A 72,089-nucleotide genomic window follows, 5' to 3' on the forward strand; every position below is an offset into this window, starting at 1 on the left:
TGTTTATGTAAAGATGTGCCACCCTGAAATATGCAATACTGGTGTATTATTTAAAGAGGAAATTACTTGAGAACTGGAAGTTCAGCAAAGGTCATTTGACCACTTGCTTTCCTTCATGCTGCAAGTCATAAATATTCTTGGAGGATACTGTGCATGGTGGTACAGACTTGTGATCTCAGCACTCAGAAGGCAGAAGCTGGAGGATGGTGGCAAGTTCATAGCCAATTTGGTCTGCATACAGAGTTCAAGGCCACCCAAGGCTAGAATGAAACCTTGTCTCTGAAAAACAAAAGCAGGGGCCTAGAGAGACTGCTTAACAGTTAAGAGCGCTAGCTTCTCTTCCAGTGGTCCCAGGTTCAAGTCCTAGCTCCCACATTATGACTAACAACAGCTTGTAACTCCACTTCCAGGGGATCTGACACTGTCTTCTGTTGCAGGCAGCACACATACAAGGCATGCATGGACATAGATGCAGCCAAAACACCCATACCCATAAAGTAAAATAATGTTTAAAAGCAAAAAAGGCCAAAACCAAATCTTTGCAGAATGATGTTCTTCCCACATAAAGGCCAGAATACAGCCTTGATCACCCAAGACTGGTCGATGGGGCTGCAGTGATACGGCATGAATTTTTTTAAAGTAACCCTTATCTTTCATGCCCCATGTATCTACAGTAACAACCCTAGAATTTATTATCCTAGCCCAGAGATCCATTTGCCCTGCCATTCTGTCACCCGTTTATGCCATTAGTCTTTTTGGTGTGAAAATACAGTCTTTTGGTACTCACGCTCATGATGGTCCTTATGTACAATTCTCTGAGCTGGAACTGACCTGAATGACCCCTCCCTGAAGACTAGCTTTTGTGGTACCAAAAAGCTTCATGCCATTTTTCAAAAGAGGGAGGCAACCAACAGTCCTACCCAAGTACAATGTCTAGGAACCACATTAATGCCCAGCATGCCGTCATAGCCCTAAGGGTGCAGTTGTGACACGCGTACCTTGACAGGAACCAACAGCTCTCTGATTGGACTGAAGATGTGCTCAACAAGGAGACTATGTCTGATATTGAAAACCCTGCTAACTACTCGGGGCTAGTGAAATCATGGTTATTGGAGGAGAATCTACAACTAATTTACTAAACAGCATAATCCCTAACTACAATCTAAGCATTTATCCTATTTCCCACAGATAAGTACAGTCTTCTCCCCTCATCAAGGGAACTTCTCTTTACCACAGACAGAGGCCGTTACAGAAAATCACAATCAATCAAAATGCAGAGTTGTGAAGCCCAGTCCCAATGGATGCATCTACAAAACACTCCTACAGGGGACATCACAGAAGACGAGGCAGAAAAATTATAAGAGTCAGAGGACTAGGGCGTTTGCTGTGAGATTGTGTCTCCTAGTAACATAAGGAGCTACACACATAAAGTCTCTCTAATATGACCACCTAAACATGAGCTAAACAAAGATGACACCAGCGGACATGCCGAACTGGATGGGAAAAAGCCATAAGGCCTCAACCCTACACAAAGAACTATAGGCAACAGAGTAAAGCTGGGAACAGAAGTGGTTCTCCCCAGGGAAAGCCACACCAATTAGTTGTCCAGTGCTAAATTGTCAGCCCTGAAAACATACATACAATTAACATTATGTGGAGTGAGCAGGTTCTATATAGGAATATATATATAACAATTGGTGGATAAACAGCCCATGAATTTAAAGTAGAGGGTAGATATATGGGGCGTTTTGGAGGTAGGAAAAGGAAGAAATGTTGTAATTAAATTATAATCTTAAAAATAAACAAAAAAAACCATTGCTGGACAGGAGAGATGGCTTGGAGATTAAGAGTGCTTACTGCTCTTCCAGAGAACCTGAGTTCAACTCCCAGTACCCCACTGGGCAAATCACAACCATCTGCACCTGAGAATTAACACCCTCTTCAAGTCCCTGTGGTCACTTTCACAATATGGTAGCCCCCCATACACACAGATAAAAAATAAAATAAGTCTAAAAATTTAAAAAATAAAACCTTTGTACTTTTTTCCTTCTTAATCAGCTCTTATATTAATTAGTTTTTCTAGATACAGCTGAAAAGCTCATAAAAGAACTAAGGAAGAAGATAGAGTATCCTTCTGTCTCCAACATTTAAATTGAATCTTTTTTTCAAATTCAAAGGACTTGAAAGTCAAATAAACACATGTTGATTCAGTCCAAGCCACCAAAGCCAAGAGTTTTCACCCTTGACTTAGCACAGAGTGCAATGAGCCGTTGAAAGACCTCTGCCCTGTGTTCTCTTTGTTCTTCCAGTTCAACACCATTGATCTCAGCTACCACCTACACAGGCTCCTATCATCTGTCTTTGTTCCTCCAAAGCAGACATGTGCCTGAGACATTTGAAATATCTGCCTGGGAATGCTGGTAGATATCTTCACCAGGGTGTTCCTGCTGTCTGTGCTTGTAAAGCATGAGTTTATATGGAATTCATCTCCACCCCTGGTTAAAATGCTTATTCTGGTTCAGTATGTTAGATATAACACAAAGGTCTTACACCTCTGTGAGCTCCCACATAAAGCCAATGCCATTGGTGGCCCAGCAACCATGCTTTGAGACACAGTTCCATTTGATTATAATGTCTTTTCTGCAACTTTGCTCTCCCGCTCTGGTACTTTCTAAGTCCTGTCCACTCAGCTCTGTAACATGTGCCTTAGCTCTTTTAGAATATAAACCCTCACTCTCACAACCACGATGTGAGCCTGAGTTTCCTCCTGTGGGAAGACTCCTCATTAATATCATTGTCCAGTATCCACCTCTCTGACTGCAGCCTTAACTCCTGCCAGCATGGCAGTTCCAAAAAGGAAAATGATCTCACAGAGAAAGTTAAATTCCACTGGTACCTCTCACTAACTATGTGATTTGGGGCAAGAAAGTCCTCCATATATGATTTTCTCACTTATTAAAAAAAAACAATATGGTAATGTAATGTATCTTGAGAGAGGCAGTTAGAGACATAGCGTGTTTATAGCACTCAATAGCTACACATTCTCTGGGATGTTGGGTCATTGCTAGCTGCAGTGTGGTTGGAGTGTTGAATGTAAAGAAGAAGTAGAAGAGGGAAGTGAACAAGCCCGATCAGGAAAGCCTAGCTTTCCTAGGAAAGTAGCACACAGAAAGCTTATTGATCAGTGTCCTCAGTGTCTATATCTGATGAGGAAGAAGCGAGCCTGGTGTGTATTCTCAGCTTCCACTCACCGTCTCTCAGTGAGAGAAGGAGGTTCCTACCCCTGAGTTCACCACTCATTACCTACAGGCTGCACTGAAAAGGAGGTGTCACTTGCGCGGGAAGGTCTCTTCAACCCAGTGCAATCTCAGAGGATCAGTTTCCAAACTCTCAGCTGCCAGCACTTGGAGCAGTTGAGCAACCAGAGACTGAATGCTTAGATCCTGACTGGAGGTTGGAGGTGAAATCCAAATAGTGCACCAGTTAGGTAAACCTTGTTTCAGACTTTGGACTTACTTTCACTGTCAACAGAGTAATTACATGGTTTATCCAGAATGGGGTAAGCTATGTTATATCTCTATGCCTTCGCTCAAATAACTTTCTCTACTTAATTTCTTTGGAAATGATTTAGAATCATATGGGAGTGTGTGCGAAGTTGTTAGGATGGAGATACAATAGCTTAATAGTGAACAGTTAACATTTAGATCCGGGCTGACTATTTTGAGTTCTGACTTACTAGCTGAGTGACATTAGGGAAGCTCCCCCTTTTCTCTCTACTCAAGTTTCCTCAGTTGTAAAATGGGGATAATATAACCAATATCTATATGGTGTTTCATGAATAGTACAGGGGAGTAAGCCACAATGTATCTAGAACATTACATGGCATATGATCCATGCTCAGACAATGTTATTATTAAAGATGCACAATTCCCAGACTGTCATAGTTTGCTTTTCTATTGCTATGATAAAACACTTCAACATCAACTGGAGGAAGAAAGGGTTTATTAGGGAAGTTGGGACAAAAACTCAAAGCATTAGCCTGGCAGCAGGAACTGAAGCAGAGGCTATGGAGGAACACTGCTTTCTTGCTTGCTCTGCATGAATTGCTAAACCTGCTTTCTTACACAACCCAGGACCACCTGCCCAGGGCCAGCATCACCCACAATAGGTTGTACCCTCCCACATCAAATACCAGTCAAGAAACTGTACCATAAACTTGCCTACAGGCCAATTTGATAGAGATATTTTCTCAGTTGAGGTTCTCTCTTCTCAGGTGGCTGTTAAAATAAGTAAGTAAATAGATAGATAGATAGATAGATAGATAGATAGATAGATAGATAGATAGATAGATAGAACTCTAACCAGCACATAGGTTTTATACAATACCCATTGTGCCCAAACTTAGAGGGAATAGAGATTTTAAGAAGCCTCCTTTTCTGCAGATTCTATTGATCCTTACTAAAGATTGAAACACAAGTTCCCTGGAGACTCCATCTTTATCTACCTGATAAAAATTAAGTCTACCCAAATGTGTTTTTCTATATAAAATCTCTGTAGGTAACACTGCCCAACTGTGTGTCCACCTCCCCCTTAGTATGTCTATAACATGTCTCTGCCATGAATTCTAGCCACGACACAGAGCCTCACAAGGAGCTGGAGCTCAACAGAGACTAGCCACATGGAAAGACTTGGGCACATCCTTTTGGGTCTCCATCATGGAAGCAACCATTACTGCTCCTGTCTAAAGACTTAATACCTAGTTGGAAGCTCCACCATTTTGTTTTCTATTCTTTACATTGTAAACTTTTCTTTTGCTTTTTTATAATAATGAAAATTATTTATGCCCACTCATAAGGAATAAAGCAAAAATTACCACAATCTCATGCTCAAAGACAACTATTATTAGCTTTTAGGTGTATCTCTCTCAGCTTTGTCCCCTTCTGTATGTGTATATGACATAATGCAATGTCACAGTCAGACAAATTCAATTCCACAAATATTTACTGAGTACCTACTATATTTCTGGTATTGTCCTAGTTTTTAAATTTTAATAATTTTATTTTACGTGTATGAGTATATTGCCTGCATCTATGTCTATGCACCACTTGTATGCCTGGTGCTGGAAGAGGCCAGATGAGAACATTGGATACCCTGGTTGTAAGCCACCATGCGGGCTCTGGAAATCCAACCTGGGTTGTCTGGAAGAGCAGCCAGTGATCTTAACCACTGAGCAATCTCTTCAGTCCCCAGGTACTATTCTAAGTACTGCAGAGACAGCAGTAAAGAAAATAGACATAATACCTGTTTCTTTAAGTCAAAGAAATTAACAAAAATGAGAAATGATACTTATATTGTTAGTAAGCAGTAAATGTGATGAGGTTAAAGTAAAATGAAAGCCAGGGGTAATGGAGGACATTTCTAATTCCAGCTCTCTAGAGACTTAGGCAGAAGGATAAAGAGTACAAGACTGGTCTGGGTTACATAATGAGTTCCAGGCCAGTCTTAGCTACATAGTAAGACTCTGTTCCAAAATGAATGAATGAACGAAAGAGATGAGTGGAAGGGGATATTTCATGAGTGGAAAGTGAGGGTGTGGCCTGTGATGGAATCTGGAGAAGAGTATTCCAGGCAATAGGAATCATAAGTAGGATCTCTGACTTAAAACTATGCTGAGTTGTTTAATGGCTCCTGGGGAGGCCACTGTAGCTGGTGCACATGCATCAGGGAAGGTAGTGGGAAGTAAGGGCCTAAAGCTCTGCAGGTAAGAGTAGGGAGGATCGAGCAGATTCTCCCAAGTCTTGCAGGATACTGCTAGGACTTTTTTCCCTATGAGATGAATAAACATTTGGGGATGTTTAGGTGGTTTCCATGTTTTCCATATCAATTTTCCTGCATCAATCTGTGTCCAGATTTCTGAACACGTCCCTAGGAAAAATCCCTAGAAGTTACTGTCTTTGTAAAATGTTAAGAATGATATGAAGCATTTGTTGCATATAGCCAAGGGGCTTTCTAGAAATCCTATACCCAGTTACAACGTAAGTGAGTTCAATAAACATTTGAGCACCTACTACACAGTCTAGGGACTTGAAGTAGGTTAGGGAACAAAACCAATCTTGCATTCTAGCAATGTCCTTCTTGGCAGCATGTGTCAGAATACTTGTCATGCTATATGCCTGCCAACTCCAAGTATTTCCATTTTAAAAACTCCAAGGGGAGAGAAAAGAATGTACCAATAATTTGAACAGTGAAAACTGATACACTGCTCCTTTGGATTTGATTTGTACTGTGGTTGAATTGTTTCCTATACATTTTCTAACTAATCAGCCAATTGTCCTAGCTTTCTTGAAAAATCCTTTAGAACCATTGAAAATTATTTAAAGGAGGCAGTTTGAAATGACTAAAAGACTTAACATGTATTTTGGGTCAAGTACATAGTATCTAGGGATTGCTTTCCAGCCACAAGTTCGTACAATGGAAGTCTGATGTTATGAGGATGTTTTAAAGTAGCAAGCTTTCTTAGTTATGTCTAGGTAACTTGAGAACTGCCACCCTAGATGACGCCTGTCCATCTATCACCAATTTGAACAAAAGCCAGAAAGGTTAGGCACTTTTGAACAAGCTCAGTGTCCCCATGTTACCAGTTGCCCACTTCATTTAACATTAAATCAAAGCACGCATATTTTTAAACTGTATCACTTGAGAATTTAGAGTGTAGATTTTTTTGAGCTGAAGATCGAACCCAGGACCTTGCACTTGCTAGGCAAGCGCTCTACCACTGATCTAAATCCCCAACCCCTGAGTGTAGATTTTCTATTCTCCACATAAAGCAAAACTTCTTTCCTGGGTCTGGAAAGATGGCTCCAAGGTTAAGAGCACTTGCTGTTCTTCCAGATGACCCCAGTTCAGTTCCCAACATGCACATCCATTTGTAGTGCCAGTTCCAATGTTATCTACTGGTCTCTGTGGGTACCAGGCATGCATATGGTATACATACATAAATGTGGGGAAAACACTCATACACATAAAATAAAATAAATATGTTCTTTTAAATTTAAAAACTCCCTTGCTTTAATCCGTTCCCTTTGCAGAAGGACGTTGATCTGAATACCGAATCTCTGGCCCTCCATACAATTTCTACACCTTTGATAGTAGTTACCTTAGAGAAAGGAGAATGAAGACTGACAAGAAGGAATTTAATTTTCCTCTATGGTTTTCCACAGTTTGAACTTGAGCAGTCTTGTTATACAGCCCAAGCTAGTCTTGAACTCAGATCCTCCTGTTTCTACCTAAAGACTGCTGAGATTAAAGGTATGTACCACCAAGATTGATCCATATATATATTGGTTTTCCGAGACAGGGTTTCTCTGTGTAGCTTTGAGCCTTTCAAGGAACTCACTTGGTAGCCCAGGCTGGCCTCAAACTCACAGAGATCCTCCTGGTTCTGTCTCCCAAGTGCGGGATTAAAGGCGTGTGCCACCATTGCCTGGCTTGACCCATAATTTTTAACCTCAAACAAATATAAATACAAAAAGTTCTAGTGGGAGTTGTCTGGGGCACCTAATGGCTTCCTTTTTTATTTTAAAAATGTTATTTGTATTAGAAAAGAGTAGGTCAATATTTTGTTATTTGAAATTGCTTCCAATGTGGTCAAATAAAATTTGTGCATGCCTGAGTTTCGTTTTTGTTATTGTTTTCACTCTATACATTTAGGTACTTCTTAAGTTTGTCATAGTGAACATGTATAAGCATTCTTTCTTAGTGTGACATATGCAGCTGGTCGTCCATAGGCAGGGGCAGAGGCAGGCAAATCTCTGAGTTTGAGGCCAGTCTGCTCTACAGAGCAAATCCCATGACAGGCAGGGCTACACAGGAAAATTCTATCTTGAACAACAAAGAAAGAAATAGGGGTAGGGGAGAAAGGTGACTTGTGCAGCTTGTGAAAAGTTAAGAATAACATTATGTTTGTTTTCAGGCTTCCCTTTACACATTTTTAAGGATATCATCAAATTCACACTATATATAGTTTTGCAACCTATTTTCTCTCCTAAGACTGAAATGTAAATATTTTCCCATGATGTGATGATGTTTGAATGGTCCAACTATGATTTTATCACAATACAAAGTGAATTAATTGGCCACTTTATTTGAAGTTAGACATTTGGCTTGTTTCCAGAGTTTCAATATTAAAAATGAATGTGTGATGAACATCTTCCTAAGGAAATCTTTGTCATCATTCTAAGCAGGATGGATTCCTAGAAATGGGATTCCTGGCACAAAAATTTTATTTCTAGCAGTGAGTTTCACTTACAGATAACAAAAAAAATGCTAATGTCTACTCTGTCACTGATGTATGGGAGTATCCCCACTTTCTTACCAGCATGTTGTCCTTTTCTGCTCTTTATGCCCTTCATATAAAAAGGTGGTAGGCAACAATGTTGTCTCCATGGTTTTTTTTTTTAATTACTAGCAAAACTGAACATTTTTCATATGCTTCTTCGCCATGGACATTTCTTCATTTTGACAAGAGGATTTGACTAAGCATTTTCTTTTCTTTTTTGCCATATGTATGCATGTGTGATATGTGTACAAGTGTACATGTATTTGTGGGTGGTGCGTATGTATGGATGCCAGAGGTTGAAATGTAGTTTCTGCCTCAATTACTCCCTACCTTAAATACTGAGAGAAAGGATAGTCTAGCTAACCTGTCTCCTACTCCCCAGCTCTGGAGTTAAAGACCAGCTGCCCAACCTTCCATCCTGGCTCTTATACAGGTGCTGGAGATTGGAAATCTGGTCCTCACACTTGTATGCCCAGTGTTTTGCCTTCTAAGCCACTTCCTCAGCCCCTTAAAGATTTTATCAATTAAAATGAGCATTTAAAGATAGAAATTTTGCCATGTTAGTTTCAAATAAAAATATATTTTCCCGTTTGTTTGTTTTTTTAATGTCTTAGCTGCTCATAGTTCTTTTTAAAGGGGGTAATTGGAGTCTAACCAGAGCTGAGTGCTCCCAGTTTGAGCTTATTTCATGATGATTAAGTTGAAGCCTTTTGACAAAAGATCTGGAGGGGCCGGTTCAGCTAATCCTAAATTTAGCTCTGGGGAAAAAATGTGTGGGCTGGATATAAAGATTGTTTCCCTCATTACACTTTAAGAAGATGTGGGTGGGGTAAACAAGGGATTAAAGCAGTCTTTGCCAAAAAATTTTGAGAATTTAGACAATTCTCTGTACAAATCTCTTGCATGGTGGTGGTGGTAGTGGTGGTGGTGGTGGTAGTGGTGGTGGTGGTGGTGGTGAACTATGTACAAGTCAACAGAACACTATGGAAAAGTACTGCTCTGGTCTGTAGATGTGTGCATGGCTTGGTTTTAATTATTCTTCTCCTCCTCTTTATTCTGTTACCCTTTCCAAGTAACAATAAAAAGGGCAGCCAGATTAGTTCTCCAAAGAGTAGGGACAACCCATAGAAGCCTGCTCCCATGCATCCTGTTAGCACATCAGAGTCCTAGGTATCTAGGAAGAAAAGGCTAGGGTCCTTCCAAACTCTAGCATTTGTCAAGGGTTATACTCAGGGTTGCTATGACTGCCAAGGATAGCCTGGACAGACTTCAAATAGAAGCATGCTGCCAAGCAGAGACATTATTCTGGTATTTTTATAAGGAAAAAAAAAAGCTCAACAAGAGAATGCCATTTGCTGATGCCTTGTGACTAAGCATAATCGATGGCTGCAAAAGGAAAAAAAATACGAACAAACGCGAAATCTGGCCCCAGATTTTGAAGAGTTGACAGGCCTCTGACATGAGTGGCTGTCCTTTGGGTGTGAGCACCCTAGCTTTTAGGCAAGAATTGAAGGACCATCCCAAAATGGATATTCTTAACTGAAAACGGAGGTCTGTAAGGTGGGAAAGGAGTTGAAGGCATGATTTTTCAGAGAGCTCCCTGGTCCTGAGGGTATGACCAGGGGAGGGTGTGTGAGGGGCTTTGAAATGGGAGAGGAAGAAAGAAAAACGCGGCCCCATTTTAACAGACGTCATTTGCAGCGAGAAGCGGGCCTTAGAGGCCTTCAGAGGCTAGGCTCTCCCAGGGGGTCGGCAGGAAGCTACCCACTGTACCCACCCAGGAGACTGCGCTGTGTGGCGGTGAGCTGCAGTAAGCTCCGAGGGAGCCATGAAATTGAGGCAGGGGCCCAACAGGTACAACTGAGAGGTGGGTTAGGCTTTGTGACCTAGCCTTTTGGGGGAGGAGGGAGGGAGCCAAGACCCCGAGGCTACGTAGGCTTAAAGGGCGGCCGAGCCTACCAGAGCAGGGCGGGGTGCTTAGGTGGCTGCGAAGGGCGTGGCGTAGAGGCCCCGCCCCCTCTCGGCCCCGCCTCCCCGCGAGGCTTTTCTTCCTCCGCCACCGAACGCCGCTCGCCAGTGTTCGCCGAGAGGGTGGAGAAAGCGGAGTGTTCCGGAGCTCTGCCTAGCCGGGCCCAACCTTTGCTCCAGAGATCATGGCTGCCGAGGATGTGGTGGCGACGGGCGCCGACCCTAGCGAGCTGGAGGGCGGCGGACTGCTGCACGAGATCTTCACGTCGCCTCTCAACCTGCTGCTGCTCGGCCTCTGCATCTTCCTGCTCTACAAGATCGTACGCGGGGACCAGCCTGGAGCCAGTGGTGACAACGACGACGACGAGCCACCCCCTCTGCCCCGCCTCAAGCGGCGCGACTTCACCCCTGCTGAGCTGAGGCGTTTCGATGGCGTCCAGGACCCACGCATTCTTATGGCCATCAATGGAAAGGTGTTCGACGTGACCAAAGGCCGCAAGTTCTACGGGCCTGGTATGGAGACAGGGCCAGGGGGCCCGGGAGACAAAAGAGGGTCCTCGGGAGTGGAGTGGGACAGGGGAGAGGAGAGGCGGAGGGAGGTGGGACGCCCCAGAAGGAGGGACGGAGGGAACGCGGGCGGCTCGCCGAGCAGGCGAGGGCTAGAGGCGCTGGGGGCGGGGGGGGGGGGCATACGGCGGGGGGATGGGGTGCCTAGGAAGGTTGAGGCTTGGAAGCCGCGGGTGGGAGGGACAGGGAGGCTCAAAGGCCCGGGATGCTGGTTAAGTTTTCGAAGGTAGCAGGGCTTTGGCGGGTGTTGGGGGGGGGGTGTCCTGAAAAGAGGGGGAGGCTTCGGACTTAAGAAAAGGAAATGATGGTGTCTCCAGAGAGGCCCAGACTCTTGAGAAGACGTGGAGGCCAATGACGCCGAAGGAACCATGGTGGAATGTAAGGGTGTGTAGACAGAAAGTGGAGAAGGGGATTAGTGTTCAGGTAGAAGCATTGTTCCTGGCACAGAGAGAGAGAGAAAGAGAGAGGGAGGGAGGGAGGGAGGGAGGGAGAGAGAGAGAGAGAGAGAGAGAGAGAGAGAGAGAGAGAGAGTGTGTGTGTGTGTGTGTGTGTGTTGTACACTGTGTGCATGCGCGGTGAGTGCGTGTTTGGTGTGCACCGTTTGTCTGGTGGGGGGGGGCGCTTGGAATGTGACATGTGTTTGGTAATGTGTTTGTACATGCAGTGTTGGGTGGACTGAGAGGCTGGAAGATGAACAAGCGAACCAGCTTGATGGAGAGGAGACTACGGATGCCTTAGGAGCAGAATGTGGGGGACCATAGTAACGTGGCAAGCTCATCAGAAACACTGTATTTAGTGTATAGTGGGGTGGGGAGACTGAGAAGTAAAAATTTTTAAATAAAAATAAATGAAATCAGGAGTGGGAGGGAGAAGTGGGAGGGTCCTGAGAAACAATAGGGTAAGGCTGTGAAGCCCAGTGGGTGGGGGGATTTCAGGAAAAGCCAACCAGAAGGAAAACAAGGGATGGACAACTAAGGAAATGTTGGAAAGAAGCCCCAGAGATGAGGTTTTTCCAAACCGGATTGCCTGTCACAATCACCTGATGCTTGTGAAAAATACAGATTCCTGGCCTGACCAACCATAGCCACACTTACATTGGGGGGGGGTGCAAAAAAAATCTACATTTTAAATACTCTGCTGTAAGCGAAATTGGGAATCATCCAGATTTGGAAAGGCCTGCTTTCTAGAACATTTGGAGAGGAAGAGGTTTTAGTTCCTCCAATATGGATTCCTCTAAGCACTAGGAACTCAGGGGGGTGTGTTCGCATGCTCATTGGTCTGAGAAAGAGAAGAATAGCCAGGACTAATCCAAACCAGACATACCCACTCCTTTAAGTCTCCAGAGTCCAGCCAATCAAAATCACATGTGCAAAAGGTTCTTGGTGAACCTTCACCCTTCCTTTTTGCTTTCAGACATTTTAGAAAATCAATTTTCTGTAAGCATGTAACTGCAAAATGATATGGCAACTACATATTATTTGTCACGATAGCAGTACATTATCAATATGCAATCATGTAAATACCTGTATTATTGAGCTAAACCATAAAACAGTCAGAACAAATGTGTGGGGTATTGTGTGGTTGTGGTTTGCAAAGTCATCACGAGGAGCCTCGGTGCTTTCAGAGAGCACAGCTGGAGTCATGAAGCCTCCATTCCAAACCAGGTAGGTTGTAGTTTGCACAGTCATCATGAGGGCCGTCCATGTCTGCACACGAATAGCTACAACTAGAAGTCAACCAGCATTCTACATTCTATAATGTCCCTGACCAGCTGTGTGACCTGGCACAATGCATTGTTGTCTCAGGGCCTGGTTTCCCTTGGAAAAATAGGCAAGCACAGCCTAGTGTGAGGTTTCCGAGTCCCTGCTCTCCATTAATGACGGGGCTCAGGGACAGTGACAGTATATTTCATAGTGGAAATATTTTCTGTTACAGAGTACACCTAAAAATTATTCATTTGAGTGCCTGGTACTATGGGCACAGTACTGTTTGTAGGTGCTAGCAAGTAACAATAAACGAAAAACACATCTCTGCTCAGCAAGCATCTAGTTAATATGCTTTGTGGCTAACAAAATATATTCTCCAAAGATATTAATACTTGCCTTAGATCTTGGTTAAGTATGCATTATCTGTCCAGGGACCATATTTTCTAAAATGGTGGAGTCCAAACCAAAATAATTTGTTTTCAAGCATTAGGTGCTGCTATTTCTATTAGCAGTATACATTTGTGAAAAGCATGTGAAGCTATTTCTTTTAACCTCTAGTGGCAGCATGTAATGATGACTGAAAACAGCCCATGTTTTAGAATCTTAATTGCATTTACAAGTTGACCATAAGGGCTTGAAGTATATCTCAGCAGTAGAGTGCTTGCCTAGAATATACAAAGCCCCAATCCTACCAAAAAAAAAAAAAGATAAAATTTATCTAATATGTAAGAAAAACAGTTGGGTTGCTTAAGGTTTCAGATGACCACACCATAATGAAACAAAATTAATTCTCCTAGTTGGTATAATAAAGTACACTGAATTCTTTCATTTGCTTGTATAATATTTAATACAAATAGAATACAAAATGATCCACTACTCTCAGACAAAAGCTTGGTATGATGTTATACATAAGAGCATTTTCCAGGTTTTACAGGATTATTTGGCGGCACTGATGGCAGCCTTTTTTCAGTGAAAATTTTAGTTTTTTCCCAACTCATTGTGCTTATCTTATAGTACCTAAACTGATTTCCTTTGTTTTTAGTTCTTATTTTTTGACAGTGAAGGTTATATAACATGTGGATAGACTTTTGAACCACTGATATTTCTAAAATTATTTCTCCTGCAGATGTCTCGGGGCTTGAATCTTGCGACCAAAGATCATTTAAAACGTAACAGAATACATTGATAAGGAAATGTTTTCTTTACACTTTAGTGGTTAAGAAACTTTGACTGGCTTGACTCAAGCACCCAGAGTAGAGCCAACCTGTAGATTCAAAGTCCTTAAGCTGAATTCTGACTCATCTACACATTTTTATTTAATTGTCCTTATTGAAGTGACAATAAATCTTTCAGTGTCCCTTCTGTAATGATCAAAGTGTCAGTATACAGCTTAAGAATGGAATTTGAAATGCAAAAGGAGGCTTTCAGTGCTGAGGACAAGGAAGCCATCTTCTGTGTTTGAGCCACATAGAAATGTCTAGTAAAGAATCTACCTTTGGTTTCATTTTGTTTTTAAAGAGGGGCCATATGGGGTCTTTGCCGGAAGAGATGCATCCAGGGGCCTTGCCACATTTTGCCTGGATAAAGAAGCACTGAAGGATGAGTATGATGACCTTTCTGACCTCACTCCTACCCAGCAGGAGACCCTGAGTGACTGGGAATCTCAGTTCACTTGTAAGCATTTCTTCAAATTTCTACCCATAATGCAGATTTGTGATCAAACAATCATTATTACTAAGCACCCTGAAACTTGAGTGCATTTTGATAGGCTCCTGAATCTTGGATTGATCAGGTTTGTGGCATAAAGTAATGGGAGTAGTGCTGAGTCATTCGCTGCTACGATGGCATACCAATTTTTAGCTTGTCCTCTGCAGAAACATGGGCTTCTGATGGTGATGTGTAAGTTTTTGCATAAAGGTATGGAGTTCCATATTGGGTGTATAGGGGAAAGGACAGTGGCCCTTTTGCCTACAGGAAGAGAGATTTTTCATAAGCCCTCTCGTAGCACTTAAAAGTAGCCCACAGCTCTGTTGAAGAATGGGAGACTTGTGTTCTTCCAAACAGCTTCTCATTGAACCTGATTTAGCCTAACTATAAATAAGGCCTCATCTATAAATGCAGTTAATAATCTGCCCAGCAACAGTGGTGCTTGGATTGTTTTTTAAAAAAAACAAAAACAAAAACACTTGTTTCAGGCTTATGCTGTGTGTGGGAAGGGGTTAAAGTCTTTAGAAATAAGGTAAAAATAAAGGGTTAAATTTAAATTATCATTTTAAGATTACTTCACTGCCACAGATTTGAACTATAATAATCCTTCCCGGGGTTGGGGATTTAGCTCAGTGGTAGAGTGCTTGCCTAGCAAACACAAGGCCCTGGGTTCGATCCTCAGCTCCAAAAAATAATCCTTCCCAGATTTTATGAAATGTATGTGAAGACCATGACCACTTTGTTAGAGGGAGATGTTTTGTGGTGGGGGGAAGATTTTTATTTACTAACCCCCACAATCAATTAAATAGTACACATTCTTTTGGCTATACCCAACCATATTTTTTTTTCAGATAACCCGATTCTTGGTTAATAATTAGCCAGATGTGACACTACCTTTTGAGTTTGGATCTCAAGCAAACCAAGGATAGCTTTCAAGTCAGGATGCAAATCTTTGGACTTTGGAAACAACCCAGCTGCCTAACATTGTCACTAACATTTGCATCCCAAGATGCCTTTGTAATCATAGTCTTCTAGATGAAACTAATGAGTTATAATTTATAATCCACAAAGCTCAGTGTCCTAGAGCTTTCTAGCATCAGTGGAAAACAGGTGATATTTTTCTTCATGCCCACCACCCCTTTCACCTAGGACCAACCCAAGATCCTGTTGTGACACCTCAGCTGTACTCAAAGTCTTTGTGAATTCCCCTTAAGCAGATTTCCCAGGTGCCACTTGGCTTTTATTTATCTTGCACAGTCCCAAGCCACCACCACCCCCTCTATGCTCTCTTCAAACAGGGAAGTTTCAGTTGTTCCCAATGATTATTTCACATAAAAGCAGCTTTAGTTACCTGTTTAGACGGGTTAGTTACTCCTCTTCTTCCTCCCCATTTTAGAAAGGAAATGTGCATTAACCCTGTATTCACTTGGTTATAATGGAGCTTGCTGGTTCTGATTTCACACCTAACTCTCTTGTCTCCAACATCTTCAGTCCCTTCCTAGTCCCATGCCATACCCTTGACTTCCCATAGCCTTTTCCCATGTTGGCAAGTCTGTCTCCTGCTGTCCGTACCATTACTGTCTAACACATTCTCCAAGTTGCCCCTAAACACTGCTTCCATTTTCTGTCCCTCCTTCCTCCACAGCTAGATAGGACCTGATTCTGGTCCGGGGATCATTTCTCATCTGTCTCCTGTCATGTAGCCCTCCAGAGTGGCTCCCTTTTGGCAGTCCTCATTTTGGTTTACAGGCTGCCCAGTTGCCGCCTCATTAATGGATGCTTCCAGTTTGGGTTTGGTTTTTGGTTTTTCTGAAGCTATCTCATATCCTTACCTTTAATTCCTAAGGATCTTACCCTACTTCTGGGTCTGGTTCCTTTCCGTCCGGTTCTGCATACCAGACTCCTGGTTACCCTTCTCAGCTGCTCTGACTGAAACTTGCCCTTCATATCTTGCTGATAACACTGCCACACTACTATTTGCTGTGTCATTCTTTCTCTTATAAACTTTTGGAACCTTTGCCACTTATAAGAGTTCAGGTTTCTCAGGCTGGCTTTTCAGGTCTTTCATAATATTCCCCCACACTGATCAGCCAGACATCTCCTCTTTGCAAATGCCAATTCAACTCCTGATCACTTGTTCGTACTGGCTTCCCAGATATGCCCAGGCTTGCCTGTGTACCTTTGGATGTTTTTTTTTTTCTTTCTGGAACTATCTCTCACTCAAAGTCTGTCCATACATTTTCCAAAGCATGTCTTTCTCCCATGAAGTGCTGCTCTTCGGCCCCCTAATTCATAGTGTGCTCTGCTATAAATGCTCCTTGCAGAGTGCTCACTTCATTTTGATACTACCAGACACTTCTTGCTGCTTTATATTTCTGTATTTGGGACAAAACGCTTCATTCCATTTTTGGCAAAGAGTATGATACAATTCTTTTATATCCTTCAAGAAACCTAACACGTTGCTGAGTATGTTGTTTGGACCTCTTGTGAATGATTTAAAAATGTAGTGTTTTTTTTTCCTTGTTTTTTTTTTGTTTTTGTTTTTGTTTTTTGGTGGGTGTGTGTGTGAAGCATGAGAATAACCATTTTTTTTCTCTACCCTCCAGTCAAATATCATCATGTGGGCAAACTGCTGAAGGAAGGGGAGGAACCTACTGTGTACTCAGATGATGAAGAACCAAAAGATGAGAATGCTCGGAAAAATGATTGAAGCATTCAGTGGGAGCATATCTATTTTTGTATTTTGCAAAATCATTTGTAACATTCCAGTCTGTCTTTAAAACATGGTGATTTCAATATTTAGAAACGTTTTGAACTTGCTGTCAATTTTTTTTAATTAACATCACTAGTGACACTGATAAAATTGTCTTAGAATGCATGATATGTTTGTGTCACAAATCCAGAAAGTGAACTGCAGTGCTGTCCTGCAAATGTTAACGCTGATTTGCTTCTATCCGTAGTTAGAACAAGCTGAACTGCAATTTGATTTTCCTGAGAGTGAGCGAATACTTGGCTATTTCCACAAACTGGTCAGAATGGTCAATGTCCACAAACTGGTCAGAATGGTCAATGCACTAAGAATGAAGGATCAACTTCTAGTCATGCTGTTCTCTGAAAACAAGCCCATTTTACTCAATTGACTTAACTGCATGATTTTTGTTTTATCTACCTCTAAAGCAAATCTGCAGTGTTCCAAAAACTATGGTATTGATTCTAGAGAGAAGTCCAGTAACAAAATGAAAATTCCTTGTTGGGCTTAGTTGAGACACAGATTTCTGGTGTTTCTGGACTGATTTAACTGTCCTTTTCTTTATGTGGACACTCTCAACACATACAGTAACTGTCACACATACACAGTAACTGACAGCTGGGACTAAAACAGCATCTGAACATTCAAAGTAGAGCTCTGCAAAAAAAAAAAAAAAAAGAAGAAGAAGAAGAAGAAGATCGTAGGTCTGGCTTCCCAGTTCTGTTGCTTGTAGCAGGGTAATGGTTATGTAGTTATTTGACCAAATGGGAAATTTGAGAGGAACATACAGGGCAAGAACAGGTGTATGCTTTTTAAAAAGCCTTCACCGTCATCTCTGAAGAATGAGAAAACACTACATGGCATTAGCTGAGTGATTTTTAAAGGAAAACACATTCCTAAGGTAACAGTTAAATCCTTATGTTGTTACAAAATTGTAGTCACTTCAAAAGTAGTAGTCAAGTGTCTAGGTCTTGGATAATACTCTTTGGTTAATACTAAAGCTAGCTTAAGTAGATTCTACAGTTGTATAAATTTGTAAAAGTACTATATGAACAACTAGTGAGGTTTCAAACTCTCGTAATTGTAGTTAAATAGTCATTGTATTTTCTTGTGAGCCGTGTTTAATGGTTTTACCTCAAATCAGAAACAAAATGAAGTGCTTGGGTCAGTTAATAAAAAGATTTTACCCAGTAGAGTGTGGCTAGCTTATTTGAATATTTTTAAAGCCAAGAGCTGGGGGCATAGGGGATAGTGCCATGCAATGGCTGGCTTCTGGGCATGCCATGGGTATTGTACTCATGAACTCCCAGAAGCTGTGGTCACCTGCTCAGTGGCCAAAATTCAAGTACCAGTTGAAGAGGATCTCATGATCCCAGCCTGTCTGAGGAGCTATTAGCAGTTGATGGCCAATAAGGTGGGATAGCCGATTTTCTATGAAGGTGTTTATAGATTACTCTTGCTCCAGCACCTTACCCCCCACACACAGGCAGCACTAATTAGATGCAGTGGGCTACTTTTTTAAAGATGAGGGGACATGTTTGGGAGGGTCCAGGAGAGCTGAAGTTTAGATATGGTCATAACACACTGTTATGTGTTTACATGTGTAAAATTCTCAAAATCTTTTTAAGAAATTAAATACATCATATTTAGTCATCTGACTTTAGCTTAACATTGAGTTTAACTTTTGGGTGTTGGGCTTCTATGTGTACTAAGAGGAACAACCATGTAACCCAAGCACTGGGAAACTGAGGCAAGAAGGTAAAGTTAAAGGCCTGCCTGAACTGCATAGAAGGAGGAAAATAGAAAAGAAAGGAAACAAATTGAAAAATAGTGAGCTGAACTCTATTGTGACTTGTCAAATTCTGCCTCTGAGTCAGCTTTCTAAACTGAAGACTATAACAATGTTATTAAGAAATGTTACTGCTGGAGGCACTGGGGTTACCAAATGTTTTCCTAAATATTTTTATTCTTTGAGAATTTCATACATGCCATGTGTTTTGATCATATGCACACACATATTCACACACACATAACTCCTATCAGACTCACTATCCCTTCCCAAAAATATGCCTTCTTTTCTTTAAAAACAATTTCACCTTATGCTACCCATAGGCAAGGGACCATTAACTAGAATGTGGTTGACATACCAAAGGACGTGGGGTGCTTGTTTTTTGATTCAGAACAAGCATCCATACAATCCTTAATGTTTCAGAAAGAGCTTGTGAAATCTAACAAGGCACATTACAGCTCTAAAGTGCCCAGAGTTAAAGGTACAGTCTATCTTCATTATCTAATACTTTGAAACAGTTTGCTATTTCATGTACAAATACAGTTAACTCTTGAATGATCAAAGACAAATTATAGGCCTAAGCTCCTTGGACTAGACTCCCCATTCCACATCCATTTATTTTTGGACATCTATAAACTTTCAGTTTCACACAACTGAGGGAATGGGATGAAATGAAATTCTAGAGAATCAATTTTGCTACCATTTAACAGCACTGATAAAACATACTGTGCCAAACATGGTGACATACACATGTATTCCCAGCACGTGGGAGACTGAGGCAGGAGGATCAGGAGTTTAAAACCAGCCTGAGCTACAAGTAAGATCCTGTCCTAAAAAGATGTATTGTGTGTTTATCCTTAAACGGGACATCTATATTAAAAACTCACCCACCATCACCACTAAAGTTCTGGGGTCATCACTTAAGAGAAGGCAGAAAGAACCTAGGAGCCAAAGGATGGGGAAGAATGCTGGGATATGCTGTCTTCTGGACATGCCATGGCCATCACTCCCCATGCGCTCAAGCAGCTCTGCTTACCTGCCTAAGGTCAAACCAGTCAAAATCCCAGTATGGATGGTAGAGGTGATCTCCAGGCCCCACACTATACTGAGGAGCTATTAACAGTGGATAGTTGCTTGGGGAGGAGGAATCATTCTTTGAGGGTGTGGTCACTGGTAAGTTTCCCACAATCCAGTGGGTGGCCCAAGCCAATTTGCCCAGCACTAACTAGACTTAGTGAGTTCTCAAAAAAGAAAAAGACATTAAATTGGAAGGGAGTGGATTAGGGAGGCAAATGAGGGGATGGAGAGAAATGGGGCAGCCAGATTAGAACAGATTTCATTATATACCTGTATGAAATTCTCAAAAAGAATTTTAGATGTACCTAGAGGAGGAGAATTTTCAGTCTACATATGATTTCAGTTTATCCAAAATGAAAAAGAAACTGGTTTTGTTCTATCAACTGAGTCAGTTCCTATCATAAAGGAGAAGTAGAACTAAAATATTGAGATGGGTTGGAAATGTTATGGATGTGCACTGATCTAGCCAGTCAATAGTCACTATAGACAATTTTATTTTTTAATATATGAAAATTAAATATGCATTTCTCTAACAATGCAAATAAGCAAATAAAGCAACATTAGTGCAACATATACTACACATAGAAACTTCTCCTCAAAGTGGAATCAATCACCATTTATTTTAATATCAACACGTTAAACAGTTTTGCAACAAAAACACATTGATTTGGTTGTGTTTTCAAATACCTAGGTTACATGGCTTTCTACCTGAGAAATTCAAACAAATGAACAAAGTACATTTACAGACTTTTCCTTTACAGGATTAGCAGCACATATAAGGAAAGCATACAAAGACCCCTATTTAACTAAAACAACTCAGGCCCTTGTTTGATAAGACGAAAAGAAGATTCGGGAAAATACTTTTCACAACTTAACAACAATATCAAGAAGAAAAGTAGTCCTAAGTTTGTCCCATTACATTCTTTACTAAGCCGCCAAATGACAAGCACAAAGTTAGCGATTACGTTTCTTGTGTAAGGCCGACACCGAAAAGGGGCTGACACGAATCTACAGTGCATTACCACAAACAGATACGAAACTCCAGGGTTCAGCAAAAGTGGTATTTTGACTTGTAGGCCCCAGGAGAGCATTCAGCAAACAAATCGAACAGGACAAAAGTGCTGCATCAAAATGACTTAGCACCACATCTATTACAGAAAAAACTCTGCACATGCTGCTGAACTCTGCAATTCTATGTTTATTTTTTTACTGAGCAAAAATGCCTAAAATCTCTCAAGAAAAATTATCAAATGAGGGAAGAAGTTGAGTGTGTTTTGTTTGTTTGAAAACAATCAGCTGTTTTCTATTACAAACCCATAATGAAAATTTCAATGGAATAAAATGGTGGGGGGTTGGCAGGTTTTTACTGGAGGAGAATAATATGTTGCCAGAGGGGTTGAGGATTTAGCTCATTGGTAGAGCGCTTGCCTAGCAAGCACAAGGCCCGGAGTTCAGTTCTCAGCTAAAAAAAAAAAAAAAAAAAAAAAAAAAGCTGGGCGGCGGTGGTGGTGCACGCCTGTAATCCCAGCACTCAGGAGGCAGAGGCAGGTGGATCTCTGTGAGTTTGAGGCCAGCCTGGACTACAAAGCAAGGTCCAGGAAAGGCGCAAACCTACAGAGAAACCCTGTCTCGAAAAACCAAATATATATATTGCCAGAAAACTGTCTGACAAAATATGAGCTGTGATTTTGAAGGCTCCTTTGGGCAACAGTACTTTGAACATGAATAGTCATGAAGTCATTGAAGTCATTGTCAGACCTCAAAAACAAAACAAAAAAAGGCACTCTCAACCCATGAGCAATCTTTTGGATTGGACAAGTCAAACCTAGTTTTAACAGTGAAACCAACCACTGGCTTGAAAGTGGGATTCAACATGAGAGGCAGCACAGCCTTCATTTGTTTTTATATTAGTGACACATGTGGATCTGTGACACTGCTTTCTAAACTTTTAAGTGGATGAACATACCTCTCTTCAAATGGGAATATGCAGATCAATGAATTTACTTCAGGTAAATCATAAGATTTTGTAACCACTTCAGACACCAGGCTGCTCAAGAGGCAGTTGATGGGCACACAATGTGACACAGGATGGTAAGTAACGCCACCGACTGGCATGCTGCCTGCCTCCACTAGCAGATGCGTTCCTGCAGAATGTCAAATGGAGACTGAAATGAAATTGCTGCCCTTCACTGTGTCTGTGGATTCCAAACAACTATTCCTGTTGCAGGCAGTCTCTAATTGCACTAATCACCAATTGCCAGGTCAGGTATAGCTTTGCTGGGAAAATGAAGGTCAACTAACTGCCCTGAGGTCCTGAATCCAATGTAAGGCAGAAAGAGTCGGCCAAGCTTTCTACAGAACGTGTGCTGCACTAAGGGGGTAAGTCTTCAGAAATCTACAAACATCTCAATTTAAAAACGTATTTAAGAAGTCCAAAACGAGTCAGCAAAAAGATAAATTGCTTATTTAACTTTGTTTACAAATTCTGCACACATACAATTTTTCCACAGCTAGAAAACTATGGACTTTACTTTTAATTCTTCCTAACTCCGTGGCATTGTTAAGGACAGAGGAGGCACTTGCTACTGTTTTATAAAAGTCAGTTTGGGGGATACTCAGTGACTTTTTACAAACTGATGTCACCCAACCCTGAGTGAAAGGATTATATAGCCTGAAATAGAATACTGTCAAAACTTTTCTTCCCAAGTGCCATTATTGATGCTCCAGGATTTTTGATAATTCCTTTTGCAAATCCCCCTGATTTTATAAATTCTATCCTGGTGCTCTATTTTTGTATGGAAAGATATGGGGTTCATAAAACAAACAAGAAAAATTCTAATGGTCTCATCAATTTACCCATCAAAGGGCAATCGGCCCTTTTAGATTCTTCTTCTTCGAGTACTGTGAATATATTCATTTCCTTCTGGTGGGTATTCATGAAATTCTAAAGCCATGAAATCTATTATAGGTTTAGCATCTGGATCTCTCCTTTATCTAGAATTGTTATGAAGTAAAAATTCAGGAAAGTTTGTTACTATACATAGTGCTTCTGACCAAATCTACGAAAAGATGCCCATTTGTCCACCACTGTCCTCTTTGAAAACAGATGATACATGATGTTATAACAGCAAAAGAGCCACTGAAGGTGAAGTCAGCCTTCTTAATGCTAGTCTGCTCCTTTCCTGGTACCAAATTAAAGCTTAAAATAAAATCTGTCCTCCGATCATGAAGTTTTGCAATTACATTGTTTCACCAAGCTTCAGAACCTACAGGTTTTCTATTTCCAAAGCTTGCTGGCATACCTGCTGTCATTTTGATCCACACTTGAAACTTTGGCAAGAGGAACATGCTTTTGCACTTGACCCTCTTCTAGTTCTTACTCTGTGGTTGCTAACAACATAGCTGTATTTGGTTTGAAGTTTTTCTTTTCGTCAGTTGTTTCTTGTAAATAAGGGTGTTCCTGATCAAAGTGGCCATCAGAACATTTTAAAATATAAAGAGCCAGAGTAGCTGTCCCCCAAGTAGCTTCCATACTCCATGTGCTCCTGGTTGTCATCATGACAGACATAATAATTACCAGAATCAAGCATGTAATCTTCAGAACTTTCATATCTTTTAAACCTTCTTACATCCTGGTTATATTCCGACTTCCAAGGATTCTGCCTTTTTCTGGAGAAGTATCCCAAATAGAAAGCTCTAGCACGTTTTGGTGGCATTAATGGCATACGAAAGGGTCTGTATTTCACATTCTGGCCAAACGCACCACCAGTGACTCTCCTCCTCTTTCTTGCGATGCTCTCTAATTCATCACTGGAACTTGATTCATGGTAGTAGCCTTCCTCAAACATGTATTTGGGGGCGATTTTTTCTCTAGGTTGGCTTGTGTTCTTGCCAACTCGAATGGAATCACATTCATCCTCAAGCCATGAATATCTCAGTTCATACTTGGACCTTTTACCTGGGGCCCTAACTTTGTGTTTAGAGGATTTTTCCTCACTGTCATGTTTGCACTCTGAATACAAGGTCTGCTGACTTGACCTAGATTTCTGTTTGCAAGTAATGATTTTGTCAGTACCAAGAGGTCTTTTTTCAGGGGAGCTACTATAAACAGCCACAGACCTTTCTTCTTCCTCTTCATTTATGCTAAGAGTTTCACTGAAGCACTCAGAATCACTGCTAATCTCCTCCAAGAAGTCTGCCAATGGCAACCCTTCGTCTACTGACCTTAAAGACGAGGAAACTGGACTTTTTCTTGTGTGTTGAGAATCTCTGACTCTGTGGTTGTGAATCTTTTCCACAGGATAGCTTTCTCCATCAGTTGGGGAGAGGTGATCTTCAGTGTCACTTGCTATGTCCTTGCAATGGTTTTTTAATTTCTTAGTACATTCTTTGGCATAATTGACCTTCCCTGTCTTTTCTGACTTGTTCTCAGGATCCTTCATATACACCTTTGGCTCTTGATCCTGTTCTTTCCCTTCCAGGCTCTCCACTTCACTCAGACTAGCTGAGTGGCACCTATGCTTTCTCAAATTAATCTGAAACCCATCCCCCTTAGCATAGACGTCTCTCTGCCACTGACATGTGCTTGTTAGGTGACTTGCTTCGAAGCAGAATCGGGCATATTCTGGAGTCTGATAATAGTTTAAGAGATAGTCGATAAATTCATCTGTTTCATAGATCTTCTGTTTCCTGCTGTGGTTTATCACAACTTGTCTAGAAGAACGTGATTCATTAGAACTTCTGTGGTTCTCTTTTTCAAGAGATTGGTCTGGATTCATTGTACTGGACAAGGAACTCTGGTCAGAGAGCAAACTGTGATCACACCCATCAGTCAGCACTTTCCCAGTCTCCTCTTTTCTGCTTGAGTATCTTATTTGTTTCACCCCAGGGCTGTGTGAAGATTTCTGTAACGGGGCCTTAGTTCTTTTCTTTGCTTTTTGTTTTTGCTTCCTGTTAGACTTGGGAACCTGATAACTTGGCCTTTCTTCCTGATCCAGAAGATGCACAGTGTTAAATTCTTCTTCCTCTGGAGCTTTCAATGCAGTCCCCGTGGCGTGATGAGCTTCAGGTTTCATAACATCAGCCTCCTGTGGGTTACACTGTGTAGCTCCCTTGAAAGAAAAAAGATTTAATGATCTGTCATGAAAACCCACACAGGACCAGCAAGATGGCTCAGCAGGTAAAGGTGCTAAGCCTGAGTTCCTGAAGTTCTCCTCTGACCTCCACACACTTTCACACTGTGGCATGCTGCCCCTCCTCACTCACACACAAAATAAATAAATGTAAACAAAAATTCAACACAAAGAGACTGAAAATTTCCAAGAACTGAGCCCGTGTTGCTCTAAAGAAACCCACACTAGGTCCAAATTCGGAATAATACCAGTACTAAATTAAATGTCTTGATCTAATATGAGCTGTTTTTACTAAATCTGTGACCATTCTTATGGCATGGCAGTTGAAGTACCTTGCTCTTTTTAACCCAGACTCAGAAGGACAAACATGGTATGTACTCACTCATACTAGATGTAAAGCAAAGGATAACCAGCCTACAACCCGCAACTCCAGAGAAGCTAGCTAACAAGGAGGACCCTAAGAGGGATGCATAGATTGCCCAGCAAAGAGGAAATACATGAGATCTCCATGAGTAAACTGGAAGTGGGAGGGTAATGGATGTCGAAGAATGGGGGATGAGAACATAAGAGAACAGGAGGTTCAAGCAGGAACAGTGAGAATAGGAGAAGCAAGGAAAGAGATACTGTGATAAATGAAGACACCATGGGAATAGGAAGAAGCAGGGTGCTAGGGAAATGCCCAGGAATCCACAAGGATGACCCCACCTTAGACTACTAGCAATAGTGGAGAGGAGGCCAGGACTGGCCTACTCTGGTAATCAGATTAGTGAATACCCTAACTGTCATCCTAGAGCCTTCATTCCATTACTGATGGAAGCAGATACAGAGATCCACGGCCAGGAGCCAGGAATCCAATTGATGAGAGAGAGGAGGGATTATATAAGCAAGGGACAGAGAGACCATGATGGGAAAACACACAGAGACCAGAGACGACCAGCCACACTAGTGGAAATGCATGAATTGTGGACCAATAGCTGTGGAGCCCCCATGGGACTGGACCAGGCCCTTTGGATATGCAAGACAGTTGTTTAGCTTTAACTGTTTAGGGGGCCCCCAGGCAGGGGGATTGGGATCTGTCTTTGGTGCATGAGCCAGCTTTTTGGAGCCCAGTGCCTAGGTGCAGCCTTGCTGCAGCAGGGAGGGGCTTGGACCTGCCTCAGCTGAATGTGCCAGGCTCTGCTGACTCCCCATGGAGACCTTGAGTTGGAGGAGGTGGGTTGGCTGGGGAAGGCTGGGGGACAGGAAGAGGGAGGAGGGGGGAATCTGTGGTTAGTATGTAAAACAAATAAACCATTTCTTAATACTAAAAAAAACTGACAAGCCTACTGTTTCAGGTTTTACAATAGGTGCTAGAGAAACAAAGAGGAATAAGGAATGCCCTGTAGCTCTCACAGGAAACCCTAGCACAAGAAAAGACACATGGGTGAAATGTGTCCAGCAAGGTCCACTGAAATAATAAACTGCCCCTCCATTTCGTCTTCCAGTCTTTTTTCTATGGATTGCAAGTTGAGGATGTCTCTGAGTTGAGCCATTAAGATGGAAGATAGGGGACCAGAGATACAGTTTAGTTGTGTAACACTTGCACCTTACAAAGTCAGAAAAGAAAAGCCAAACACTAAGTAGAAAATATAGCTGTGCCCACGGATTTGCCTGTGGTCAAGTCTGATGCAATGCGTTCTGCACAGCTGAGGGGAACAACGGTGCCTGCATCCCCATCCCCAGGAAGGTTTGCTGTCACACGTCAAGTCACAGCACCTCCCATTAACCTGTAGCCAGTGTAAGTATTAATGGGTTCTAGAATTAGGTTCTATACCCAAATTAAAGAGGTGGATTCTACAAAAAGAGTCCCACTTGGATGTCATTAAGATAAACTAAAATCCAATCTAGCTGTGCTTGCTACCAATAATCCAAGTGTGAGATTATTTTTTCTGATCTTGCTTTCACTAAGTTTAGCTATCTATAGTAACAAGCAGGAGATCAACATGGTAAATAGACATAAAATTCACTTGATAGAATAGCAACAGCTGTCATCCTTCCTATCTAAAAACACTGCATATGGACTTCTAAACAAACACTTCCAAAACATCTCTGGCTTTTATTCCAAGGGATTTGTGATTCTGGCTATGTCTAGGAGCCCATGAAGGGAGAGAAGTGTCTTAGAGAAATGCAAATCTGTGAAGAAGGTAAACTGTGAGTTAAAAAATTCCTTACCAGATAGTTCAGGACAAGGCTAATATGAGCCTGACAAGGCTCGAGGTTCTTCTCCCTTTTCACCCAAACCTGTTACAGATGGATGGATGAATAAAGTTAATAGAAGGCCACAGATCTAACCCCACACCAGGGCTACCCTTTGATCCCCTGCCATCTCCCCATCGCATCCATTAGGAACTCAGAAAAGAAGATGAAGTAGCTAACATGTCCTGAAGGCCATCCTGAAGTTAAGAAGCATGAGGTGAGGGCAGAATTGAGTCAGCACTGTTTTAGAGACTGGTTCTGGAAATCCATGGTTGGAGTTATGTGGGAGCCATTGATTTAAAGGAAACCCCTATGAATGCCACAAGTCTGCGACACAGTTCATTGTTAGTGAACGGTACTGAAAGCCAAAGGTTGGGGCTCAGAAAGACTAGTACCTAGCAAAACTGAAGAGAGTAATTGGGAAAGAGCCTTACTGCAATTTTCTTCAGGAGTACCCGGAGCAAACGCAGGGCCTCAACACGCCGCTGAGCCAGCAAGTACTTCCTCTCCTCCCACTCCTCCGAAGAATCCAGCTCCTGGCGAGCCTCAGCCTTGCCTTTCACCTTCTCCTTTCTTTGCCGGTGTCTGTCTCTTTCCTTCAGAGCTCGCCTCCTCTCCCTGGCCTTCTTTCTCTTCTCTTGAGCTTTTCTTACTTCGTCTTTTCTTTTTCTGGACAAAAATTAAGATTCATCATTCATTCAAGCAATAATTATTAGCTATTGGGTCTCACTCCCATCCCCCACTCTGGAGAATGAATCATTTAGGTTTCTAGAAACCTATGACTGGTAGGTAACCTTGGGACCTATAACCAACAATTCATGGTAAAATAATAATAACCAGGTGCTAGGGAGAGAGCTCAATCAGTAATGTGATTGCCTTATATGTACAAGGACCTACTTGTACACAAGATTCTTTCTCAAAAAAAACAGATGGAAAGTGTCAGAGGAATGACACCTGAGGTCCTCTGGCACATACACACACACACACACACACACACACACACACACACACACACACACACACTTCTGTACAAGCACATACATACAAAAAAAATAAAACATATGCCCCCTAAAATCCATAAAACATCAGTCAAGGGACAAGACACAATTTTCTCAGTAAAATACAGATGTATAAAGGATACCTTAGAAACAAGGAAGGAAGGAAGGAAGGAAGGAAGGAAGGAAGGAAGGAAGGAAGGAAGGAAGGAGAGGAAAGAGAGCTTTGGCCCTTTTCTGTAATGCCGTGAAGGAGAACAGGCAAGAAAATGAACAGCAGATTCTATTCTGAAGGCAGAAAAAAGGGATATAGTCTGAAATCACAAAACTAGGACAGCTGAAAAGCTCAGAAAAACAAACAATGGACGAAACCAGTCCACCCGGCTCCCTGGAGTCTCAGACATGGCAAGCCCTGATAAAACAGGGAAGGCAGTCACAGCCACATGAGAAAGCTACAGTTCTCACGAGCCTTAACTCCAGGTGGAGGATTTAGTGTGACAGTGATTCCTCCTGGAAGGCAGATCTGCCATGCCCCAGGCTTTCGAAGGCTAGAGTCAAGTGTCATCTTGAGTGGGGGCCTACCATTTGAGACTGACGTGCCATGCTGAGAAAGACGTTCAGGCAGGACAAGGCTCAGACTGGGAAGAACACAGTGGTGGGTGGGCCCCAGCCTTTGTGGCAATGCAAAAAGGGGAAACCCCTAAACTGAATGCAGATCCAATGAACAACTGGCCTTGACAGGTGTGTGCTCAACCCCTGTTTGTACAGTATGAAGATAGGAGACTTCAACTCTGATCTAAGAGGACCCAGGAAGAAGCTGCTCCAAGAGGTTACCATTACTTTTACTCATTTAATGAATGTATATGGATATTTTGCCTGCATGTATGTCTGTGTACCATGTGTATGCCTGGTGCCTTTCAAGGCTAGTAAAGGTGTCATATTCTCTGGGGCTGGAGTTTTAGACAGGCATGAGCTGCCACATGGGTCCTGGGAATTAAACCTAGAACATCTGAAAAAGGAGACAGTGCTGTAGACCACTCAGTCATCTCTCCAGTCCCTTCATTTTAAAAAACTAACTTTTGGCTCTTTTTACTCTAAGTTTTTATATACACATATATTTATTTATTTTCATATCTTCTTGATTGTAAGAGAGCCTGGAGAATAGAAGAAAAGCTTTTCCAGCTATGTATCTGAAGGAGTTAATATGTAGAATATATAAAGAACTTTTAAAATTAGCCATCAAAAATCAAACTATCCAATTAATAAGTGAACAAATACATTAGACAGTTCCTAAAAGGAGAACAAATAGAAAACAGCTATATGAAACAATGTCTAATAGACATCATCAAGCAAATCAGAAATACACTATGAGCTGGATAAACAGCTCAGCAGTTAAGAATACTGGCTGCTCTTGCAGAGGATCCAGGTTCAGTTCCTCATACCCATATGGCAGCTCACAAGGGTCTGTAACTGCATCTCAAGAAGACCTGACTTCCTTTATGGTCTCTACAGGTAATAGGCATGCATATAGTACATATAAATACATGTAGTCAAACACACACATAAAAAATTAAAATGCATTTTAAACATGGTATGTACTCACTCATAAGTGGATACTAGGTGTAAAGCAAAGGATAACCAGACTGCAACTCACAACTCCAGGGAGGCTACCTAGTAAAGAGGACACTAAGAAAGACACAGGGATCGCCCAATGTCAGAGAAATGGATGAGATCTACATGAACAAACTGGGGGGGGGGGGTGGGGGTAATGAAGTGCAAGGGTCAGGGAAAAGAGAGCTTAGGGGAGTGGGAGGTCCCTGCTGGATCAGAAGTGGGAGAATGGAGAGGGAGATACCATGATGAATGAAGACCCCAAGGGAATAGGAAGAAGCAGAGTGCTAGAGAGGTCCCCAGAAATCCACAAAGATACCTCCACTATAGACTACTGGCAATGGTCGAGAGAAAGTCCGAACTGACCTAATCTGGTGATCGGATGGCTGAACACCCTGGCTGTCATGATAGAACTCTCATCCAGTGACTGATGGAAGCAGATGCAGAGATCCATGGCCAAGCCCCAGGAGGAGCTCGGGAGTCCAATCAGCGAGAGAGAGGAGGAATTGTATGAGCAAGAATTGTTGAGACCATGATTGGAAAAAGCACAGGGACAAATAGCCAAACTAGTGGAAACACATGAACTATGAACCAATATAACTGGAGCAGGCCCTCTGGATAAGTGGCATAGTTGAATAGCTTGAACTATTTAGGAGGCCCCCAGGCAGTGCTCGGACTTGTCCTTGGTTCATGGGCTGACTTTTTAGAGCCTGAGGCCTATGCTGAGACACTTTGCTCAGTCTTGGTGTAGGGAGGAGGAAACTGGACCTGCCTTGGCTGAGTCTGCCAGGCTGGGCTGACTCTCCAGGGGAGACCTTGCCTTGGAGGAGGTAGGAGTGGGGGGTGGATTGGAGGGAGGGCTGGAGGGTGGGAGGAGGGAGGCTGATATGTGAAAATACGTTAATTATAAAATGAAAATACTATTAAAAATGCATCTTAAAACTACACTAAGATTCCGTTTTTCCTCTGTCAGAATAGATGTTATAAAAAGAACACATAAATGCTAGAGAGGATACAGAGACTAAAAGGAGCCCTATAAATTTAGACGCTCGTGAAAATGTGGGAAGAAATGAAGAGCAATTACCTGGATCAGGATTTAGCCAAAGGACAAAGGATTATTTGTCTAAATGAGATGTGTGGCTTGGAATTTGAGAAAGACTAGCAGTATCTTGCTGGGTGGTGGTGGCACACACCTTTAATCCGAGTACTTGGGAGGCAGAGCCAGGCGGATCTCTGAGTTTGAAGACAGCCTGGTCTACAGAGAGAGATACAGGACAGGCACCAGAAAAAAAAGAAACCTACACAGAGAAGCCCTGTCTCGAAAACAAAACAAAACAAAAACAAAAACAAACCAAAATAATAGTATCTTGAAGTGGCTGAAGCTCTGGCCAAATTTCCTGGATGTGACCAGCCAAAAAAATGAGGGACATGTAGAATGACTGTTAGGACGCTGCCCTCACTCCTGCACATGCGCAGTTCAGGGTCTTGTGTCTTACATCAGCAGCAGGTGCTGGCGACTATGTACACATGGCATGGTCATGCAACCTGGGCCTTAAAAGCTGGATGCAGACCCATGCTCTCTCTCTGCTCTGCTCTGCTCCCTTCCCACCCTACCATCTTTCTCTCTCCCCAGGCCTGGCTCTGTTTCTCCTCCCCCTCTCCCTCCTAATAAAGCTCTAAAAACTAACACTGGGTTCTGTCATGACCATGACCTTTCCACTTGGTAACCAGCGCCACCACCAGCACCATTTGTCACCCTTTCAACGGTGTCCCTAATTTTTTTTTGAAAATGGTATGATTTACATAAAATATGAGGAGCGAGAAAGTTTTAAAAAAATGGTTCTCAGAGCCCTATAAAGCTGGTATCTGTACTTTCTTGGCAAATGTTTGGCAATGGTCTAACTAGGGAAATACTCAGCTAGGCTCAAGCTCCAAGATGGATAACTAATGTTAAGATTAAAGAAAGAAAATGGAAGTACCTAAAATTCACAGAAAAAATTCTGGCCAACAAGAAAAAATAATCCCAACAAGTCCATGATTCTGGATTACTTTGATTCTTGATCATTTTAGAGAAGGAAAGCTTTACCAGAACTACTTTTTTTATTTTAAATTGGTAGGTTAAATAATATTGGTAAAGTAATAAAATTTCTAACTCAATATGTTAGGATTATCACTACAAACTTTCAGATCTGACTATAGCCCACAAGCAGGTACAAGGCCCTAGGTTCAAACCCCAGCACTGAAGCTCCTCATTCTCTCTTAAAATCTCTCCCCCAGACTTCTTAATCTGGCTAGTCTCACTATCCCTTATTACTTGTTCTTGATTCTGGGAATGCCTTTCTGGTTTCTTGTTTTCATCTATTTTATTACCTGCACTTTCCAAGACTGTCTTTGATGGTGTTATCTATCGAATCTAGCTATTCACCAAAATGAAGTAACCCAAAAGTCAGAAGGAAAAACCTCTTCATTGTTAAAAATCAAACTACTTACCTTTCAGCTACTTCCTCTTCTCTCTTCTTTTCTTTTTTCCTTTCTTCCTCCAGCTCTTGTAATTTTAGCCTTTCCTGATTCCTCCTCTGTATAGCTCCTTCACTGAAATGCTGGGTTGTATCAAACATAACCTGCCCCCAAAACAGATGAAAGATTCCTTAGAAAGACTTGTCAGTGGACTGGACGGATCCCAGATGACAGAGGAAGCTAAGATGGCACACAGCAAGTCAAAACCAAGGAATTCAAAATGCCCTTTGAATCCCAGCCACACTGCACTACTGCTTAGGGGCCAAGAGCTGAACAGAACTTGGAGGCACTAGGATGTTCTTTGGCAAACCTTTGAAATGGTAGATCAAATTACCATCTTAATTTTATACAGTTAAACTTAACTGTATATCAGTATTTCTCATTGTTTTTAATTTAATTTTTGACAATGTCATACATATTTGTACTGTATTGTGAACACAGCCACCTCTTTGTTCTCTTATTACCCTCCCACTCCAACTAACACCACTTTCTCCCCAGCTAGTGCCTGCCTACTTTCATGTCTTAAATTTTTTTTTGTGTAGGAACTTACTTTACATACAATCATGAGTAGCATCACAGGGCTATCTAGGGACAGGTCAGCAATATATTACCCCTAGTAAGCCACACAAATCAACTAGATTGATGTGTTGTTGTTGTTTTTAAGTCAGCAGAGATAAAAAATAATGAACATGGGTTGGGGATTTAGCTCAGTGGTAGAGCACTTGCCTAGCAAGCACAAGGCCCTGGGTTCGATCCTGAGCTCAAAAAAAAAAAAGAACATGGCAAGGAATGGGGTAGGCAGAAAAGAGACAAGAAAACTAACCTAAAGAGAAATCAGATTATCAAACTACATTTCATATCTTGAAATGTAATGAGTGAGATAAATAGATATGTTTATAGACTAGAACAGAGGCAGATGTTATGTTAACTTATCAGTATATAGGAAGTCTCTAGTTTGATTCCCACCATGGATAATTAAAAAAATAAAGAGGAGAACTAGTTATTGAAATACACACAAGGGGACTAGAGATGTAGCCCAGTGGTAGAGTACTTGCTTGGCATTAGCAAAATCCTGGGTTGTATGTAGTGGGTAGCCATTCCAGCTTTGACCTGGAAGTTCCAACCCCCATTGAGGCTTCAGTAACTGTCACGCCTACAAGGCGGAGCAGAGAGGACCCTGAAGACCCAAGATCAGGATGCACCAGCTCTCTTGGTTCCAGGACCCTGGACGCTGGAGGTAGACCAAGCAGAGTTCTCCAGAGAACACCGCCAGAGTGTGCTACACCTTTCCCAGACCCAGAGTGTGCTACAAAATAAACCTCCCTTTTAACTATGTGGAGTGGCCTTAATAGTTTCACCAATAGTTGTATTCCCAGTGCTGCAAAAAAATAAATAAGTAGATATGCATGAAAACAATACATTCCCAGCCATGGTTCCTTTTAACACAAGTAGCTATACACACACACACACACACACACACACACACACACACACACACACGAAACTGAAAGTGCAAATTCATGCCAAAGACTGGTTTAGAGAAGAAGAATTTAGCTGAGTCTTTTCCATTGCTGGGTTGGGGCTTCAGGGTGATAATCGATGTGCCTCTTAGAGATAGCTACTCGGGTTAGCATGTGCTGATGCCTGTGCTGCTGGTGCAATCCTGCTAGTGTACAACCAACCCGGAAATGCAGAGATGTTGCTTGAGTACCCAAGCTGGTCCAGAGGACTGAGCTTATTGGTTCCATGGGATGTATGCATCAGGCCACAGCCCGTGTTCCCAGCGATGGTTCACAATAAACCTGCTGGAAACCTGCTGTACTTCTGCCTAGGCCAAGTGATGTAAGGCTTCTGCTGGAGCTCCAAGCAGCTGGGTGTTGCCACAGCTAATTTTTCCAGAACAAATTTCCAGTTTATGATCATTTCTGTGATGTTGGAAGTGGGAATGCTCATAAGATGGTGATGAATATGAGGCTGGAACCCATAGCGCAAGACTGTGACAAAATCCATAGAAGCACATATCTTGCATACCTTCAAAGAGGACTTTTATGAGGAAATCCTCAACATGGTCATTGTTGCCTACCTCGGCCCAGAAAAGAACTTTGGTTCTTTAGCATCACTTATTTCAGTAACTCATGAGATTGAAGAAACAACTAAATGACTAGATTTACCAGAATATTTACTACTCAAAGACGAACATTTCTTCCAGGTTTCTAAAAACAAAATTATGAATGGCCATGGATGAAAAATGACCTTATTTCTTCATCCACTGTTTCCTAGTATTTCGCTGTTCATAAACTATGTAGTCTCATCTTGATTGTATTTTAAAAGGCAAACATCTTTCTATAGCTGTGAATTAAACAATATGATGTAGTTATTCTACTGTGCTTCAGTTGCTAAGTTCAATGCATCCTACTATACTACTAAAATATTAATTTAAAATTAAGATGTTTTTAATGTGATAAATTGACTAAAATGAATCACTAGAAATATAGTAAGTACATTATAATGAAAATAAGATGATATATACAAAAAGCATGTCAATGATTTGAGACAAGAACCAAAATTATCATGAATGTATATGTACTTGTATAGCACACACTGCTAACCAGAGGAACAGAAGTTTGATAATTTATTCTAAGCATAAGGAGGAAAACCAAGACTGTAATTTTTGCTATCTTGTACATTAATATATAATTACAGGTAAGAGGTCTTATTACAGGCAAGAGGATTTTTGTGAATTTTGCTTTCCTGATTTCCCTTGTGAGGGCAGTTCACTGTACTGTCTCCGTGTCTGTGTGGTGCGTCCTCAATTCCAAGTGGCCTAGATTCCCTCTGCCTATCAGGGCTTTTTGTTTGTTTGTTAAAGACAGGTGTTTTTCTGCTCTGCAGATCTTGTTTTTGTGTTTTATAATACGCCTTTCTCCTTTTCAAAACAGTACATATTCTTTTCCTTCAATACTGTTCTTCTTTTTGGTTCTTTCTAGCTTGAAAAGACTGTCCATTTTTCCCATTAGGAATAACCTGTAACTGCACATTTGAGGGAATGCATCAATACTCTTCTATTCCATCACAATAGGAATCGTGATTAAGTGTGTGCCTGCACTGCACTCTTAGGCTTCTGCAGGACTTAAATGAGCACACAGGCCAGGTGTGGTGACACGTGCCTGAAAACCCAGCATTTAGGAGACTCAAGCAGGACTGCAAGCTTGAGTTTCAGGCCTGCTGGTCTCAAAACAAGAGAAATAAATTAAAATTAAATAAATGAATAAGTGAAAACAGCCATCCATTTATATGTACCTGCTTAGTAACACAAGTTAGTTATTTCTCCCCTGAAAATATTAATTACCAATTAAATTCTGAAACAACTAGAAGGTGGTTTTTTTTTTTTTAATATGATTATATGTTCCAGCAACCCTACGCTTTCCCAGCTGGATATGCCCAATATAATTTAATACTAGACTAGAGAGTTTTTTGTCACTTGAGATTAAAAAGTTTTAGTTAAATATCTCGTGTCTTTCTTCCCACTAACTATAACTTTTAGCCAGTTGGGTTCTTTGGTTTATATAGGCAGAAATCTTGGGATATTTAGGAGCTGCATCAGATAGTTCCCTATATTCTTGTTCATTTCAGCAACAGATTTTCTGGTGGAGAGGCAGAATGGGAGGGTAGAGTGTGCTGTATATAGAAGGTAATTTTAAAGATATCACATTATAAATCATTTCTGAGATGCCTAAGTAAATTATAATTACTGATAGAAATAAGCACTTAAAATCTGTAGAAGAACATTAAAACTCAGAGAATGGGAACGAAGTCATGGAGAAATTTGGATGGATTTATATATATAAGTACAATATAAACTTTGACTATGTGTATATATGTACATATTTGGTTTTGTATCTATATATTTTAAATATAAAAGAAGTGAAAAAGCAATAAAATGCATTATCATAAGTTCATACACCAAAAAGTAAAACAATCCACCCAAATTTCTCCATGGAACCTAAGGCTTTGGGGATGCTAAGCAAGCACTCCACCAGCCCACTTACATCCACAGTACCAGCTACTGTTTTCTTGGAGACTTGAAGTCCCACAGAGTCCAAGCTGCTTTTGAATTCCTGATCCCTCTGCTTCCATATCATAAGTGCTGAGATAAAAGACATATACTGCCATGTCTAGCTAAAAAAGTGTTTAATGTTATAAATCCCATATCTAAAAGATGGTTCACTTATTAGTGGCTTTGTGTGACAAATTTAGAACTCAAACCCAGAATGGATAAAGCAGCTTTATGTTTGTTCTTAACTATGTTTTCATTTAGCATGTGACACTTTAGTTATTTTATTTTATGTGTATGAGTATTTTGCTTGCATGTATGTCTGTGCACCACCTGTATGCCTGGGAATCACAAAGGCCATAAGAGAACTTCAGATCCCCTGGAACTGTATTACAGATGCTTGTGAACGACCATGTGGGTACTCAGAACCAAACCTGGGTCCTGGGACCTCTGCAAGAGCATCCAATGCTCTTAACTGCTGAGAAGACATCTCTCCAGCTCCAGTGTTTTGATATTTTATTGGCACCTTATATTTTATTAAATAGCCATTGTTTTTTTTAATGGTATACTGTTTAGGTGTTAGCTAACTGTATACATTTTCAGTTTTTATATTGTGCTTATATATTATAAAAAATTACGGCAGTTCCATTTTGATAAGTCTAAATGTTTCCAGGCCTTGAAATAAATCTTGATGAATGCAAATAAACTAGGAATATGACCAAAGCAATCCCAGACATCACTGAAGTGACATGTCTAGATAGACAGGCTGCTTTTGAAAGCAAAGCACACAGGTCTTTAGGATTTGGGTCCAAGGGAATGAGGAGGGAGAGAACTGCTCGCTTTGTGGTTTCAGACTTCATGGTTCCCTCTCACAGCAACTTGTCAAGTATAGTAAGTATATGAAATAGTCCTGTGGGAGGAATGAATAATCTTTTAATGCCCTCCCAAAGCTTGGGCAGAGAGAGACCCACGTGATACAAACCATCACTTGAAAATCCCAGCGAGTGGGCTACCTGATTTCAGAAGATTGGGTGTTCACATTAAGATGGTTTTTCTTCCTAAACATGCATGTATAAATGATAGCATGTATCTCTGCAGCACTGACTAATCTGACCCTAGTGGAATGTAAAGACATTTAATTTTGATGCTTCTTTCCAACTCGGGCTCAGGCTCACTGGAACAATGGAAACTGGAGTCTGGCCCCTGCTTACCTTAATATTACACGCCAGAGCTTTGCCATCATCTCCTTTAAGCATCAGCTTCATTCCTCGAAGGGATTCCATGGCTCTGATAAAGTCAGTTGACTCCTGGTATTGGATAAAGGCTTCAAATGTTTGCAAGCCGAAGTTAAAACCCCCAAAGCTCCCACCTGTCATCACTTCTCTGTAGGGGTCAAGCATGGGGATATCCACATTCTTGATCTTCCCAAAACTCTCAAAGACTACTCGAAGGATCTCTTCACAGGGCTTCTCTCCACTGGAACCTTTCGGCGCAAACCACTTACAGGGCAAGCCTTCAAAATAGATGGAATCTGGGCTCTTATCATCTTGTTCTTCAGCTCCCGCAACCACTGAGGCCTCTTTCTCTTTGGGGAAATGTTCCCACTCTCCCTGGGCATCTGTAGCCACTACTTTTAAGTCAGTTTTCAAGCCATTTAGCTTGATGATCTTCCCATGTAACTTCGCTTTCAAGATCTGAACCAAACTTCGGGTTTCAGCCTCACCCTCAAATCGGATGAAGTCTTTTGTACTCTTGGAGAGTCGCACTGTGGTGAACTGGTCAGGGCAAATCAGACTTTTCAGTTGGTCAAGAACTTCCCAGTTAGAGAAGGGCCTCACGGGTTCTATACATTCTGGGAGCAATACGTTGATCATTAATTTTGCTATGGGCTTGAGGTAGAGGTGCTGAGCAGCACAGAGCTCTGTTGCCTCAGAGTTATCATAAACCACTGTGACTGTCATGGTGTCCTCACACCACCTTAGAGGACAAAAGAGAAAAATTTAAAACAAATGGAGCAAAACACAGATTTGAACTGTGAAATGGTGTTAGCATTGCTAGACTTAGATCCAACTGATAGAGGGAAAATAGACTATGGGTAGAATGAACATAGTATCTTATAGCTCTTGAATCCAATACACCATTATTGTAGGGTTGTAGGATGTAAGATTAGCCAAAAGAGCCAGTGGCATGCCTAGATGCCAGTGGCAAACCAGCTGAATTAGAGATTTCAAACATGAGGCCAACCCAAGTACGGTTGCTCACGCTGCAATCCCAGCACTCAGGGAATAGAGGTGCAGGGACTGCTACTACTTTGAGTCCATCTTGACCAAATGAGACCCTGTCTTAACTACACCCTTCCCCAACAATAACACTAACCAAAAACCATGATGCGTTTACATTAGCACCAGATCCATGAAATCCTTAGGTGGAAATCTAACAAAATATACATAAGATCTTATCAAAGAAACTACAAAACTCTGATGAAAAATATTCTAGAACTAGGTATTGCAGTAGATCCATAAGAAGGCTCAATATGTTAGTTCTCTCTGACTAGATCTGTATATTAAACATAATCCCAATAAAAAGCTCGACAAGTTATGTTCTGAATGAAATATAAAATCTAAGTCCAGTGCATGGTGGCACACGCCTTTAATCCCAGCACTCTAGAGGCAGAGGCAGACAGAACTCTGTGAGTTCAAGGTCATCCTGATTCACACAGAGGGTTCTAGGCCAGCTAGAGCTATATAATGAGACCATATCTCAAAAATAAATTTCTAAAGTTTATATGGAAATACAAAATATAATATAAACCCAAAATAACCAAGTCAGTATTAAAGGAGAGTGGGGAAATGTTAGAGTGACATTCTCAGACTTCAAAAATGAGATAATACCATAGTCATTAAGATAAGATGACACTCGTCAAAAAAAAAGACAAATAGATTTAGGGAACAGGATAGAAAACTCAGAATAGATTCACATATAATCTATGTATGTATGTATGAAGAAATTAGCCAAGATAATCTTTTCAATGAATAGTGATGGAATAATAGACATTCAAACACTCTAATCTAAGTATGGGCCAAACTAAGCTGGAGAGGGTTCGGATGTTAAGAGCACACAGTGCTCTTGCAGAGGACCCAGGTTTGGTTTCCAGCACCCAGTTCAGTTGGATAAAAATAGCCTGTAACTCCAACTCCAGGAGATATGACACCTCTGGCCTCCATAGGCAACTGGACTCCTGTATACATATTCCCACACATATATACACATAACTAATAACAAAAAGTTTAAATGGGCCAGTCAAACATGTTTGGGGATGTAGCTGAGAGACAGCATTTTCCTACCATGTGTATGCCCTATATTTGATCTCAACAACAACAGAAAAATGGACAAGATATCTTAATAGACATCTCCCCCAAAATTATACTGATGACAAAAAGATTTTTTTTTCTGGAGCTGAGGATCAAACCCCAGGCCATGCAACTTGCTAGGCAAGTGCTCTACCGTTGAATTAAATCCCCAACCCTGACAAAAAGAATTTTAAATAGTGACTCTCGTAGATTAATTTCAAAGTCTTGGTTACATTCTTCTAAATGGCATTAATAGAGATTAATTTTGGGGAGCTGGAGGGATAGCTCAGCCATTAAAGGCCAGGCTCACAACCAAAAATATAAAAGATTAATTTTGTGGTGCTGGGAAATAAACCCAAGTCCTTGTACATGCTAGACTAGTACTCTACCACTGAACTACATCCCAGGCCTTGAATTAGATATTCAGAAATCATTAAAATGACCTAGAATTGGGAGTGCTCTGGGAAAAAAAATGAATGACTATAAAGAACAACCTAATTTTCCCCAAAAGACCTATTATCAATGAATATTTTAAATTTCATTACTTTATGTATATGGGTGTACAGTACCCATGGATCCCAGAAGAGACAGTTATATCTCCTGGAACTGTAGTTACAAACAGTTGTGAGCCATCATGTAGGCCCTGAGAATCAAATCTGGCTCCTCTGGAAAAGCAGCCAGTCCTTTTAACTGGGGCCATTTATCCAGCTCTGTCAATCACTTTTTATATGGCCTCAGAATTTCAGCTAAAGCAATTAAGCAAGAGAAAAGATAAAATATCCAGGAGGAAAGGTGGAAGTCAAACCACCCTTTTGCAGATAACATAATATATACAGAAAAACCTAACGATTCTACTAAACTCTACCAAAAAATAGGTTAGAATTGATAGACAGGTTACAGAATATAAAATCAATATATAAAAGTTAGTACTGGGGGCTAGAGAGATGGCTTCTCAATTCAGAGCACTGGCTGCTCTTGTAGAGGACCAGGAGTGTGGGTCTCAGCATCCACATGGCAGCTCACAACCATCTGCAACTCCAGTTATAGGAGTTCTTGTACTCTTTTCTGGGCTCCACTAGCATGCATGCAAAACACTCGCACACATAAAATAAAAATGAATAAATCTTTTTTATTTTTCAGATAAGGGGCTCACTATATATGTCAGGTTGGCATGGAAATCATTATGTAGACCAGACTGGCCTTGAACTCACAGAGATCCTGTCCCTGCCTCCTGAGTGCTGGGATTGAAGAGTATACCATCATATCTGGCTTACATTTCTATACAACAATGAACTAAATGAAAAAGAAATCAAGATGATGATCCCATTTGCAACACCAATAAAGATACCTAGAAATTAATTTAACCACAGAGGTTAAAGAACTCCATAATAAAATCTATAAAACACTGGTAAAAGAAATTGAAACACATATTGAACCCTAAAAGAATAAGGTCCTTGGGGCGCCAAACGCCCTAACAGTCATGCTGGAACTCTCATCCAATAACTGATGGAAGTGGATGCAGAGATCCTCAGCCAGGCCCCAGGTGGAGCTCCAGGTGTCCAATTGTCGAGAAAGAGGAGGGACTGTAAGAGCATGAATTGTTGAGATCAAGATTGGAAAAAGCACAGGGACAAATAGCCAATTGAATGGAAGCACATGAATTATGAACCAAAGGCTGTGGAGCCCCCAGCTGGAGCAGGCCCTCTGGATAAGTGAGACAATTGAATAGCTTGAACTGTTTGGCAGGCACCCAGGCTGTGGGACCAGGACCTGTCCTTAGTGCATGAGCTGGCTGTTTGGAACCTTGGGCTTACACAGGGACGGACTCTTTGCTCAGCCTGGAAGGAGGGGACTGGACATGCCTGTACTGAATCCACCAGGTTGAATTGAATCCCAGGGGAGTCTTGGTCCTGGAGGAGATGGGACTGGAGGGAGGGGCTGGGGGGAAGGTGGGGGTGGGGGCGTGAGGGGGGAGGACAGGGGAACCCATGGCTGATGTGTAAAATTAAAACACAAATATAATAATAATAATAAAAGAAAAAAAAGATACTGTCATTTCCACAAAATGGATGGAGCTAAGAAATATTTTGTTATAATAAGCCAGGAACGTAGTGACAAGTATTGTAGGGCCTTCCACAAGGAAGCTAAAAGACTTGTTTTCCTAGAAAAAGAGACTGAGAAGAACAGAGGAAGAGGGGCTGGGGACTCCGGTTGGTGTGCATGTAGAACAGCTGGCTAGGCAAGATAATTGCTGCTATTCTACCGAACAGTCGGGTAACCAGAGATAAGAAAAAAAATAATTGTATATTTCAAAATAGCCAGTAGGTCAGGTTTTAAATATTCTCCACCCAAAGAAATGATGCATGTCTGAGGAGATGGACTTGATCATTACATTGTACACATATATTGTAATGTCAATTTGTGTTCCATGAAAATATATATATATATTAATTTTAAAATTATGTGCCAATTAAATTTTTTAACTTCTTAAATGCCCCCCTTTCACAACTCAGATTCTCAAATTCCAATTTTCCTATGACAGCAATAACAAAAACAGTTGTTCTTATACCTTCTCCAGTTAGTCATAGTCTTTAGATCTTAAAATGAAATGCATGTAGATATTTCATCTTAAATTACTTTCCATGAATAGAGGACTAATTTTCAATTACTGTCAAGGAGCTGGTGCATCCCAAGTAGTCATATATTTGCATATATCATAGTGTCAGTGCTATAGTGGTGCCATGGGCAATTTGGGTAACACCTGGCATACAGCTACAAACAATCAATTCCATTGTGGCACCTGTTCCTTATGGATGCCTCAGACATGATGGGGGTGGAGAAAAAGAGAGGAAGAAGGAGACAGAGATCCACAAAGAGAAACAGAGGCAGAGAGACCAAAAGAGACACAGAGAGGCAGAGGGGGCGGTCATAAAGTTGGGTAGGTAGGGACAAGGGGAGGAGCTGGGAGGAGCTGGGGAAGGGAAACATAGTCAAAATATATTGCAGGAAAGGATTTTTAACTTAAAAAATAGGGAAAAATAAACAAGGAAGGGAAAGAAAACAAGAGAAGATGGAAAAAAGAAGGAAGGAAGGAAGGAAGGGAGGGAGGGAGGGAGGGAGACATACTTGCTGATAAGATGGAGTACCTATGATAGTTTTTAGAGGAAAAATGGTACAGAATAATTCACAATATATTTTCATAAAAGCAATATCATAAACTCATAAAAATAATGTAAAAAGGTATGTATGTCTACAAACATACATATACATGAAGTCTGAAAATATATACTGTCTAGGAAAGGATCACAACAAATTAATACAGTAACAGTCCCCTTCCACCACCAATATATGCCATCACTGGCATCTGACTCCATCACTGAAATATATATGAGTCATGAATGAAGCCTGTGAGGGCAGGATTGTGAGAAACAAAGGATCACTCAGAAACTGTGGTGCTGGCTATATCATAGGATACAGAGGTTATTTTTTAAAACTGCTTTATTGATTTGGGTTGGGAATGTGGCACAGTAGTAAAAAGCTTGTCTAGCACGCAGGCAGCCCTGGATTCTATCCCCAGTACCATGAAAACATAAAAACGGCTTTACTGAGACATGATTGGTCTATAACAAGCCATTTCTATAACATAAACTGAAAAAATGCCAACAGCGCACATTTTTAACAAGTCTTGACACATGTACACACACCCACAGAAAAACTATCACCATTATCAAGAGAGTGGAAACAACCATTATTTTCACAAATTTTCTTGTGCCTTTCTGTAATCCCTCCTCTGTCTTTGGCAATCACTCATCTACCTGCAAAGCATTTAATTCACAACCCATTTATATTGTAACACAATAAAAACAGATATTGCTTTTAAAAATACTTATATATTAATGAACTATTAGGTGCTTTTCTCTAAATCAGAATACTTTCTCAGTTCCAAGGTCAATGTGCCAATCCTTATTTAATTAAATCTGTTAGAGAACCCTACTTTATTCTTGAAATTTGGTCTAAAAACATTTTTAGTTTTCTCCCCACATAATCTCTGTCTTTTTTAATGATCTCTAGGGTGTGTGTGTGTGTGTGTGTGTGTTTAGATAGTTTCTTTGTGCAGCCCTGGCTATCCTGGAACTCACTCTGTAGATCAGACTGGCCTCAAACTCAGAGATCTGCTTGTGTTTGCCTTCCGAGTGCTGACATCAAAGGGCACCACGCCAAGCTTATGTTCTCTATTTTTAACCCTGTTTAAATCAAATAAACATATCTAAGCATTATATATACATATATACATAAGCATATATATATATATATATATATATATATATATATATATATATATAGAGAGAGAGAGAGAGAGAGAGAGAGAGAGAGAGAGGTGGTTATATATTAATCAAAATACAGATACCAAGACAAGTAGAATGTCTTTAATCAAGTTATTAGGCTATTTATAATACTTAAAACTTTATAACATTTAAAACTGACTCTAAAAGCCAAATTTGCATTCCAATTTTGTGCTTTAAAAAGCTGGTGATTCTGAATATTATAGGATTAACCTACTACTTTCCAATTGCATTTAAGTCAGTTCAGTAAGATGAAATCCATGCTTGGTACTGTTAATCTGAGCCAAGAACCTGTAGTTGGGGGACACCTTACTACTGTTTGCTAAGCCATCCATTAGTGCACTTCTCAACCTTCATTAGAGGAGCTTCTTTTTGCATTAGATGGGTATTAATGCAGAGACCTACAAGTAGTTAATACGCAGGGAAGAAAATGGAGTGTTCGGCTCTAAATGGTAAATCTGCATTGTACCCTCTTCTCCCAAGGCTCAAAATCATCGTGGACAAGGAGTGGAAAGACTGTAAGAGCTAGATGTCATGGATCGATATCTACAGTGAAACAATATTTTCTGAACATGACAGCTTTATCGCATACATGAAGTCACTACCATTTTGTGTGACAATACACCAAAATCTGCATACGATCAAGCCAGGCAAAATCCCAGCATAGAGTGGAGAGGTAGTCAGAGCCATCATTAGCTCCCTTAGCTAAGGAGCTAATAGCAATTGATAGCTGCTGGGAGATGGTGAGTTGTTTGCTTAAGGGATGGCCCCTGAGAGGCTACTCATGCTCCAGTAGATGCTTCTACATCCATGCACATACTGGCAGCATTAAGAAGATTCATTTGGCTTATAAAAACACAAAGTTGGGAAGGAATAATGGTGGGAGAGTTTGAGGAAGAAATCAGAGGGAAAGGTACAAGGTAGATTTGATGATTTACTTTTTTTTCAAACATAAAGATTAAATTTGTTAAACAGAAAAGAAGCCTTGCTTCAATTGATAGTAATAGAATTAATTAACACTATTTTCATCATTCTCATCAATCACTATCATACTCATAGACTAGTTACTCAACAAAGATTTAAGTGTCTACTATAAACCATAACCTCATACAAAGAATGTTGTAATTAGAATCCCCATGAATTATCAAAAGTTGAAATCTAAATTTTTTAAACTATTCTCATTGTTCTAATTTTCTTTTCTGTTGTTATGATGAAATATAGGTGGAAAGGGTTTATTTGGCTTACACTTCCAAGTCACAGTCTATCATTGAGTTAAGTCAGGGCAGAAACTCTAGCAAGAACTCAAGCAGAAACCATGGACTAATGCTGATTACTGGTCTGCACATTTGCTTCACTCAGCTAGCTGTTTTGTACATAGCCCAGCACTACCTGCCTAGGGAATGGTACCATGCACAGAGGGCTGGGCCCTCCTACATTAATTAGTAATCAAGACAATATTCCACATACATGCCCACAGGCCAGTCTGATCAAGCCAATTCTTTAACGGATGTTCCATCTTCCTGGGTGACTCTAGGTTGTGTTGATTTGACAATCAAAATCCCCTAGAATACTCTATCCCTTACCAACTTGACACATGAACACATCACTGTTAAATAATATTTCCTTTCTTGTTTGTCTCCAAGAGCTCATGTTAATATCATAATATAAAATACAGTACAACTTTAAAAGTTCTCTAGTTTTTAAAAATTCCAGTGCTTTAAAAGTTCAAGGTCTCTTTTCTGTGGGCTCTTATAGAATTAAAAACAAGTTTAAAAAACTTATTCCGGCCGAGTGGTGGTGGTGCACACCTTTAATCCCAGCACTCAGGAGGCAAAGCCAGGCGGATCTCTGTGAGTTCGAGGCCAGCCTGGTATACAGAGCAAGATCCAGGAAAGGCGCAAAGCTACACAGAGAAACCCTGTCTCCAAAAACAAAAAACAAAACAAACAAAAAACTTATTCCAAAAGGGAAGAACCAGAGCATAGGAGCAGTCATCCTTAAACAAGACCAAAATCCACAGTGCAGCTCAATGTTTGACACCTGCAACTCACTCATGATCTTCTGGGCTTCAAAGGGCTCGGGTAACCCCACTTAAGCTCTGCTACCTATAAAACACATACTTTGTCTCATAGACTTAGCAAGGCTCCACACTTCCCACTTTCCCACTGCCCTTGGTGAACATCCTAGAATTCTGGAATCTCTAATACTCTGGGATCTTCCCTGCATCTGAGGCTTAACCTTCAACAGTGGCCTCTCAGAGCCTTTCTGGAGTAATGCCAAACCTGCCAGAAGGCACCAAGCCTCAGCTGCTCTCCATGGCCCATTCATGCCTTCAAACCAGTACCATATCAGTGACTCTTACACATTGACAAGTTCAGCTGTCAGCTTGAGATGTCAACGTGGCTCCCTTGAATCACAGCTTTTGTGTTCTGACTGTGAGAAAATACTTGCCAAAAGATTTCACTTCAATTATGCTGATCTCTTATTAATCACAACTGATTCTTCAGCCCTAACTGACTAGCATCCATTGTCTCAGTGAAACAGGTTTCACATTAGTGGTGCTGGTCTCTTGTTAATCACAGCTGATTCTTCAGCCCCAGCTGACCAGCAACCACAGATTCTTAATCCAAAATATCACACAAATGGCCTCAATAGTCTTTGCTTCCTTCTGAAACCTCACAATCCAATCCTCCATTGTCTGCATGTCTCTCAATATTCTTATCTTCCAAGCTCTCACTAGACAAGCCCGTTAATCCCTGAGCACTCAATGTTTGTTTGTTTCAGTTTAAAGTGCCCCAATCTTCCTCAATCCTCCAACAAAATAGTCCAAAGCCATATGGCAGGTTCATAACAGCTGCAACATTCCTGGTGCCAATATGTGTTCTAGTTAGCTTTTCTGTTGCCGTGATAAAACTCTGATGAAAAACAATTTGTGGAGGAAAGGGTTTATTCAGCTTACACTTCCAGGTTATCATCATGTAAAGTCAGGGCAGGAACTTAAATCAGCTGTGTGTTGTTTTCATTTGTGAGCTAATAAAATGAAGTCATTTTATTTATTAAAATAAAAACCTTATGATTGCTCAACCATACACAGCATGTATTCTATAAGCAACTTCTTGTTGTTATTTGTTTCTTTTGTTTTTTTGAGACAGGGTTTCTCTATGTAGACCAGGCTGGCTTAGAACTCCCAGAGATCCGCCTGCCTCTGGTTCCCGAGTGCTGGAATTAAAGGCATGTGCCACCACACCTGCCTTTACCAGTATCTTGTGTCCATCTTGTCTGCTCTTCCCTGCTTCTCTACCTAGGAGCAAAGCTGCCTAGATAACAGTGAATATGAACTTAGGGCTGAGGAGACAGGCTAGAGATGTTCACAGTCCAAGGCCAACTCAACAAATTCTGGAGTCAACATCCAAAGTCACTCCAGTAGTTTCCCTCAGTTCAAGACAGACTAGAGAAATTCATCCAGTACTTCATAAAATTGTATATAATTTTTTGGTGAAATTGGCTTTGAAAGATTAAAAGCACTTGTGTCACAGGAAAAATATACATCAATAGCCACTCCTTGGTTTTTCTCACTCTTAGTCATTTGCAGTCAGAATATTAGCAAGGCCATTTGAATGAAGGACATGCAAAAAGTAGCAGCAGGAAAAAAATGGGACAATCTATACAACTCAAATCCTCTCTGAAAGTAGTTCTTTGTTACCTTTCTTCTCCAGGCTTTTGAATCTTAAGGTTGTCATTTTGAAAGTACCCAAGACATATTAAGTTCTACCAACACATTATGGAAGTCAGCAGGAAAGCCAACATCTATTCGGGCCAAGCTAACCTAGCCCCATCTCCAATCTTCTGGCAAATACAGAGTCCCCAGTAAACCTTGATCAAATACAAATATTCCACAGCTCTTCAGTCAAGATGCTCACATATCCAGACACATCATTAACCTACACATCATTTCAAAACTGAGACTGACCATGGCTCTGATCTTTGAATAATGTCAAAAATCACATCATTAAACTGAGCAGCATTCAATTTTGCAATAATAGCCAATTTATGACCTTCTGTGGAATTCCCAGATTCTGGTGGTTTGAAAGAACTCATATAAGACACCAGGGATTTCTGAACAGAAAAACAAATGGATTTTAGAGACCTGTAGTCATTCAGGAATGACAGGTTTTCAACCATGAAATTCTAAGAGAGAATCTCATCTCTTCTACCACTACTCAGACTCAGCTGCAAGGCAGAGTTCAGTGTGGGGACTATGATCTTTCAACAAAGAAAACTCACCAAGCATGGTGGCACAGGCCCTGACATCTCAGGGATCTGGAGGTAGACACAGAAGGATCTCTAGTTCAAGGCCAGCATAGCATATATAACAAGATCCTGTCTCAAAACCAAACCCAAACAAAAGGGAATAGGAGGAGATGGGAAGAAGGGAGGGAATCCAGGAAAAGAGGAAGTCAGACTCATCAATTTGTTTCAGGCAAATTAATTTCCTGTTTTCGTTGTGCACAATACCCTGGGCCCCAATCCTAGCATCACATTTATCAGCCTTGGGAGACATAAGCCAGTAATCCCAGCACTCAAGAGAGACAGGAGGGTCAGAAGTTCAAGGCTGTCCTTGAATACATAGGAAATTTGAGGCCATTTGAGGCAAGCCTGGGATACATGACACCACGTCTCAAAAACAACCAATAAAGAAACAAACAGTAGATAAACTGTTTAAATAAATAATCAAATAAATAAATAATAAACAGTAGATAAACAAGCAATCAGACAAATAAATGCTGTGTTTACATGACTCTGCATGCTACTGTATGTAAGAGTGAGCCCGTGGCAGCAAGGGAGGAAGCTAGTTAAAAACTATATGCACAAAGTAGCTGGCAGACCTGTTTAACAAATCCTTTGGTCATTTTCCCTTTCTTTATTGGGAAACACCTTTTCCCAAACACGCTCAGTAAAGAAAGCTGCTTTCTACCTTGGATTAATTTACAATACTGTAGACTTACTGCTTTCTCTTATACGCCGGGGGGGGGGGGGGGGGGGGGGGGGGGTAGGCCATCAGGGATTTAAAGAAATGTGGCTGAGTATCTGCCAGGCTCTTGCTTCACTCCTTGAATAATCTGAGTATTATTCGTGGGAAATGCTTATCATGATATTGCCAGTGTTTTGCAGCTTCTAGCTTCAGTCTGAAAATTACCAGCAAAATTCCTACCTACCAGTCGCCACCTAGAGGGCAAAAGCAACCTATACACCAGGGTGTACTCATGGGTTTCTGAGAGCATGTTTCCCAACCTTTTTAAAACCCCAAGGTGAAATTATTTGAATCCAAGACCCATGAAATAGGATATATTACCCAATACCTTATGTGGGAAATGTGCCAAAGAAGGAAATGTCACAAAGGCCACGATTCATGGGAACTCTTCATGGTGAGCACTGTGCTGTGGCATCCTACAGCGGGGACACTGTCAGAGAGAAACAGGTACAAAGTCAAAAGTGAATGAAGTAATTTACAAATAAGTAACACAACTGTTTATCATGTTCACCAGAGACAGCTTGTGAGGTTTGCAGTTATACCCACACATTGCCACTCTTCAAGCTTTGCACCTGCATGGCTAACAACCCCAGATATTGATATGTAAAAATTATATACAGAGAGGTTCTATACAGGGTTACTATAGCTTTGCCTAATGTTCTAGTTAGCGTTGACTGTCAACTTGTTATAACCTACAGTCCTCTGAGAGGAAAGGCCCAACTGAGGAGTTGTCTAGATCATGTTGACCTACAGGTATGTCTGTGGGGGCTTGTCTTGATTACTAATTGATGTAGGAGAGCCCAGCCCATTGCAAGCAGTACCCTAGGCAATAGGTCTAGGGTTATGCAAGAAAGCTAGATAAACATGAGCTTGTGAGTGAGCTAGCAGGTGATATTCCTTTACAGTATCTGCTTCAGATTCCTGCCTTGAAATCCTGCCTTAACTTCTCTCAATAATAGATTGGGACCTGGCAATAAGCCAAATACACCCCCTCCTCCCCCTAAATTGCTTTCTGTCATAGTGTCTTATCAAGCAACAGAATGAAACCAGTGCAGTTAGCTTTCCCTTCTCTTTAGGGATTTGTGTTTTTCTTTTCTCCTGATAGAGTCTCCCCATGTAGCACTGGTTAGCCTGGAATTCACTATGCAGCCCAGGCTGGCTTTGAGCTCACCATCCTCCTGCCTCACCCTCTTAACTACTGGAATTACAGGCCAAGAGCCATCAAGCCTGGCTCCTTTTTTTAAATTGTTTTTCCTGAAAGAGTATTACCTGTTTTAAAAGAGTGTTACTCTAGACTATTATTATAATAATGAACACTTAGCATGAAGAGCTCTGTACAAAGCTTTTAAAAATTGTTTCTTCAAAATCTACTACGTCAAGGGTCAGAAATAATCACATACAGCTACATTACCTATTGTCAAATTGGTCTCCTGGAGCCTCAAGCCAAAGAATCAGGCCATCAGCAGAATTACCATGCCTGATCCCTTTCCAGCCCAGCTCACATTGGATCATTATCATTTTAGGTATGATGCCTATGCTAGTATATTTGGGCACCACGAAGCACCTTTAATTTGCATTGAATTTTATGTGGGCTGAAGCTCTGCCAAGCTGAGATTCATTGTCTCCAGGGGAACTTTTCCTTGGCATCGCAGGCAAACAAGTGCACCCGAACTCTTAATTCCCACCCCAAAGCTGCCCTCTACTTCACACTAGCTCCTTCCCACCCAGGAATTTTCATTTCCTGAGTATGGGCACCTCCACCCAGGGGATCAGGCCGGAAACCTAGGAGTGACTCTCCCTTCCTCTCCATTTCAATCCCTTCACTTCTACTACATATTCCAAACCCACTTCCCCGTTGCTGCTACCTCATACTCTAATCCATCTAATCCGTCATCACCCTAACCTAAATCATTCTAAAAGCTTCCTAACTAGCCTTTCTACTTCCAATCTTAGCCTAAAGAAGTGCCAATGTGATTTAAAATCAAAACTTTCACATATTTTTTGAGACAGGTATGCACACTGTAACCCAGATTGGCCTAAAGTTCATAATGTAATCCAGGCTGGCCTCAAAATCACAGCAATCCTCCTGCTCACAGTAATACCTTTTCGGTGCTGGGATTAGGTATGTGCCACCATGCTTGACTTAAAACACCCTAAGCCAAATCATGTCAGATAGCTACTAAACACTCTCCAGTGGCTTGAAAGGAAATCTATACTTCTTACCTTTGAAATATGGCCTCAACCTGCTTCCTTCAGTTCATGTCCCCTCCTGAATTTAGTCCCCATCCCAGTTCTACTGACCTCTTTACTGGACCCAAGTGCATTAAGTATACTGTTGAGGGCTTTTGCACTGTCTTTTCTATAGAACATGTTTCCCCTAACCAAGAGTCCTTCATGCCTGGTTCCTTTGTTGTTTGAATTTGACTCAATGTCCAGTCTCCTCCTCAGAGATGCTATCAAAAGCACTCTGGCCTCCTAACATCAGTGCTCCCCAGTCATAGTGGGTATTCATCAGCTTGAGTTTGTACCCCTTTCCTTCCTTCCCTTAACTCTGAGTTTCATCAGTGTAAGAATTGCATGTCTGCTTCCCCAGTGTCACCTTGGAGCCTGCAACAGTTCGAAGACAAGGGAAACTCAATAAGCCTAGAGCTAAGTTAACAGAAACCTTGCCTGACAACTCTTTTCCAAAGCTATTATTTCTGTATTTAGAATGCTGATACCAGCATCTCAGGGCCAACAGTTCAATGGTAATTTGGGCTAGCACGCCCTTTTGGACTAGACCTATTAACCCCAATGAACACTGAGAGTAATTCAGGTGTACGTACCAATCTCCTACTCAGTTAGATACACTGGGGGCTATGGTGATGAGTCTTAATGAGTTCACCCTCAAAGAATTGGGTCTAAAGAGAGAGAAATTAGGACAAATAACTGGAATCTGATGCAGAAAATGCCATAAGAGGACTTAGAACACTTTGGGCCACAGATTAGCAATGGTACAATTCACGTTTGTTCATATGAAATGAATTTTAGATTTGAGAATGTGCTCTGTAGGTTTTAAATGTGTCACTATTGCGTATAAGAACAATTTTAGTTGTCATAACAATTGCCCTAGGGAAGAACATTATCACTATTTGGTAAACAGAGGGCCACTAATGCTAAATGCCCTGTAGTTCCTGGACAGACTTGCATAATGTTGCCTAGTGCCAACACAAAAGTGGTTTATGCTTATCTAGAACACAGAGTGCTTTCAGGTATAGGAAGATGGTTCAGTGGGTAAAGCATACAAGTGGCAACCACACCAGTGTGAGGATGTGAATTCAGATCCCCATAGTCCATGTATGCCTGGACAAGTACCTTGTGTCTATAACCCCAATGTTCCCATGGTGAGATGGGAGATAGAGGCAAGAGAGTCCTAAAAAGCTCAAGGACCAGCAAGTGTGACAAATGCCATAGTACATACTGTGAGATTCTGTCATAAAACAAGGTAGAAGCTCAGGACTGACACCCTAGGTTGTCCTCTGACTACCTCACATGTGCTGCAGCATCTATATGCTCTCCTCTCATACACATGAACAAACACATATGTCATACACATAAACACACAAAAGATTGAAACCTTTCAGAGATTTCTAGATTAATAATTTTAGCATGCTATTCTTTAAGATATTTTTTAATTTTTTGAGGTTATAATTACATCATTCCCCCTTCCCTTTCCTCCTTCTAAACTAGCATGCTATTTTTAATTGTTTTTCTTCTGTTTTTACCCTGTACTGTATTTTTTTAATATTTTGACCCAAATCCTATATTCATTCAGTATGCAACAGAAATAAAACCAGAGTCTAAGAAAAGAATAGAGAATAAAGATTCAACAGAATGTGTCATAATATAACCAGGCCTGAGGAAAGAAGCTGCCTATGGATGATGCTCATTTCCTGACAGGCCTCTCTTCCACAATGATCTCTAAATGCTTCGATTATGTTCATTTCACATAGGCAGTTCTGTGGGAGGTCAGCTGACAAATTCCTGATTACACGGTAAGACAAGAAAATAATCTTGAATTGGAATCTTCCTAGGTGGGGCTTGTTTCCCTTGGGCAGGAGTCCAGGGACTACGGGGCCACCAGGAATGAAATGCTGAGACTGGACAGGAGAAACAGCACTCAGCTCCCCCCAGCTACAGGAGTCCATTCTGGAAAGCTCAGTCTTTTGTGGGTGAAATAACCCAGACCTTCTAGAACTTCAAGATGAGCTAAAGATCTTGGTAAAAACTTTTCAGTGCTGACCTTCCCTCAATTCAATTGCTTTTTCAAGCAGTATAGCCTGCCAGGCTGGTATCTTATACCCTTAATCCTAATACTTAGAAGGCAGAGGCAGTGGATTTCTGTGAGTTCAAGCCCAGCCTGGTCTACATGCTAAAGCTCTGTATCAAAAATAAAACAAAACAAGGGGTTGGAGATTTAGCTCAGTCATAGAGTTTGGTCCTCAGCTCAAATAAATAAATAAATAAATAAATAAATAAATAAATAAATAAATAAATAAAGTAGTATAGGCTAAAGCCTACTCATTAAGGCCTGGATTTAATACAAGGCTTCTAGCTTCCTCTTCCTGTACACTGGACCCAAGAATCTGCTCAGCTGTATACACTTGGTACTCCCTAAGGGTTTAGGAATATCAAAAACAATAATTAAGTATACTCACACCTGAACAAGACCCTCAAAAAATGAGGAGCGACACAGGCTCAGGGACCCAGGTAGGTCACACCAGTTAACTGGCTCTACTGTTGTCATATTCTTCCTTGCTCAAAGAGTCTCAACATGCCAGGCTGAAGAGGCGGCTCAGTAAGTGGGTAAAGCATTTGCTATGCAAGAGTGAGGACCTGAATTCAGATCTCCAGAACCCACATAAAGCCAGGCGTGGCAGCACATATAGTGAGCTAAACCCTGGAAGTTCCCAGGCTAGCGCCTGGCATGTCCAGGATTGAACAACAAAAAGACTATCTCAAACAAGTTGGAGGTGAGGACAGATAACTGAGGTTGTCTTCTGGGCTCCACACACGTTCACACACAAGGTAGATAATTTCTCAGTATCCTCAATTTATTACTATATCAAATCACAAATTCCGCTCAAAGCACTAAAAACAAGATCCTCTCCACCTCAGCAGCCGTAACCTACATCCTACCCCTATGCTATGCTCACTTCCCCTTTTTAGTTGAGGTCATAGCCCCTCACCAAATAGCCCCTCCCAATACAAATTTTACCCACCCTTTCAAAGCCTTCTTCACAATACTTTTACTGTGACAGAAACGAACGCCACAATTACCTTCGAGCACAAGTAATTCTAGGTTTAAATCCCACCTCTGCCACTGAGTAGCTAGGAGATTTTCTTGGGTTTGTTACCTAAATTCTTTGCACTGTAGAAGATCCATGTGGAGTATCCCTTATCCAAAATGTTTGCAATTATAAATGCCTATATATAAAGTGAGACCCAAGTAGAAACATAGAACTCATTCATGTTTCACGTGCATGTCTTATGTGTAGCCCCAGGGTAATTTTATACAATATTTTTAATGCAGCTTCATTTTACAACAGCCTTGTCATAGAAGGGCATATGTGGACTTTTCCACTTGTGGCAAAATGATAGTATTCAAAAAGTTACAGATTTGGGAGTGTTTTAGATTTCAGGTTTTGGGATTCAAGATATTCAAACCCCTAATAATTCAAACCACCTACCTCACAGTGATTTTCTTCTTTTTATCTTTTACATGTGTATAATGTAAATCATGTAGCTCAGGCTAGCCTCCAACTATCTAGCCAAGGATGACCTTAATTCTTCTGTTTCTATCTTCTGAGTACTGGATTAATAGACATGAGCCACCATGCCCACTTTTTCCTCATATATATGTGATTTTTGAAGAATCACATGAAATGATGCAAATTAAGTACTTAGCCCCAAGTAAGCGTTCAACTAATATGAGCCCTTATTATTATTATGGCTACTCAATTTTCATTGGCATTCCGTCTTTATGTGCCCCTCTTCTGAAAAATACCCCTCTGGATTCCATGCAGTCTGTGTTTGCTCCAACTGTGGCCCAGGTATTATTAGCCTGCCTCCATCTGCAACTGAGCTTAAAAGCTTCTTTAAAGACCATGAGTATATTGGAAACAACAATTTAAAAGAAAAAAAAAAAAAACCTCTGTAGACCTGAATGAATGTGGAATCAGTATTCTTAAACTCCTACCACCTCGAAAAGAAGTCAACAAAAAAATCTTCTCTCAGCTACTGAGAGTTAATGGCTTGGGGGGAGGGGGGAGGAACAGTCAGTTTTCTTTAAGGGTCTACCATGTTCCAGTGGAAGGGCCCCCATCCATGAATTTTAGGCAGCACAAACTAGACTATATGGGTTATTTTTTTTAAGAGACATGATGTTGCAGGAGATCTGAGAAGAATTAGGGGAAAGAATGGGGCTAAATACGATTAAAATACTTTGAATGCATGTTTGAAATTCTCAAAGGATTAATAAAAATATTATTTATTTTAAAGGATTCTATAATTATAATTATAATTAAACTAAGACTGTTTTTCCATCCTGAAAAACAAAAGTTCCTTTCTCTGGCAAAGGCAGGGATGCATGCTGGGAAAATAAATGCATAGCTAGTCTCAGCAGAAAGCTGCCTCTCTCTCTCTCTCTCTCTCTCTCTCTCTCTCTCTCTCTCTCTCTCTCTGTGTGTGTGTGTGTGTGTGTGTGTGTGTGTGTGTCTTTGTCTCTCTCTCACTCACATACACACACACACACACACACACACACACACACACACACACACACCATCACCATCACCATCACCATCACCATCACCATCACCATCACCACCATTTTGTATTGCTTGATCTTCAAGTCCACATTTCCTAAGCTCCAAGCCTCACCATTTTTCTAATGCTGGAGACGACACATGAAGCCAGTAAGAGGCTACACTTTACCTGAATGTATGCTAGCAAAAACAGACAGATGGAGCACACTTCAAGTGTGACCTTTGGTTAAGAATCAATGGGAGACCTTGGGTCCACTTACTGCAGAAGATGGTGTCTGCACGCCCTACCCTCTACCTTATGACTCCTGGTCAAGTCAGCCCCATCCATCCTTTCATGTGGAGCAGCTGGCATTCCCTGGACACCAGTGCCTGGAGGCGTATTCCACTGTTCTGTGTGCTTTACAAGAACTGAAGTAAAAAATACTTTCATGTAAGTTACCTCATGCTTCAAGTTACTCCATCCTTTTGAGAGGACACAGTCCACACACAGGAATAAAAAAAAAGAAAAAGAAAAAGAAACAGAGCACAGAAAATGTGGTTACTCGAATCTCACATGCTTAAAATTCCTTTTAAAAAAAAAAAAAGAAGAAGAATTTGAGAGATTCCCAACTACATTTTCTTAAGTTCATCACTATCAATTATACTGCACAACCTTAACATTCTTTCAACAGTATGGGGTTTCAAAGTCAGATCTGAGGCAGAAAGAACACCAGGCAAAATGGGCACCATCTTTGAGACCCTGTGGCAAATAATAAGGCAAATAATAAGGCCCTGGTGTTCCCCATGCTGATTTCCAGGGTTCCAATCAACACAAATAACCCCTTAGAGTTAGTGGCATTCAAAAGTGCTCAGGTAGTAATTGGATTCAAATAAAATCACAATAAGCAGGTGATAAATGTAAATAAGGCACCACAATGACTAACATGCTCAGGGTTAGCAGTATCCACAGCATGGGTCTTCTCTGACCCTCCCGCCCACGCTAGAACCTCAAGCTTAGATTCAAGCTCCCCGAAGCCAAGGCCCTGGTGGTCATTAAAGGGCAAAGGCGATAGACCATGGCTAGTGCAGAGCCCTTGACTTATTGCAGCCAGTAGGGAGGACATCCTTCAGCTTTCCTAAGCAATCTAGTGCACCCTAAGGGAAAGCTTCCAGTGACCTCGGCTGCAGCATCAGCCACAGCGCCCCCTAGTGCGGCACCAAGAACCCAGCGAGCAGCCTGACAGATCCAAGGGGAAAGCCTAGGGACATCTCTAGAAAACCAGACTCCAGCTAGAGCAGGCCTGGCTACCCAGGTCCTCTAGGAAGCCCCTCCCCAGTCCCCATTCAGAGTCCCGCGCGGCCCTGCCTGCCAGGCACCCATAACTCTGGTAGGCCAGGGCGGCCAGCCAACCGGGACGCAGAAGGACGCGGCCGCCTGCTAGATTAGCAGAGCGGGGGCATTTACCGGGCGCCTCAGCAGCCGCTCTACCTCCGCGCTTGGCTCTGCTGGGATAGCGGAACCGCCACTGCTCCTGCCACCGCCTCCCTCCAGCCGCCGCAGTGTCAACCATCAACGCTCCTGGTCGCTCTCTGTGACTGCTGCGGGCGAGGCCAGCTGTTGAATGGCTCAGGTCTCGACACTGAGGCGTCCTCGCCGCATCCAAGACGGCGACGCAGGCGCGCGTGCCCGTGCCAACGCCCTGAGCGCCCCTCGCCCCGCTGCAGGCCCAGTGAGCTCCCGGGTGGATGCTTCCTGGATCCTGGCTGGGGGCTGCAGGCTGCGAGCTCACACGCCTGCCAGCTCGCTCCTCTCGGTGGGCTCCTGCGGGGAACCAATTGCCTCCCCTCGTGAGCTCCGCCCCCTTCGCTGCCATCCTTCAACTTGCCCGCAGAACCAATGGCAACCACCGACTAGACCCGCCCCTTGGAGTTCCCCAGGGCCAATCGCCTTCTCCTGAGCAAACATTAATGTAACCCCCGCCCCTCCTGTGCAGCAAGCTGGAGCCAAAGTTAATACCACTGCAAGGTTCTGACCAGCCCAAGGTTTTGTCCAGGTTACTCACCCCCCCACCCAATTATGGGATTTAGAGATTGTAAACAACAACAACAACACGTTATTTCTTTCAAAGAAATTAGTATACGAAAGCTAGCCAAGACTGTAGAGATGCAAGAATGAGGATCCAGATCAGATCCCTGTAAAAGCTGGGATGTGGCAGGGTGAATCTGTAATCCCATTGCTCAGGGAACAGGAATGGGACAGGAGGTGGAGATAGGTCAGCCAGTATAGCCAGATGGTGAGTTTCGAGTTCAGTGAGAGACCCTGTCTCACAAAATAAGGTACAGAGCAACGAGGAAGACACCCGACACTGACCTCTGGCCTCCACACACTTGCACACAAGCACACATTTTTTTTTTTTTTATAAAGAGAGGAAAAAATAGCCTGGAAAGAGTGTTACCCACCATTATAGCTGAGAACCAGCCACTCACTTGACCAGATCTTACCCATCAAATAGTCAGCCAGGGCCTGAAAGAATGGGCACTGGTTGTGTGTTTATTTTCTTTTAGTTGTCCATTGTCCCAGTACAGGAACTTGCTGGGAAAATTCCAGGGACCACTCACCAAGACTCTGTGGCTCTGTGATGGCCACTTGGGTCTCTGGCTTGAGGATAAGCAATGCCAACCTTACCTGTCCTTCTCTGTGGTGAGCTAACAATTTGGAGACTATTCGCCTGGCCCACTGTTCCAGACTCTGTTGTTCAAAGACACAAACGAAGGGTCTTCTCTGAATGTAAGCCAATTGCTGTAACTCTTCGGAAAGTAGACACCAAGAACTGATTTGCCCTCCCTCCTTAGCCCCACGCATGGAGAAGACAGGGGAGTCACAGCCCTTGCCTAGAGGACCTTTCCTAGAGTTCTCCAAATTGGCATTCACTTTCTCGAATGACAAGTCACAAAGCTGACACTCATTAGATTTACTGTCAACTCCCTCCCTGGGGGAGGTTCTCGAAGCAGCTGCTGTCACGGGGCTGTTTTCTGCTTGATTACCTGGTGTGGGGGGTTAATGTTCATTTCACTCTCTTCTGTCCTAAATAAATCTTCACCTCTGCTTGATGTTCAGACTCCCATCCTCTTTACACAATTACCACCAAGCCCCTACACGTGCCAACTTGCCTCTAAACTTTTATGCTCCAGGCTAGGAAGGCTGCTAACACTCCTTTCCTTGTCCATTTCACAGAAGCCATAAGTCTGGCTCTGAAATATAATAGGGTCCCCTCACTGCATCCCAACTTAAAGGCTCACCACAGCTGCTAATGTTTTTCCACTCCCCTTTTGCCCCCACTGCTCTTAGAGTAAGGTCTCCACTAAACCAAAATTCCTGCTGCTTCTCCAGTGAGCTATATTCTCTCATGCCTTTTATACAAAGTCTAGACTAACTTGAGGCCTATTGTCTTCTGCCTGACCTACAACTCATGGGTGTATCTTTTTATTCACTGTGCAAATATGCCATGCACACTCACCATGTGTCAAATACTTGGGGGTATAAGACGTGTAAGATTAAAATAATATATAAGATTAATAGTTGACTATCCACATGTCTTAGGCATGGAATACATTCTGTGCATTGCTTTTCTTGTAAGATTACAAATGTATAAGAGTGGATGCCTCCATCAGGAGCTCCTGAGAAGGGTGTAAGTAATAGCCCTGCTTCCTTAGCATTGGCAAACAGACATCAAGGCTGTTAATTGGTTTTGGTTGTTGGGGACTGGAAATTAAATTCAGGACTTCACACATGCCAGCCGACCACCCAGCTATACACACACACACACACACACACACACACACACACACACACACCACTTCCTTTAGACTTCAGATATGACCAAATGAATGAGAGGTTGGAGAAAATGAAACGGCTTGTCTTTCTCCCTGGTTGAGTAGCATTGAATGGCATTTAAATTGGTTTCACGAAGTTTGCCAATTTGAAGGCTAGCGATTATGGCCTTTTACTTTCATATTCAGTTTTAAATTTTAAAACTCAACTTATTAAAATGTTGTGTGTGTTGCTTTTTTTCTCTTTTTGTGTATCATATCAAATAAGAAACTGATAGCATGTTGTAGCTGTTAATGGTCCAAAGAACAAGCGCACGAACAGGAGTATATGTTGTCAAAATGAACCAATTGCAATCTTGAAATTACAGAGCTTTAGTATTAAATATGATTTTAAAATTAATTTTATCAAAATTCAGGTGCTTGAGCTGACACTGTGGGGTAGCTATTCATGTTCCTTGCAAAGTTCTTATTCTTTGGCCTCTACGAGCATGCTTTGCTGTTACTGATAAAACAAACGAAGTCTACACAGCTGAATTCACCACATCTGGGGTAATTTGTGACTTCCTCAGATGTTCCTCTGTCCATTCTTTTCTTCTCCATAGTTCAGAATGTCCTTTTGCCAAATTCAAATCCCATTTAGAAGAATCACATAGTAATATTAGCTAACATTTGCATAAGGAAAGGAACGTGGCTTTATGGGAAAATTTTAAAGTCCTTGTACTGAATTGCAATTTTCAAAGTGTTTTTACTTCTTTTAGCATATTTTATGCACATAATAACTTAGGTAAATATCTTGCTTTTCATTTTACAGGGGGAAAATTTACCATTCTTTAGGGGTATTTGAACTATTGTTCTGCCATTAACCTTGGGATGTGTGACCATGCCATTCTAGAATTCAGTGTCTCTCCAAGTATCATTTGTCTATAATCTGTTCCCTCCTGCTTCCTGTGGTGTGGGGGTGATTAGAGATTTTAATGGGGACAGGAAGTCATTTTGGTATCAACTGTACTTCTAGATAGGACATGTACTGGTAGAATGCCAATACAGCCATCACAGAAACAGTGAAAAGCAGGAGAGAAAATGGGAATCTCAGACAAGAAGCTCTAAACTCAAAGCTCACCTGTCCCACTTCAGATATGATCCCAAAACTACAGCTTGTTTGCTGTACTGACCTAAGGAGTCTTCTAAGCAAACTTTGATTAAAGAGTGCTTTGGCAAACTATTATATCATCTTCAGACAATAGTAACCAAAATAAATTATATTTAGCTATCTATTGAGCATCCCCTGCTTCTTCTGTGTAGCAATGAGGACAGATAAGAAATCAAGGCCTGAGCAGCTGATGAGATGGCTCAGTGGGTAAAGATGCCTGCTGCCTCAAACCTGAATGACCTGAGTTCAATCACAGGACTCACATGGTGGAAGGACAGAACCAAATTCCACAAGTTGTCATTTGACCTACACACACACACACACACACACACACACACACACACACACACACACAAATACAAGAAAAAGTTTTAAAAGACACTGTGGCCTAAAGTCTTCATTTGGAAGGAATATCAGTAGGTCAATGTTACTTTAAGTCTCCAGGCCATAGGCCCTTCCTCCTCCACATTCACTCATTTACTGAGAAGGCTGTAGGAGCCTTAAGATGCAGCTCATTAAACACAATGTATTCGCTTAATCTTACTGAGAAAATACAGGCTTTATGCTGAATATAAAAGGAATCCATGATACCAGGTGAGAAGTGATATTCAAACTGGTTGGACCAGAAACTGAAAGCTAATTCCTAAAATAATAACCCTACTTAATAGTCTGTTCTTTTGAGAGTGATTAAAAACATGTTTAATTATAGTGGAATCAGTTCTGGCTTATACACATTTAATCACTTTGCAATAAATGGCTCTAAAGTCAGAACAAATAACGCTAACCTACTTCACTGAGTTTTTACAAGGATTACTTAATTAATATTAAGTCTTCTTTAACAGTGGCCTTAGAACTCTAGAGGCTCAACTTTTAGCCAGGTTCTGCCTGCAGAGGCTGTGTGGCCTACAGTGATTCATTTAACTTCTCTGGGCTTAGTTTCTTCAATTGTAAAATGGGGAAGAATTGGGTCTTTACTTTGAGGCTACCATTCTAATACTCTAGAACTCATCATCATCATATACATAAATGAAAACTGCAAAAATCTTTTCTCGTGCCCCAATCTGGCATTCCTGAAAATTTCTCCAGAATGTCTCGTCATCCCTAGACACAGTCGGTTGAACATGCTGATCTCATCAAAAGTGTCAAATTAAGAGTAGAGTACAATGAAATGACAAGTTAGGTATGGTGGGAACACTCAGGAGGCTGAGATAATAGGATCAAGGGTTTGAGTTACATAGCAAGAATGAGTATCAAAAAGATGCTAACACTAATCTCATCCCCATTCCTCAAAGAAATTACAGAGAACAGAATACAGTGTCATGAAAACACAAAAAGAAAGGAGAGAATGGAGTCTAGACTTAGATTCATCAACAAGTGAGCAGAAGGCACTGCTTGTCATGCAGGTACACACTTCCTCCTTCCCTGCCATTTTTCTGTGCTTTCCTTCTCCAAAGATTTCCTTAATATGTCTCTTCTCTAAAATAGATCAGAGATCCTCACTACCAGCTCCAGAAACACTATGACTATTAATAAAAGGAATGGAAAAGTTTTAAAGAAAATTACATTATAATGGGTAGAAAGAAATATGTAATTTAAAGGAGGCTAAAAACAATACAATATACCAAAATGTCAACAGTGCTGATGTCTAGACAGTAGACTACCCCTGTCACTTTAGCGTTTTGAATACATGCTTTAATGGAAACTAGTGGTGAGCACCTGTGTTTCCAGTTATCCAAGAACTGAGGTGAGAGAATCAAGTGAGGAGAGGAATTTGAGGCCAGCCTGAGCAACACTACAAGATCCTCTCACTAATAAGAAGATAAATAAAACAAAAGTAATGGGCATGTATCTGTTTAATAATCAGAACACACATATATCATGGTTATATTGATATATTTGTATTTTAATATTGTGTAAATGTGTATTTGTCTTTAAGAAAAAGAAATAGAGTGATCTTCAAACATTACTGAGTATTGCCACTGCTTTTGGTTACACTTCAGAACTTGACAGTAAGATCCTATTGCTGAAGACATTACATACCTGAGTCATAGAACATGGAAAAATCAAGATAGTACAGACCTGGAATCTTCATCCCCTACTGGTTAGCTTTTATAGTGCTAGAGGTGCTATGCAAGCTGCTGGAGGAGAAAAGTAATTATCAGTTATATCCAGCTGTGAATCCTTCAAGCTACACTAAAGACTGTACACAATACATGCCTGCTCATGCAATAGTGGCATGAGCATTGTGGAAGCAACCATCCACTATAAATCCAATTTCTAATTTAAGTCCTACTCCACAAGATAAAATCCATGTCTGGCACTATTATTGGATCAAGGAATTATGACTAGACAAGCTATAGGCCCTAGGAGAGAACCTACTACTATTATGTTGCTAAAATGACACAATATTAAACTGACTCCTAATACCTTATCATTATACCTATAAACTAATGCATCTCTCAACCCTCATCAGAGAAGTTTCTATTTGCAGTAAATAGTGATGAGCACAAAGACCTGTAGCTGACCAAGGCACAGAATATAAAAAGAGACTGAAGAATGTTCAGCCCTAAAGGAAATATATATAGAACCCCTCCCCCGCCGAAGCTCAGGAATCACTGTGGAAGAGAGTCAGAAAGAGTGTAAGAGCCAGAGGTGGTAGATGAGTACAAGGAAACACTGTCTCCTTGACACAGCAAGGGCAGTTGCACATAGGAGCTCACAGCATTTGCAATAGTATGCACAAAACGAGTGCAAACCCAAGCCAGACCAAATTCCAGCATCCCTAGCTATAGTGCCATTGGCAATTGTTAGCTGCCAAGAGAGAGAGGAGGGGTTCTCTAAGATTATTGCCCCTGGTAAATCAGCAATACTCCAGTGAAAGATCATACAGCCAAGAAAATTAATTGGTCTGGAAGGATTTTTTTTTTTTTTTGAGCTGAGGATCGAACCCAGGGCCTTGCGCTTGCTAGGCAAGTGCTCTACCACTGAGCTAGATCCCCAAGCCCTGGAAGGATTTTTTTTAAGGGACACAAAGTTCTATAGGTAGGAAAGGAGATACATATGAGAAGAGTTGGGGAAGGGGGTGAATATAAAAATATGATCAAAATACGTTGTATAAAACTCTCAAAGAATTAATTTTAAAAAGATGACCTCCAGTGATCTCTGCTTCCTATTATTCATCCACTTGTGAAATCACCTCTTAAATGTGAGCTGTATCTATTGGCTCACTTCCAATCATAAAATACAGCAAAAACATGTGAGCCATTCCTTTCAAAATGAGGTTATTAAGACCATTGGCCTTTGCCTATTCTTTCTCCTCCTTCTTCCTATGATTCTTTGGCAAACTGTGCACAGATTCTTCACACACACACACACACACACACACACACACACGCACGCACGCACGCACGCACGCACGTGAGATAATGAATGTGTCTTGTTTAAAGATGCCAAATTTTGAGATATCGATCAGTAATACAGCAACCAGTCTTCCATCTCCATTGCCACTGCAGTCTCAGATTCTGCATAACAACTGCTCCCTTCCATGGATTCCCTCCCTAGACTCCTCAGGCTTTAGCTCTTAGCATCACCACGCCCACACATGGACACCCTCCTCATCCCACTCAGGCTCTGAGAACCCAGGCCATGGGACTGTCTTTGTCAGTCTCCTCAATAGACTGCCACTCCCCGGGGATGCCTTCATCAACCCACTTGACTCCAACTCCTAGGAGCACCCTCAACAAAAATACTCTTCTCTCTGCTTAGTCTCCGACATTCTAACCTAGATACCTCTCCCTGCTCCCACCACCGTCCATTGCAGATGGCTTACTTGCTCTGCCTCACCTAATGGCTTTAGGACTGAATTGTCCAAGAAAGAAGGGGAATTGCCTGGGGGAATGTGCTTTTAGTTTTGATGTATGTGATATAAAAGACCCTCTGAGGATCTTAACATCTGTTAACACTAGTAACCCTCACTCTCTCATTGTCTTCTCTCTAGGGAACTGATTGATTTTCCTTTCTAGTGTTGTTCCTAGGTCTCTTCCAAAGGAAATGTCAATGCCATAATTTTCTAAAACATACCTCCTGAGCTTTATTGACATATCTAAACAAGGAGCATTCCTTCCCTTGAAATGCAAATCTCTTTCATGCTCACTGATAGCCATAGAGTTTATATTCTTGGTCTGGATGGAAGTTGTAATATAGAGAAGTATAAAAAGGAAAAGAGCAGGGGCTGAGCAGTTAAGAGCACTGGCTGATCTTCCAGATGATCTAGGTTCAATTCCCAGTGCCCACATGACAGCTCACAACTGTCTGGAAATCCAGTTGCAGGGGATCCAGCACCCTCACACAGACATACACACAGGCAAAACATGAATGCACATTAAATAAAATACATAAAAATAAATATTTTTTTAAAAAAGAAAGGGGGCATTTGTTTACAAAGACTGTCAATGTGCAGTCCTAGAGTTTGTGATGAATGTTTTAATTGTGCAACCACAGGAATTTTTTTCAAAAAGAGCTACCTTGCCCTGTGTTATAGTCTGGATCACTAACAACCTGACTTAGAAGGAGCTCGATATTTCTCAGTCCATCATCTAGTTGGCAGGTTACAATCTATGCTTGAGAGTGTGTTGGCTCCACCTGACGCTCTGAGCACACTGGCCTTTTGTTTCAGTCCCCTAGGGTAATACTTACTAGTAATATTCATCAAGCATATTGGGTGGCTCTCTTCACTCAGTCTTCATAATGGCATTATGAGTTTGATATTTCTGCCCTTATATAACACATAAGGAAGCCCTGTGCCTCTCTGGGTGTGACTCTAGGGTGAGTGATAAAACTGTGGCTGGACTACAGGTCTCCTGATGCCAGACCACAGAATCTTATCACAGTCTTCTACTATTTCTGAGAGCTTGTCCTTAAAATCTTTAGATGTCCTCCCTCAGTGGACCTAGAATACAGAAAAACCTCTGTCCCAGTCAGGCTATCTCTGTCCAGGCCAAGCCAGCTCTTTAAAAGTGATTTGCACTTGGGTTTCCATGCAGCTCTTTATTGTGTCATCAAAATATCATCTTTTTTAAAATGTCTGGGGGAATACAAAGACTAGTATGCTTACTAGAATATAAATGAAAATAAACTGGCATGCTCATTAAAAGAAAATATCGGCAATCTCCACAGTTACACTGTGTTGACTGATGATTGTCCTGTTTCCTGACCTCTAAAAAGATAAACTAGGTGCTGTGGAAACAAATTCAATGAGCTTCAAGGAGGACTGCTTGAATAAATTGCAGTACTAGCAAACAAAATAGATGTTCAATGTTTTAAAGACATGAAGCAGATCGATATGTGCTGATGAATATCTTCTAAGCTATATCATTGAAAGAATACAAATAGAGATTTGAAAAACACTGTGAGCATCATCCTATCATTTGTGCAATGCAGACATACACAATTGCATCAATGTTTGTATTGCATAGGGTAGTGGCCTGTCTCTGGAGGGATACATGAAACACAAATAGTAGATGCTTCCTTGGCAAAGGTGGAGAGGAGAATTACTTTCCAACAACTACCCCTTTTCATCATTTGTTGATACCTTTTGAATTTTGATGTGCTGGTATTTTCTGTTTCAATATTACAGCATTGTAATAGCACTTGGCAGTCTTTAGAGAATTTATACCACATATGAGTTTATGGAATATACATGCAACCCAAGGTGGTAATCTCATGCCGTTTACATGGAGATCTTCAAACTGCTTCCAAACTCCAATCTCCTCTTTTTTTTTTTCAGCTTCTTCTCTGCCTCTCCACTCCCTACAAGCTCCTGCCACACCTTACAGAAGATCAATCTCTTCTTTCTCTCACTCCCTGGCAGCAGGGCCTCCAGCTCCACTCTCTTACTCCCTTCTAATTAATGTAACTAGGCATTGTGCTCCCATAATTACAGGGTTTGTCAGTGAAATCAATAGTTGCCTCCCTTGTGACAATGACATTTTAGCTCCATCAATCTCCCCAGAGCCCAGTGGCTTCTCTGAGCCAAGAAAACTCCCAAGATGATTAACATGTGTATTTGTTCTCACTCACCTTAATGTATGAGTATACATCAGCAGATTCTCAATGCACGTAGTTTTATATAGCCAAATCATGTGTACCTGGATACAGAATGATAGCCAGGTGTATATTTTAATGGTTATATCAAGGTAAACTTTACATACCACAAAATCCACTATGTATGATTCTGTGATTTATACTAAATACAAAAGGAACTATGCAAGCTCAAATGTATGTGTTTGTGTTAGTCTTAAAAATCTAACTTAAAATATACAAATATTCAAAATCATAGTGTATTTCTGCTACCACCCAGTTTGTCTCCTCTGATCTTAACTTGAAAGTATTTCATACTTTATTCATTGATGGAAGAGTTATAGAATTATTGTGTCTCTAGAACCATAACAGCATGAGTCAGGGATGGTGGCACATACCTGTAATCTAGCATTTGGGAGGTGCAAGCAGGAGGATCAGGAATTGAAGGTCAGCCTGGGCTATATATTGAGACCTTTCTCAAAAATAAAAATAAAAATCCTGGGATTTATCTCTGCCTCTGCCTTTCACCTGTTACATAGCACACAGATCTTATAAATTGAATTCCCTAGCTCAATTAGTTTCTCACCTCTAGCTGACTTTTTAGGGCCCCTTTAAGACTTACATGAAAGGGTTCTTTTTCCTTGTTTTGAAAAGGGGCATCCCAAGTTGGTTGGCCTAGAATTCATGGCAGTCCTCCTGCCTTGGCCCCCCAGAATGCTGAGAGTACAAACATGAGCCACCACACCTGTCTAAAACTAAACACACACACACACACACACACACACACACACACACACACACTACCATCACAGAGCCTCTGCTCTCAAGCATTGCTGATGTCCTAGAAATCAGTTACCATCCATCAATCAATTCACCCAGCTACCCCTGACAACGGGATATGGCCTTGGTTTAAGGGTGAGTCTAGATATAAGCTAGGAAACATGAACTCTTTCCTTTACATTTCTTTCTCAGATTTTGGTACAATTAACCAAGAAAATCGGTTCTTTTCTGTCCAAAGGACTTCGGCTTACCATAATGCACATGATTATTATTACCCTTATTATTGTATTATTCTAGCATATGTTAACAAGAAGTGAGGGTGTCATGAATTGTAGCAGATGGAACCACATAGGCACTGCTTCCTGCTTTTGAAAAGACAAAAAAAAAAAAATGCACTAAAATTAGCCCCGATTCCCCAAGGATTTGAGCCAGGGCAATTTAAGTTCTCATCTTGTTTTTCTAGCAATCAGTATGTAACCATTAAACAATTGGCGACAAAGAGAGTGCACTTTCTGTGTCTCTGCTACCAACTAGAGTGGCACTTGGTGTCATCAGAGTCGGAAGGGGCAAGTCAGAAAGAGTTCTGAACTAAACACGAAAATCCCCAAATACTCAAATTGATGTGGAATCTCTGCCAAGTACTGTCATAATTTTATTAGCTATTATGCCTAACTTTAAGAAGCTAGATATTTTTCAGTAATTTTCACTGTAAGAACGTTTCCTCTAAAAAAAAAAAAAAAAAAAAAAAGAAAGAAAGAAAGAAAAGAAAACAAAACAAAAGGCTGGGACGCCTTTAATCCCAGCACTCGGGAGGCAGAGGCAGGCAGATCTCTGTGAGTTCAAGGCCAGCCTGGGCTACCAAGTGAGTTCCAGGAAAGGCGCAAAGCTACACAGAGAAACCCTGTCTTGAAAAACCAAATAAAAAAAAGAATGTTTCCTCTAAAATGGCAGAAAATCATGACCAAAGCTATTTGTCACTTTTTTTTTTTTTTTGACACAGGGTCTCTCTACATAACCCTGGCTGTCCTGAAACTTGCTCTGTAGACCAGGCCTCAAACTCACCAAGATCCACCTGCCTCTGCTTACTAAATGCTGGGATTAAAGGTGTATACCACTACCGCCCAGCAAATAGTTATTTACTATTATTTTTAATGTTCCTATTTGTGTTGCCTAATGTATGTCAATGAACATGTGTACCTGGCACCCACAAAAACCAGAAGAGGGAATCAGATCTCTGGAACTGGAGTTACAGTCAGTTGTGAGCTGCCATATGGTGCTGGGAATCAAACCTGGCAGCCTTAGAAGAGCAGCCAGTGCTCTTAACCACTAAGCTATATCTCCAGACCCTATTTGTTGTATTTTTCAAAGAGAGAAAATTTGGTAATAATTAGAACCAATTGGAAGGATTACATAAAATATAACAGTCCACAAAAGGGAATTTTCTGCAGACATCAAAAATCACTTTTCAAGGGTATTATTTGTTTGTTTTTGTTATTGCTAATGTTTTATATTTTGGGGATTTCTGGGATATAACCTACTTTCATCCCATAGTTTCTTTTAAGCTGTAAAACTCCGAGAGATTTTTCATGTATTTTCAACATTGAAGAAATATCCTGATGTGTTGGTTTATTTTGCACTGTTATTATGAACTGTCTGAGGCAGGCTTCTTTTGACAAAAAAAAGAGGATTTTGTAGCCCAAAAGAATTTGGAGGCTAATGTTCAAAATCAAGCAGTACCATTGATTTGGAATCTAGTGAAGACTTAACAAAGCATTATATCACAATGGTAGGAGCACATATGTGTTGAAGAGACCATATCTTTAAACGAGAAACCAGGGGTCTGGATGGGATCAGACTTACTGTTTATATAACAACCCTATAGTAGCAACTAACTCAGGATCTCAAAAGAACTACCTTGATCCACCAGGGAGGTGGAGGGTTGGCTCAGTGGTTAAGAGGACTTTCTGCTTTGCCAGGGAACCTGAGTTCCTTTCCTAGCAATCACTGGGCAGGTTGTAACGGCATGTGACTCTAGTACCAGGATAATCCAATGCCTCTGACCTCTATGGGCACTTGCACACATATGCACATTTCCAAACACAGACACATGTACATACTAATAATGAAATATAATAAAATCAGGAAAGAACCTCCCACCAAGCCCTGCCTCTTAAATATTCTACCACCTTGCACATCACTAACTAACCATACATCTTACACATGGAACACACTTTTTCTCAAAAGAGAACTTGAACCCATCTGAGCCCATTAATGGTAACTCTTCATGATCAAAACTAACAAATTTATTTTTTTTAAATGAAAGAATCAAAAGATTAGAAAAGGGGAAAAAGAAAACACATGAATTTGTAGATGTGGAGCTTTGAAAGAAAATGGCCCTCAAAAGACATGGCACTAATTTAAGGGGTGGCCCTGTTGGAGGAAGTGTGTCAGTGTGGAGGCAGCCACACCCAGTGGTACAGACCACTTCCTGTTGCCTGGAAGTCAAGATGTAAGAACTCTGAGATCCTTCTCTAGTACCACATCTGACTGCATGCTGCATTGCTTCCTACCCTGATCATGGACTAAAGCTTTGTACTGGAAGCCACCCCTAATTCAATGTTTTCCTTTATAAGAGTTGCTGTGGTCATGGTGTCTCTTCACAGCAATAGAAACCCTAACTAAGACAGTATACATGAAGAAGGATGTTCAACTTTGTAAATGAAAAAGGAAATTGAAATCAACACAATAAGGTACAGTATCTCTTGTCAGACTAGCAAAAAAATGAATCTAGTACTGGCTTACACACACACACACACACACACACACACACACAAAGACGAACAAAAAACCCCATCAATTAGGGCTATAATTGTTACAACCATTTTAGAAAATAATCTGACACTAGTTTATTTCTTTAAGATTTGTTCATTTTCATTTTATGTACATTAGTGTTTTGCCTGTGTACCTTATCACATGCATGTCTGGTGCCAGAATAAACTGGAAAAGGCATCCAATTCTCTGAAACAGAAGTTACACATGCTTATGACCTGCCATGTGGGTTCTAGGAACTGAATCCAGATCCTCTATAAAAGCCATCTCTCTACCCCATGTTTTTTAATTACATTTTTTTTCATTTTACATACCAACCCCTATTCCCCCTCACTCCCTTTCTCCTGCTCCCCTTTCTCCCCTGCCCCATCCCTTCCTCATAGGGAATAAGGTCTCCCTTGGGTGGTCAACACAGGCTGGCATACCAAGTTGGAGCAGGACCAAGACCCTCCCCACTGCATCACAGTTGAGTAAGGCATTGTACCACAGAGAGCCAGTTTGTGTACCCAGGATAAATCCTGGTCCCATTGCCAGGGGACCTCCAAACACATCAAGCCATGCAGCTGTCACCCACATTCAGAGGGCCTAGTTTGGTCCCATGCAGGCTCCCCAGCTGTCAGTCCAGAATCCATGAGCTCCCATTAGCTTGGGTCAGCTGTCTCTGTGGTTTTCCCCATCATGATCATGATCCTTCCCTTGCTCATATAATCCTTCCTCCCCCTCTTCAACTGAATTCCAGGAGCTTGGCCAAGTGCTTGGCTGTGGATCTCTGCATCTGCTTCCATCAGTCACTGGATGTAGGTTCTATGATGACAGTTAGGGTAGACACCAATCTGAGTACAGGAGAAAGCTCATTCAAGCACCATCTCCACCATTGCTGAGTCTTAGCCGAGGATCCCCTTGTGAATTCCCAGGGATTTCCCTAGCTCCAGATTTCTCCCTAACCCCTTAATGGCTCACTCTGTCAAGCTATCTCTTTCACTACTCTCCCTCTCTGCCTCTCCCCCAACTCAGCCATCTCGAACTTTCATGTTCCCACCTCCCATCCCCTCCCCTCTACTCCCCCTCCCAGTTTACCCAAGAGATCTTAACCCTTTCCCCTTCCTGAGACATCCATGCGTGTCCCACTTAGGGTCCTCCTCTTTACCTAGCTTCTCTGGGGTTGTGGATTGTAACCTGGTTATCCTTTGCTTTACATCTACTATCCACTTATGAGTGATTACATACTGTGTTTGTCTTTCTGGGTCTGGGTTACCTTACTCAGGATGATTTTTTTTCTAGTTCCATCCATTTGCCTACAAATTTCATGATGACATTGTTTTTCACTGCTGCATAATACTTCATTGTGTACTACATTTTCTTTATCCATTCTTCAGTTGAGGCACATCTAGGTTGTTTCCAGGTTCTGGCTATTACGAAAAATTCCAGCCTTGTTTTAATTGAAAGCAAGTAACATTGAAGTAAAC

General features: G+C 41.3%; 2 protein-coding genes and 1 pseudogene across 2 annotated transcripts; 2 read left to right on the forward strand and 1 right to left on the reverse strand.

The window, feature by feature from the left end:
• Positions 1-10,368: 10,368 nt before the first annotated feature.
• Positions 10,369-18,228, forward strand: Pgrmc1 (progesterone receptor membrane component 1). Its single transcript, XM_036175260.1, has 3 exons — positions 10,369-10,819; positions 14,098-14,253; positions 16,893-18,228. The coding sequence occupies exons 1-3, from the start codon at positions 10,492-10,494 to the stop codon at positions 16,994-16,996; spliced, it is 588 nt and encodes a 195-aa protein (XP_036031153.1). The 5' UTR covers positions 10,369-10,491; the 3' UTR covers positions 16,997-18,228.
• Positions 18,229-21,502: 3,274 nt separating this feature from the next.
• Positions 21,503-57,804, reverse strand: LOC118574334 (A-kinase anchor protein 17B). The gene is made up of 7 exons (XM_036175197.1): positions 57,421-57,804; positions 49,499-49,600; positions 37,657-38,422; positions 32,365-32,495; positions 27,703-27,937; positions 27,245-27,313; positions 21,503-25,012 (listed from the first exon to the last, which is right to left on the reverse strand). Exons 3-7 carry the CDS (start codon positions 38,404-38,406, stop codon positions 23,378-23,380), a joined length of 2,820 nt encoding a protein of 939 aa, XP_036031090.1. The 5' UTR covers positions 38,407-38,422; positions 49,499-49,600; positions 57,421-57,804; the 3' UTR covers positions 21,503-23,377.
• On the forward strand, positions 34,178-34,636 carry LOC118573914 (annotated as a pseudogene).
• Positions 57,805-72,089: the final 14,285 nt, after the last annotated feature.

This window comes from Onychomys torridus, chromosome X (genome assembly GCF_903995425.1).
Source record: "Onychomys torridus chromosome X, mOncTor1.1, whole genome shotgun sequence".
NCBI lineage: Eukaryota > Metazoa > Chordata > Mammalia > Rodentia > Cricetidae > Onychomys > Onychomys torridus.

Bases quoted from the DNA above. Each gene is read 5' to 3' on its own strand.
- Pgrmc1 (XM_036175260.1), top strand. From the start codon at position 10,492: ATGGCTGCCGAGGATGTGGTGGCGACGGGCGCCGACCCTAGCGAGCTG. The intron at 10,820-14,097 runs GTATGGAGACAG...TTGTTTTTAAAG, and splicing joins CCGCAAGTTCTACGGGCCTG to AGGGGCCATATGGGGTCTTT. The intron at 14,254-16,892 runs GTAAGCATTTCT...TCTACCCTCCAG, and splicing joins CTGGGAATCTCAGTTCACTT to TCAAATATCATCATGTGGGC.
- LOC118574334 (XM_036175197.1), bottom strand. From the start codon at position 38,406: ATGACAGTCACAGTGGTTTATGATAACTCTGAGGCAACAGAGCTCTGT. The intron at 32,496-37,656 runs GTAAGCAGGGGC...TTTTGGGGGCAG, and splicing joins CTCTGGCGTGTAATATTAAG to GTTATGTTTGATACAACCCA. The intron at 27,938-32,364 runs GTAAGTAGTTTG...ATTTTTGTCCAG, and splicing joins GAAGAGGAAGTAGCTGAAAG to AAAAAGAAAAGACGAAGTAA.